We start from the raw sequence: 72,089 nt of genomic DNA, 5'->3' as shown, positions 1-72,089 counted from the left end.
AGGAAAAAAAAGTGCTTTATTCACCATTAATATATATATAAAAAAAAAAAATTTAAAATACACATATATAGATACACTTATTTGGCAATATAAGTCCAATATCAGACTCTTAATGCTCAGTTCCCCGGACGCATTTTGCCAATGGCTTCCTCAGCTGGGTAAACATTCTGTCAATTCTCTTTGGACTACTTCCTGCAATATATACCCCTCCAATGGGGGAATCATTCATTTCAGGCTTGTAATTTCACGGGCAATCTCCATAGTGATAAAGACACCATGCGTTTCAAGCCACATTTTCAACTATTTTCTCGCCTGTGTTACTTCCGTGTTGGACGCCGATACGCCACTTCCGGTCTTGCGTTTCACCATGCCTTCCAGCGGCTGTTCCCGTACTCGTTTCCGGACCGTGGAGAAGATAGGTGTAATATAATAAAGAAAAATCCAGTATCAATATTCTATGGAGTACGAAGAGCCATTAAGAAACATTGGCATCTACTGAAGGATTATCCTATTCTAAACAAAATCTTACAACCCGAACCTAAAATTATATATAGGGTGCAAAGAATTTTAAAAATATTTCAGTTAAGAGCTGCCTTAGCCCGAAAAAAATCCAATCATTTTATACAGGATCTAAAAGGCTTCTATGGGTGTGGAGTGTGCCTCCCATGTAGGACAACTAGAAGTAATAAAAGACACTTAACAGACATAGGACACATCATAAAGAAACCTTACTCTATAAGAGATCATCTGACTTGCCACACAAAAGGAGTCATATATATCCTCAAATGTCCATGTGACCTATTATACGTAAGCAGAACCCTTAATATAAGAATAGCGGAACAAATTAGGAATATTAAGAATGGAATGGAAACACACAGTGTTCCGCTACACTTTAAACTAGTACATAACCAAAATTCAGGAGAACTATTTTTCTGCGCTATAAAAGAGATCAAAAGAGACTGGAGGGGAGGGGACTATATCAAAAAGTTAGGGAGAGAAGAGATGAAATTTATATTCAATTTTAAAACTTTCTTCCCATGTGGCCTTAATTCTGAATTTGAGGTCTGTCATTTTTAATAATTATTAAAACATTCTTTTTTTAACTCCCTTTTTTAGTTTTGTGACAATATAATGAAACAACATTTTAAAGTGTAATTTTATCATGGTTTTATCTATTAACATGATTTTATCATTACATCAATATTTTCTTAAATCTACCTCCACCTTCTCAGTCCACTTGGCTTTATATATATATATATATATATATATATATATATATATATATATATATATATATCCCCTTAATGACACAACTTCTGGAATAAAAGGGAATCATGACGGAATATATCCGTCGTCTGTCCTTCAGGGGTTAAATATATATATATATATATATATATATATATATATATATATATGTCTTTATAGCACAACACCCTGTTGCGGTCACCGGCCCGCCGAGCCTCACGGCCGTGCCCGACCGGCACGGCCACGCCGACAACACGAGCTTACCTGCTCGTTGGCGAGCCGGGAACCGCTCCTTCCGTTCTTCCGGGCATCATCCGGGTTTTTCATAGACCTGGTGTTTTAAATGATTTTACCATTGCCTTGTAACCTGGCTTAAGCGTATCTGCATAATTCCCCTGTGTTACTTCTTTATATTTATTTAATTTATTTATATAGCGCCATCAGATTCCGTAGCGCTGTACAACTTTAACCCATAGTTTACCATAAGGGACGACATTTAAAGTAGCAAACTTCAAATCTAACAGCAGATGTTCCTATAATACTTTAAACTATTCAGCATGTTCTGCTGTAACTTTGAATGTACTTTGAACAAAAGGTTCATTAGGGAAAGTGATTACATAGTTCTACATGTCACTAACTCATGAGGTGACACTTGAGTTTGAATTTGCAGGAATAGACATTAATACTCCTGGTAAATATGTTAACCAATTACTCTTATCTTAAAGCATTTTTATTTCTATTTTATTTTATTCATTTTAATTTAGAAATTAATTTATATAGAGTCCCATGGTCTTTTTGCCAAAGGAACTCTCTGCAATTTTGGTTTCTAGTATTTAGGTCTTGGATTAAATTGAGCACATATGAGACACTTCTGCAATATATTTATACACTTTTTGTTTTAAATTAGGATGATACCATTTATTTTGCAGGACCTTAAACAGTTTTCCTGTACCCAAATGCCCTGTGTACAATGATTGAATACAATCAGCCCTTGTAATAAGCCACTAGGTACAAATGTTTGTGTTTCATTATGTTTAACCCTGTACATGCCAGTTTCAGTATCTAGACCCATTCTTTCTATACTGAAAGCTACATCCTTCCATTCTCTATCTGATCTTATAGGGTATTTGTTATTTGTCTTTTACTAACAGTTGCACTCATTACATTTTTCAAGTATTACAACTCCTCAAACAAAGTTTCCTTTGATTCCTGATTTACAAGTCTGTTTCACAACAACAAGTTAAACCTTTATTTTCTTTTTCATAATTAAACAGTCATGCCAGAATACCTGCATGTTTTAAAGCTTTATCCTGAGAATCTACCATTCCTCTCTTCTCCACATTGGGAGGTGAAGTGTTAAAGCTTTAACTACATAATTGCTGTCACTGATTATATTTACTGGTCATATACTGTTATTTCTAGAACTTTCTTTACAGACTCTAACTCAGTTTTCTGAGCAGACATATGGCCTGGCAGTCTATCTTTGCAATTCTTTTGTTTAATCGTCATATATGACATAACCTGTGTGATGTGATCCATCAACATAAAATCTTGTTCCTCCATATACAAACTAGAAATCCCTTGTATTATTTGTTTCTCAAAAGGAGATCTGCATTATATTTCCATTTCCTTTTGACATCAAATCAAGAATAATTTAGTAACAGTTTTAGATATTTGGGGGGTTTGTAAATTTATCTGTCCAAATCCTGCCATGTGTTGTTTTGCTTCTAAAGCCCATCATACAGCCATGAGCTGTTTTACACAGTAAAACATTCCCCTTTCCACTGGATACATGATTTTAGAAAAATATCCCAGCATTCGTAAGGAGCCATGTTACCTTTGCCTTAACCCCTTAAGGACCAAACTTCTGGAATAAAAGGGAATCATGACGTGTCACACACGTCATGTGTCTTTAAGGGGTTAAACTGCTATTAATGAAGAGACACCTGCGTAACATTGAACAATATATGGTACTGTTTCAATGGGAGCAGCTAGCACAGGGTTTTGTGTGAGAGCATCTTTTAACAGATTTAACTCTTTTCAACTTCCCCTGTCCAGATGATCTTATCTTTTATATTTTAGCATATTGCATAAGGGTTTTGCTATCCCTGCCATATCATATATAAATTCTCTGCTAAAATTTATCAAGCCTATTCTGATTCTTTGGGATCTTATATTGTTTAACTGCAGGGGGTCTAGAACTACGATTACAACTTGCAAATTCACTATCCCACAATCGTGTTTAGACTTAGAGCACACTGTGGGGGATTTTACTTTAAGATATGGTACAACCTCATCATCTTGTTGTATAGAAGATGACACTTCAGTCTGTTTTACAGTTATATCATGACCAAACTATCTTAAATTATTAGGTTTAACCACTCAACCTATTTTGCTCTCACCTAAAGCTTGCCATAAAACCAAATTTAATAAATCCACATACAACTTTTTTTTTCATTAATAACATCCATTCCCATAATAGTACAGTGCTAGGAGGGGTGCAACCGTAAATAACCAAAAGATTTTTCCTCCTTCAAACTTAACGTCATTATCAGTGGATAGAGTGTCAGGACCCCGCGGGCGGCTGCAAGGGGAGGCTGCAGTCCGCTCGCGGCACTCACCCTCCAGCCGTCCACGGTCCCCTTCCTGCCAGGTGTTCGGCGGGCGGCATCCTCCCAGCCACGGGTGCCGTCCGCGTCTTCTTCCGGGTCCCCCAGTGGCAGCATGCATGACGCTGCACGCTGGGAGACCGGCCAATTTGTTACACGCCGGGGTCAGTCACCTGACCCGGCGTTAAAGGCACAGTGCCTCAATCACAGTGGGAGGTTTAGATATCTCCCACGTGTGATTGTTAATTCTGATTGGAAATTAGCCAATCAGAATTAACCTTCTGGTTTATATACTTACCTTTCCTGTTCCTCCCTGCCCTGTTGTGGTCTTTGCTTTATAGTATTGATTCTGAACGTGTGATTTCTGGTTACGTACTCTCTGGCTTGTTATACTGACTTTGTGACTTTCTCCTACCCTTTGACCTCGGCTTGTTTCTCGTTATTCTGTTTTCTGGTTCCCCTTACTCGGCTTGTCTCCTGACTATTCTGTGTGTGCTTAGCCCGGCCACTCTAAGGACCGGTACTGCACACTTTCTGTGTGTGTGTCTGTGTGTATGTTAGCGTGTTGGGTTCCCCGAATCGTGACATTACAACAGGGCCATAATGGAACCTGCTGACATACCACAGCTCCTAGTTAATCAGGAGGCTAGAATGGATGGCTTGGACCACCGCATGGATCAGTTTGCTCCAGCTTTGCAAACCATACTGGCTCGCACTGCACACTTGCAGCCTGCCGTTCAGGAGGTGGCTGCTGCTGTGCCCGAGCCCATTCCCACTCCGGCACCCGTTCCTGCCCATGTAGTGCATATGACGCCGCCACAGCGCTACAGCGGTGACCCGGCATTGTGTCGTGGTTTCCTCAACCAAATTGACATCCATTTGGTGATGAATCCACGTTCCTATCCCACTGACAGATCTAAAATAGCCTTTTTGATAAACCACTTGTCAGGGAGAGCTTTAGCATGGGCTAATCCCATGTGGGAGAATGCTTCCCCAATGTCCTTTGCAGACTTTTTGACCGCTTTCAAACGCACATTTGATCAACCCGGCAGGGTTGCTTCTGCTGGCAAAGCTCTGCTTAGGGTCCGACAGGTTAACAGATCTGTAGCGGATTACACTATCGAATTCCGCACTCTAGCAGCTGAGGTGGTTTGGAATAATGATGCCCTCGTTACAGCCTTTCAGGAGGGTTTGGCCGCTTACATCCTGGACGAAATAGCCTCCAGGGAATTGCCTGTCCTTCTGGATGATCTTATAGATTATATCATCCGTATTGATAATCGTATTAGAGAGAGACGTAGTCAGAGGCGTATGTATACTCAGATGTTACCTGCTTTACCCAGTACTGCGTTACTGGCATTACCCCCTTCTAGCCAACCTCCCCCTGAAACCTTGCAATTGGGTGTTACTGGGTTAACTGAGGTAGAAAAATCATACCGAAGAAGGGAAGGGTTATGCCTTTACTGTGGGAAAAGGGGACATCTTCTAAGAACCTGCCCTGAATTGCGGGGAAAACTGCAGCACCCAAGGCCTATAGAGGGGTCGGCCTCGGGTGTTATGTCGTTTACCCCTCACGTCCCCATTACTAGACCGTTTATTACGGTTACCCTTTTTGTTGGTAATACTACCGTGATTACCAAAGCCTTGATAGATTCAGGGGCTGCTGACAATCTTATGGATGAGAGTTTTGCTAAAACCGCATCTTTGACTCTGATCCAAAAGGTCACTCCCTTGGCTGTGGAGGCCATAGATGGTAGACCACTGGAGAAACCTCTGGTGACCCATGAGACCAAAGAACTGGTTATGTCTGTGGGTGCCTTGCACAAGGAAAGATTGTCCTTTCAAATAATCAACTCCCCTACAGCCTCTGTCGTTTTGGGCTTCCCCTGGTTGGTTAAACACAATCCGATGATTGATTGGGGTTGTTTGGAGATTCTCTCCTGGGGGAAATCTTGTCAAAGGGAATGTATGACTCGTGTTTGTCCTGTTGGCTTACTTAATGTACCCACAGCCAAACCACTTTCTGTTAATGTTCCTCCTGAGTATGCGGACCTAGCTATGGTGTTTGAAAAAAGGGAGGCAGATAAACTACCACCGCACCGTGAATATGATTGTGCCATAAACCTCTTACCTGGTACTATGCCGCCTAGGGGTAAGGTATACCCTCTTTCTGAAAAAGAGAACCAGGTAATGGAGGAGTACATAAAGGAAGCCTTAAGTAAAGGTTTTATCAGAAGGTCTTCCTCTCCTGCTGGGGCTGGTTTCTTTTTTGTTGCCAAAAAGGAGGGTGACCTACGGCCTTGTATAGACTACAGGGGCCTGAACAATATAACGATTAAAAATGCCTACCCTATTCCCCTCATCACGGAGTTATTTGACCGGGTCAAAGGTTCTAAATACTTCACTAAATTAGACCTCAGGGGGGCTTATAACCTTGTTCGTATAAAGGAGAATGATGAGTGGAAAACAGCATTCAATACACGTAGCGGACATTACGAGTATCTAGTCATGCCTTTTGGACTGTGTAATGCTCCCGCTGTGTTTCAGGACCTAATAAACGATGTCCTCAGGGATCTATTGCATGTCTGTGCCGTGGTGTACCTTGACGACATCCTTGTATATTCCCCTGATTTGCAGACACATCATAATCATGTTAGGATGGTGCTGAAAAGGTTATTACAGAACGGACTTTATTGTAAATTAGAAAAATGTTTGTTCGATCAGACCTCGGTGCAATTTCTAGGATATATAATTTCCGAACAGGGTTTCAGTATGGATCCTGCTAAGTTAGAAGCCATACTATCCTGGCCGCTTCCCCAAGGTCTTAAGGCTATCCAGCGTTTTATAGGATTTGCCAACTATTACAGGAAATTTATAAGAAACTTTTCACCACTTATCTCCCCTATAACGAAGCTGACTAAGAAAGGTCTACACCCTAGGGTTTGGACTCCTGAAGCCCTTAAGGCCTTCGAAACTCTCAAGAAGGCATTTGCCTCTGCTCCAGTACTACGCCACCCTGATCCTTCCCTTCCCTTTGTTATGGAAGTGGACGCTTCTGAATCAGGCGTGGGAGCAGTACTGTCACAGAGATCATCGTATGACGAACCCCTCCATCCCTGTTGCTACTTTTCAAAAAGGTTATCTGATCCAGAAAAGAATTACGATGTTGGGAACAGGGAACTATTAGCTATTGTGTTGGCTTTTAAGGAATGGAGGTACTTATTAGAGGGTTCTAGACACAAAGTTATGGTTATAACAGATCATAAGAACCTCTCCTATATAGCTGATGCTAGAAGGTTGTCCGCCCGGCAGGCTAGATGGTCTCTATTCCTTTCACGCTTCCAATACGTGATTACCTATAGACCTGGTTGCCGTAATGCCAAAGCTGACGCTATCTCTCGACAGTATGAACCTCTAGAATCTGTTAACCCGACCCCTGAACCTATTGTACCTGCGTCTCAGATAATAGCTGCTACCCGTTTGGTTGTTTCGTCTCTTGTTCTTGATAATATTAAAACATACCAAACTCAAGCACCCCCTGAGACGCCTGTTGGCAGACTATACGTTAAAGTGAATGACAGAAAGAAGTTATTAACTTTATTTCACACCGCCAAAACTGCTGGTCATCCAGGGGTTACCAAGACTTATAAGGGCCTCCTTCAACAGTTCTGGTGGCCTTCACTCAAACGAGACGTGGTGGATTTTGTGCAGGCTTGTCGGGTCTGTACGCAGTGTAAGTCCCCTAATGTGAGACCCCAGGGTCTCCTGATGCCTCTATCGATACCCAAGAAACCATGGACCCACTTATCCATGGATTTTATTGTGGACCTTCCTCCTTCTGATGGTCAGACAGTGATATTAACTGTGACGGATAGGTTCTCTAAAATGGCGCACTTTATTCCGCTTAAGAAACTGCCTTCTGCGATTCAGCTTGCTCAGGTGTTTGCCAAGGAAGTGTTCCGCTTGCATGGGGTACCTGAGGATATTGTATCTGACAGGGGTCCTCAATTTGTCTCTCGGTTTTGGAGGGGTTTTTGTGCTGAGATGGGGGTCTCCTTGTCGTTTACTTCCTCCTATCACCCGCAGTCTAATGGTGCAGCCGAACGTGCTAATCAGTCTGTGGAGTTGTATTTGCGCTGCTTCACTAATGCGCACCAGGATGACTGGTCTCGCCTCCTTCCGTGGGCGGAATTTGCCAGGAATACGGTGTCTCATTCGTCTACTGGCTTAAGTCCTTTTGAGGTTGCTTATGGGTTTCGGCCTTCCGTCCTTCCCGGTGCGTTCTCCGACAAGGGCATGCCCGCTTTGGACCAGCACCTCGCCTCTTTGCGGAAGATGTGGGATCAGGTCCATGTTGCGCTGTCCCGTTCAGCGGCTGCTCAGAAGAAGTTTGCTGATCGCCATAGGGGTGCGGCCCCTTCCTATGTTCCGGGTGATAGGGTATGGTTGTCCTCTAGGAACCTCCGCCTCAAGGTTCCCTCGATGAAGTTCGCTCCCAGGTTCCTTGGTCCCTACAAGGTGTTACGTAGGGTTAACCCCGTTTCCTACTCCCTGGACTTGCCCTCTTCCATGCGCATTCCGAACACGTTTCACGTTTCGCTTTTGAAGCCCTTGCTTTGCAACCGGTTCTCTCGTCCCCTCGGGCGGCCTGTTTCCCCTCGCGCTGTCCCCAGTGATGTGTACGAAGTGGCTGCCCTTCTCGACTCTCGCGTTTCTAGGGGTCGGCTGCAGTATCTGGTGGATTGGAAGGGGTACGGCCCTGAGGACCGGTCGTGGGTTTCGTGCTCTGATCTGCACGCTCCCTCTTTGATCCGCTCCTTTCATGCCCGGTTTCCTTTGAAGCCTTCTGCTTCCCGCCCTCTGGGCGGTCTTCGAGGGGGGGGTAATGTCAGGACCCCGCGGGCGGCTGCAAGGGGAGGCTGCAGTCCGCTCGCGGCACTCACCCTCCAGCCGTCCACGGTCCCCTTCCTGCCAGGTGTTCGGCGGGCGGCATCCTCCCAGCCACGGGTGCCGTCCGCGTCTTCTTCCGGGTCCCCCAGTGGCAGCATGCATGACGCTGCACGCTGGGAGACCGGCCAATTTGTTACACGCCGGGGTCAGTCACCTGACCCGGCGTTAAAGGCACAGTGCCTCAATCACAGTGGGAGGTTTAGATATCTCCCACGTGTGATTGTTAATTCTGATTGGAAATTAGCCAATCAGAATTAACCTTCTGGTTTATATACTTACCTTTCCTGTTCCTCCCTGCCCTGTTGTGGTCTTTGCTTTATAGTATTGATTCTGAACGTGTGATTTCTGGTTACGTACTCTCTGGCTTGTTATACTGACTTTGTGACTTTCTCCTACCCTTTGACCTCGGCTTGTTTCTCGTTATTCTGTTTTCTGGTTCCCCTTACTCGGCTTGTCTCCTGACTATTCTGTGTGTGCTTAGCCCGGCCACTCTAAGGACCGGTACTGCACACTTTCTGTGTGTGTGTCTGTGTGTATGTTAGCGTGTTGGGTTCCCCGAATCGTGACATAGAGTTGCATGTGCATGTGTTCCATTAAAACTTAGAAGGGATTTGTTGATATGCTTAATTTTTTTTAAAGGCAAGCGTGTTTTATTAGAGTCATTCCTGCTCCTGTTTCTAATAAAACTGTTATATTTCCCTCTAGTCTTCCATAAATATATGGTCGCCCCTCTTCAATTCGTTATCAGCAAGATATATCTGATAATAGCTAGGGGTTACACATCCCTATTTATTGATGGGTTTAGGCAGATTTCACTTGCTGAATTGTGACTGCTTCCACATTTCTTTCAATGGCATTTAACATCAGTATACACTCTTCACATGAATTTGATATGTGAGGGGGGTTGGTTGAAGATGTATGCTCTGTTTTTACAGCTGCCACTCTCTGTAGATTCTTATGGTCTGGGAAATTCAATTTTCTTTCCCTTTTACTCGGTAAGTTTATTTTTAATTTTTTTATATTTAGGACAATATCTCCTAACATGACCTTCTTGGTTGCAATTATAGCATACCATAGAATTACTCTAATAATACCCTATAATATCTATCTTGGGGTGTGGCCGAATAGTTTTTAGTACCCTGGTAATTTTGTTAATTTTGTGGTCTTTCCTTAAACCTCACTCTAAAATTACCATATTCAATTAATAACCTCATATCTCCTTCTACCTTCTTCACGAGACACATTTTAATAGGGGCCAGTCCTGCTGAAGTATCCCTAGACAAAAGTGTGTCTGTGCAACATTTGCCTGTTGCTTCTGTGTTTTTTCTTTTTAACAATTGCAAGGATTTTATAATTTCCATAGCAGCAAAATCTCTTAATCTAGCTCATTTGGTTACCCTGATATTATAGAGACATATTCACTAACACTCTGCCTATGTTACTCTTTAGACATAGTAGACGGTTTTGTGTCAGTAATCAAATTCCATGCCTTATTCCTTAAATTAGTACAAACATGTATATCATAATTTTCTCCATTTAAATTAATCAAGAATAGAAAATTCAAAACTATCCAAACCAGTTGCACACTGTACAACCATTAGCAATTTATTTGGAAACAATTCCTGCAACTAAACTCTGGGCTTTTCACATTCCTTATCCTCCAACACATCAATGAGTTAATTTTTAACCCATTCACTTAATGAGACTGGCAGCCAGATCAAACAACATCTGGTGGCTACCACATCACAAAATTTTCATTTATTCATTTCACCTTCAAAAACACTCATATTGTAAAAAGGTCCTCTCTGCTCATCATATTTAGACACATTTTTAATCAATCTGGCTAATCTGAGAGTGTCCATCTGACCCTTTTCCTTGCACAATTTCACATTTTTATATATTTTTTCTTCTCTTCTGCCCTTTTCACACAACTTCTACTTTAATCCAAATCTTTCAGATTTTTCCACAAAATATCTGTAACATTCCCCAGACTAACAATTTTTGCAAAATGTCAAAATTAGTAACAAAGTCTAATCTTGGACATGTGAGACATTGTTTTATGGGTCCTATTTAACAGATCAGTCTGATTCTTAAGCATTTCTCTCATTATATTAAAATCTTAATTTCCTTGACATTACTTAATCCTTTGAACAACTGCCGAGAGTCTGAGTTTTTGTTTCAACAAATGTTGCATCCAATGCACTCTCAAAAGAGAGCCATGGGGGGCGATTTCCTTCTTTTAACACTTTTTTTTTTAAATTTGAAAAATTTTATTGTTTTGTCTAGCGCAAAGAAGATGGGGATACAGAAAGGAAGAAGTGGTACAAACAAGGGGGGGGTGGAGGGTATTGCCACCCGGTTAAGTTCGTTACCGCTACAATTATGTCATCTGCTTTTGTTTTGCTGTTGATTATACATTGGGTACAAAAATACTGAGTACACACTTATTGTTAGCATAGAGTGGACAAAGCGTGAGCCGTGGGTACAATCCTAACCATAACAGTACTCTCTTGTTGTTCCTTGTCTTTGACCATTTATATTTCGATATAGCATCAATGGGTGGAATAAAGAAAGAAGAGAGGGGGGTGGGAGTGTGGGCCAGTATATATGATTACAATGCTTATAGTGGACATGGTACCGGTCCTCATCACACTCTATCGAATGATGTGGCGTCTCTGCCTCTGAGGTTGCACCGCACGAGGCCTAGTGTGAGGTTGTACCCGCGTAGTGGGTATTGTAACCAGACAAAGCATATACCCTATAGTCCACCTACAACAGTTGAAACTATTTACATAAGTTTAAACTATTTACAAGGTATGGCATGTACTATGTTAGCTACTTTGTGTGTCTGTCCCTCTTTGAACCCGTTTCAGTATGCTTGTACGCGTGTCTAGGCGAGTGGTCTATTGGGCTAACGGTTGGTCAATGTGGTCTTTCCCCCTATCCTGGGGTTGTTTGGACTTGTAGTCAGTCCACATGTCGTACATCCGTATAATTGATTGCCCTGTGTTCTTATGGGGTGTTGCGAACCTCTCGTATGTTACATTTGTGGATATTAGTTTGAGCAGTTCGTCCAATGTCGGGGTCGAGACATATTTCCAATGTCTGGCGATCAGCATTTGTGCTGCTATCACTATTAGATACACTAGTCTACGGACATGTTTGGGGAGGTTGGGTGGTGCAATGTGTAGCAGGTAGGCCTCTGCTGTAAGTGGCAAACGTGTTTTTGTGCTGTGTTTGATTATGTTGCTCACACTGCCCCAGAAGGCCCGAATATGCGGGCACCTCCACCAGATACGTATTGTATCCCCGGGTGTCCCCTGACATCTTCAGCATTTATTGTTAGTAGATTGGTACATTTTGGATAGTTTGTCGGGTGTTAGATACCATCTGTATAGTATCTTCCTCGAAGTCTCAAGGTGTGAGGCACACATTGATGAACCCCTGTGTGCAGTGAAAGCTTTGTCCCACTCGTGGGAGGACAGTTCCCTTCCTAAGTCTTTATGCCATTCTTTTTGGAAAATCCAGAGTTGTGCCCGTGGTTCTCCAATGATAGTGTTGTAGCAAAATGAAAGGGTCTTCTTTTGTTGTTGAGGCCTAGTGCATTTGCATTCAAAGTGTGTCATGAGCCCTACTGTTTCTCCCCCTAATGTTCATGTAGGTTCGTTTTTGACTGTGTGGGACAGTTGTATGTATGAGAAATGAGCCTTTGGTGGTATCTCGAACTGAGCTGCCAGGTCTGAGAAGCTCCGCAAAGCGCCCTGGTGAGTAAGTTGGTGTAAGTGAGTTGCGTTATGGGAAGCCCATATTTTGTAGTCGAAAGACTGATTTAGGGCGTGCAATGTTTTCAGCGGGGTTGCTGGTGACCACTTATCTGGCGAGCATACCCTATGTCTATTTCTATCCCACAGTGAGAGCATGAGCCGAGTAGTCGGTAACATCTTGGGAAATAAGGGTCTGACCTCCTTGGGGGCCCACAGGAGATGTGTCAGGTGTCTCCCTTCTAATCTGGAGGACTCCAGCGTCACCCATTGTGGTGTCTGTGGTTGGGCATGGCAGTTGATGATGTTAGCTAGGTGAGTGGCTCTGTAATAATCCCTAATGTCTGGGAAGCCCAGTCCTCCGCATTTCACTGTGCGTGAGAGGAGACTCCAGGGGACCCTAGGATGCTTGTGTTGCCAGCTAAATTGTAATAAAGTCGTCTGTATGGATTTTAGAAATTTGGTAGGGACGTTGATTGGCAGAGTGCGAAAGAGGTATAGGAGTTTGGGCAGAATCATCATTTTAATGGCTGCGCATCTGCCTGCCCAGGACACAAAAGCACCCTCCCATTTCTTTAGAGTGTTTATTATGTCCGTGTGTAATTTTTGATAGTTCATGTGAAACAGAGTTCTGTGTGTGCTGGTTAATTTGATCCCTAAAAAGGTGAGGTAGTCCTGTCTCCAGTCATAATTAAATGCCGACTTCAGTTTGTCCATTACGTCTTTCCCTAACCCCACTCCCATAGCCTGGGTTTTAGTGGTGTTGAGTTTGTAATATGACTGTGCACTGTAATTATGAAGTTCTTTTTGAAGATTGGGGAGAGATATGTTCGGTTGGGACAAGGTTAGTAGGACATCATCTGCGAACAGATTTATTTTATAGTCCCGGTCGTGAAGAGATATCCCATGGATGTTGGGGTTGCGCCTAATCACCTCTGCCAGCGGTTCTAAGGCCAGAACATAGAGAAGCGGAGACAAGGGGCAGCCTTGTCTGGTGCCATTTGTAATGGCGAACGGGTCCGAGTGGAACCCGGATGTGGACACCGCTGCGTTTGGGGCGCTATATAAGGCTTTAACCGCCATGAGATACTGTTGCGGAAAGTCAAATATTTTGAGTACAGCGTCTAGAAAAAGCCAGTTTAGTCTGTCGAAGGCTTTTTCTGCATCCAGGGAAATCAGAATGCCCTGTTTCTTATCCATGTGTATCATCTGTAATATGTCTATAACCTTGCGGGTGTTGTCTGAGCCCTGTCTTCCCTGGACGAAGCCGACTTGGTCGTCTGAGATAATCAACGGAAGGATGGTTTTGAGTCATGAGGCTAAAATCTTGGCGTATAGTTTGGTGTCAGTGTTTAACAGCGATATTGGGCGAAAATTCTGGCATAGTGTCGGGGGTTTGCCCTGTTTTGGTAGGGTAATCACCCTCGCCGCTAGGAATTCAGCGGAAAAGGATCCTGTCTGTAGTGCATGGTTGAATGTGGTTGTGAGGTGCGGGGTTAAAAGGTGTTTGAATTTAGTGTAGTATTCATTTGTGTATCCGTCAGGGCCCGGGGATTTCCCTTCTGGTAGCGAGTCGATGCATTCGCTTACCTCAGTCTCTGAGATGGGGGACATTAGGCTTAGTTTGTGATGGTCGGTCAAAGTCGGTAGGGGGATTTCCGCCAGGTATGCTTGTATGCTCGCGGAGAAGGGTTCGGGGTGTTCGGGTCATCCTTTAGATTATAGAGTCAGCCGTAATATTGTGCGAATTCACTGCAGATCTCCTCTGGGAGGTGTACCTTGTGTCCCGCCCTAGTCAGTAAGTGTGCTATACGTGTTTGTTGTTGTTTCTCTTTAAGTCTTTGGGCCAGGAGTTTACTGGCTTTATTCCCCTGGGTGTATGTGTGTGCTTTCACTCTGTGCAGCATGAATCCAAACTTGTGCATTCTAATCTCCCTGAGCTTGTCTTGTAGGGCTGCTATTTGTAGCTTATGTTCCTTTGTTGGGTGTGTTTGGTTGGCCCTATGAGTTTGTTCTAGCTTTAGTGTGGTTTGAGTCAGTTCTCTATCTGTCTGTTTCTTGAGGAAGGATGCCCTGCTTATAAGTGTACCCCTGAGCACTGCTTTGTGGGCCAGCCAGAGCATATGCGGGTTCTGTACAGACTTAGAGTTTGAGGCGAAATACTGTTTGAGCTCGTTCTCTAGTTGTACGCAGAATTCTGTGTCACGGAGTAGGCTCTCATTGAGGCGCCAGGGGCTCCTGTGCTTGAATTCATACGTGCTATCTAGTGTCGTTATTAATGGGGCATGGTCAGACCAGTTAATAGATTGTATATCACAGCTCAATACTCGGGCCATGGCAGAGTCATGCATCAGACAGCCATCAATTCTTGAATAAGTATTGTGCACTTTTGAGTGGTGCGTGTATGTTTTGTCTTTCGGGTGCAGGGCTCTCCACACATCTCGGAGTCCAAAGGTGGTCAGCAGCATTCTGAGGGCCTTGCTGCGTTTTTTGAGGGTGCTGTAGTTAGAGGAAGTGGGCGGTCTGGTGGAGTCCATTATAGGGTCTAGGACATGGTTGAGGTCTCCACTGACCACTAATGTGCCTTTCCTTACTTTATCTGTTTTCGCTAGGACTCTGTTACAAATCGCTATTTGTAACTGGCCCTTTAAATGAGAAATTGCCCTGCTTCCCTGGATTGTGGAGAAGCCTATTTGCCAGCCTCCTTCCTTATGACTATGGCCCTGTGTGAGCGGTGATACCCCAGATGGCTATGCCATGGAGCCTATTCATATAATGAAAGACTATGGGAAAGACTTTAGCTCCGTGGCAATTGAACTGTGTGAATAGGATCTGCGCGCTATTCGGTAGTTTTGTGCGCTCAGATCCCAGCTATCTGGGGATATGTGAAATGTCTGTGTGTTATGTGTAAAATGTGACTTTATGTATTTTAAAGTGTTTTATGTTGTTTTGCAACCATGTGGTTAATGGAGTCTGCCTCTAGTCCTGGATAATTGAATTACTTCCCCCCATTGTCTCCAGGATAGAGGGCCCTGTAAAACCATGCTTCCAGAAGGTCAAATGCACATTTGTACTAACTTCTGAACCCCTGGTCCAATTCGTATGATTTTTGAGTATGTTGTTCCCCTGAATGGATTGATTGTGAATATGTATTTTTATGCGAATGTGATGTATATTTTGGGAGTTATGAATGTTGTGTAAAAACTGTATTTTTACTGTCTGTGATAATTATGTTAATCCCTTGTGTAGCATAATTATATCACAGACATAGGGGAGGATTTTGTGTGTAATTACTGGGAGTGGTTTTAATGATGTACGTGTATGATTGGTTGTTTTGTCCCGCCCTGTGGGTGTGCTGTATTTTCAAAATGGTAATAAAAACCAGGCTGGGTGTTCCAGCACCTCAGACCTCTTCTGACCCTCAATACGTAGCCTTGTCTCGTTATTGGAGGGAACTGCTATATCACACTGGGGATTGCTATGCTCTGCATATTCCCCTGAGCTCTTAATCACTTAGCTCTTTTAAGAGCTTGTTCCAGATACGCTCTCCTGGAGGAGAGGTCTTCCCCACACGGTCCTGGAGGACAGAAGCCGATCCAGGGTGGAAGGAAGACGGCGCGGCTCCAGTTAAGCTACGGCGGTTGTGGAGTCTGCGGTGGTTGTGGTGTCGTCTGCAGTGCTTGGAGTCCTCTGAGAGCGCTAGGAGCATCCATCAACGGAGGGTACTCGGTCGGGGTACACGGAGCTCCGTTACATTGGTGGCAGCGGTGGGATTGCCGTCCTAGTGCGAGGAGAAGCAGCTCAGAGACACTGGTAACGTTTGGAGTTACAATTGAGGGCAACGCTAGCCATTGGGCAGCGCCCCTGGCTACAACAGGATGGAATCAGCTGGTTTGCGGACAGCGTTCCATGATGAGGAGGAGAAGGAGGCCGCAGATTACAGGGATGCAGCCAGAAGGGAACTCTGGTATGATGCCCTGGAAGAGGCCCAGTGGCGGCGAGGTGAGGGCCTCCCCAGTGATGAGCAGCGGCTACAGAAGCGTGTGGCAATGCGAATATGTCTATTGGGGGAGCAGCCCCTAGATGAGTGGGTGGCAAGACTGGAGACCCTGGTATGGCGAGAGATCGGGCTAGACAACGCATACCAGGCCCTCTGGTGGCATACCATTCGACTTACTCCCTGGACGGCCGAGCACGACCTACCGGAGGGGGATGATTATGATGGTCCTGGTCTACTTCAGGATGCCATGGAGGAGGATCTTGATTTCGGCAGCACGGAGGAGTCTAGGTTTTGGGACATCTACGACTACCGGATGGGCATGTATGTCTGGGCTGACGAACGCGAGGTGAGAGAAGACATGACCCACCTGGTAACAAGGGAGTGGGAGCTGGAGCAAGACTACCTACACCTGCTCAGCTCCGTGCAGCCCCAACCTACCCGACAAGCAGAACCAGGTCTAGAGCCCTTCAGCTGGAAGGATATCGTAGAGGTTTACTGGGAAGATCCCCAACCCCAGAGTGAGTGTCAGGGAGCCGAAGGTGCCGTCCTTCCCCCCCAGCAGCAGTGTGTCCTACAGAGAGCAGAGACAGTTGGTCCCTCTCTACAGCAACAGGACAATGGTAAGGGAGTGGAGACAGGCGGTCTCCCTCTCCAGCGGCAGTGTGTACCCCAGGGGGCCGAAGGTGCCGTCCTTCCCCCCCAGCAGCAGTGTGTCCTACAGAGAGCAGAGACAGTTGGTCCCTCTCTACAGCAACAGGACAATGTTACGGGAGTGGAGACAGGCGGTCTCCCTCTCCAGCGGCAGCCTGTGTTTCCGGGAAAGGAGCACAGCACACCCTCTCCCCAGCGGCAGCTTACCCTAACAAGGGGAGACACCAATCCCCCAGACGGCGCAGATGGGACCGTGGTCTCTGTGCCTGACCTACAGGAATGCTGGACAGCCTTTCCAGATCCCCAACTACCCTCACCGGGACACCCAGAGGAGGGGGTAAGTACAAATTCCCCTCCCCAGGTAACTCCTAGCGTGGCACCAGAGTTAACAGAGGCAATGTTAACCCCTACTGTCGTCCATGTTCCTTTGGCTACTGAGCCGGACTATGTCCCAAGCATCCCAGCAGACGAGCTGGCAGCTGGGCAGAGTGCAGTCGGCCTCTGCCCTACCTTTGTCCCTGGTTCAGAGCCGGATGTCCCGCAGGCTACCCCAGCCGAAGAGCTGGCAGCTGGGCAGAGTGCAGTCGGCCTCTGCCCTACCTTTGTCCCTGGTCCAGAGCCTGATGTCCTGCAGGCTACCCCAGCAGAAGAGCTGGCAGCTGGGCAGAGTGCAGTCGGCCTCTGCCCTACCTTTTTCCCTGGTCCAGAGCCTGATGTCCTGCAGGCTACCCCAGCAGAAGAGCTGGCAGCTGGGCAGAGTGCAGTCGGCCTCTGCCCTACCTTTTTCCCTGGTCCAGAGCCTGATGTCCTGCAGGCTACCCCAGCAGAAGAGCTGGCATCTGGGCAGAGTGCAGTTGGCCTCTGCCCTTCAAGTACCCTCGGCATGTGGCCTCATTACCACAGCCAAATACCCAGGTGCAGTGACTGTGTGTTGTGGGTGGGCTGTTCCTGTACTTTGATGTTGTGGGGGGGCTACTCGGACATCTGTTTATTGTGGGTTGGTGGATCGACTAACGGAGGCACTGACCGACAGAAGGTCAGGTGCCTGGTTAGTCTTCCCCCCAAAGGGGAGATGTGTTACAAATCGCTATTTGTAACTGGCCCTTTAAATGAGAAATTGCCCTGCTTCCCTGGATTGTGGAGAAGCCTATTTGCCAGCCTCCTTCCTTATGACTATGGCCCTGTGTGAGCGGTGATACCCCAGATGGCTATGCCATGGAGCCTATTCATATAATGAAAGACTATGGGAAAGACTTTAGCTCCGTGGCAATTGAACTGTGTGAATAGGATCTGCGCGCTATTCGGTAGTTTTGTGCGCTCAGATCCCAGCTATCTGGGGATATGTGAAATGTCTGTGTGTTATGTGTAAAATGTGACTTTATGTATTTTAAAGTGTTTTATGTTGTTTTGCAACCATGTGGTTAATGGAGTCTGCCTCTAGTCCTGGATAATTGAATTACTTCCCCCCATTGTCTCCAGGATAGAGGGCCCTGTAAAACCATGCTTCCAGAAGGTCAAATGCACATTTGTACTAACTTCTGAACCCCTGGTCCAATTCGTATGATTTGAGTATGTTGTTCCCCTGAATGGATTGATTGTGAATATGTATTTTTATGCGAATGTGATGTATATTTTGGGAGTTATGAATGTTGTGTAAAAACTGTATTTTTACTGTCTGTGATAATTATGTTAATCCCTTGTGTAGCATAATTATATCACAGACATAGGGGAGGATTTTGTGTGTAATTACTGGGAGTGGTTTTAATGATGTACGTGTATGATTGGTTGTTTTGTCCCGCCCTGTGGGTGTGCTGTATTTTCAAAATGGTAATAAAAACCAGGCTGGGTGTTCCAGCACCTCAGACCTCTTCTGACCCTCAATACGTAGCCTTGTCTCGTTATTGGAGGGAACTGCTATATCACACTGGGGATTGCTATGCTCTGCATATTCCCCTGAGCTCTTAATCACTTAGCTCTTTTAAGAGCTTGTTCCAGATACGCTCTCCTGGAGGAGAGGTCTTCCCCACACGGTCCTGGAGGACAGAAGCCGATCCAGGGTGGAAGGAAGACGGCGCGGCTCCAGTTAAGCTACGGCGGTTGTGGAGTCTGCGGTGGTTGTGGTGTCGTCTGCAGTGCTTGGAGTCCTCTGAGAGCGCTAGGAGCATCCATCAACGGAGGGTACTCGGTCGGGGTACACGGAGCTCCGTTACAGACTCCATGGAGAAAATTCCTCTGGTTGGCGTTTGGGGATTATAGGTTTACCAAAGTGTAATCTAAGTCATTTATAGTGCACTGCCAAATAATATAGCGGCCTCTTGGGTCTAGGATGTGTGCGTTTGTTGTCACTGTGAGATCCTTGCTGAGGAGGATCGACACTCCCCTGTATTTTTGTGGGGTCGTGGCATGGAGCTGGTGTGGGTATGACTTGACGCCTATTTGTGGGTGGGCGCCCGTTCTGAAATGTGTTTCTTCTAGACATATAATGTCTGCTTGTGTTTTCCTGAGTTCCCTTTCTAGGGTGTGGCGTTTAAAGGGTATGTTGAGTCCCTGTACATTGTGGGAGTAGATTTTTAGACTGAACGTGAAGGGTGGTTAACGCTGTGTTCCCTTGTGGTGTGTCTTGTGGGTGGGCCTTGGTGGGCCCGAGTAGGGCGCAACATGTGTTGGCGGAGAAACTCGCCCTTACGAGAGCGTATGGCTGCGGCTGTGCCCTCCCAATCTCTATTGCCCAGTTGCAAGTGGGTGTTCTCGCTAGCCACCGGTGTATTAAATGTGTTCCTGCTATGGTGTTTGTATGGAATTCCGTGTATGAACATAGACAGTGCATTAGTAAAAAACCCAATAACATATATACATAAACATAAAAACAATAACAACAACTTCCCCTGCATAGTGCTCTAGGGGGGTTACGACAAGTTAGACTACCCTGCTAGTTTCTCCCACTAGCTGTACCCTCCTTGGGGGTGTAGGGATCCAGGTCTGAGCCTCTGGACACCCAGGTGACCAAGGACCCCCGCCTCCGGCTCTTATGTTTGTCACCTGTTGTTTGAATTGGTGAAGTAATAATGAAGTCCCTACATAACTTGGGACATGGATGTAAATCTTGATATGATCTATGGCCCTCTTGTCTGATTCATTGCCCACATGGAGCGTTTCCTGAGTAGATTGGAAGTTATATCGTTACTTAGGGGAGGTGTATCTAAGGCCGTTGTGTCCTACCTGGGTTGTACCGACCCATATGTTGGCTCAACTCCTGCCCCCTCTGCTTACCCTCGTGTCTATTCCACCCGCCTCCTACCCTCTCCTGTGGTGAGGCTCTTTACGACCTTTAAATAAACAGCATAAAACATAAACCATACTCCGAAACTTAAGAGAGGTATATTACCCAGGGTAAGACCGAGTCCTGTGAGTGGAATAGTCCATTAGTCCAAAAGGGTCTTCCGTATCTGTCATTATCTGTTTGATATCTCAAGTGATAGCGTCAAGCAACGTCTGAATGGCACCAATTTGTTGGTGGTCAGTTAGTTGCATTACTTGTGCGATTGCGTTTTCCCTGGTTTGGATTGTTTGGCTGCTTTCCAATCCTGCTGGATCTCCGTGGGTCTAGTGTGAGTCTCATTCGAGGTGGATGTGGTGAAGCCCAAGCTTCTCAATAGGCGGGTGCCTGCTGCAACATCCACGGCCGTGTGTGTTTTACCATCTTTTGATATCAGCAGTTTAATGGGGAAACCCCATCGGTACGGAATGCTTCTGTTCCTTAATTCCGCGGTGATGTCTTTGAAGTCTCGCCTCCGTCGTAGCGTATCAGCAGAGAGGTCCGCATACACTTGTACTGATCTGTATTGTTCTGGCAAGTCTTGTGATGGGCGTCTGGACCGAAGGATGACCTCTTTTACGTGGTAGTAATGTACCTTAGTGAGCACATCTCTAGCAGTAAAAGCAGGAAGGTGTTGTGGTTTCGCCACCCTATGTGCCCTGTCCAGGAGCATCATGTTAGGCGGTATGTCAGGGGCCAAAGCTTGAAATAAGCCCGTTAGGTAAGCCACAAGGTCTGCCGCTTGTACATCTTCCGAGATCCCCCTAACTCTAAGGTTCTGGCGTCGGGATCTGTCTTCCAAGTCTATGGCTTTCAGCTCTTGTTTTGTTAACCGCTCTTCCATTTCTTCCATGCGCTGTGCCATGCTGTTGTGGGCGGCAGCGTAGTCGGCCATCTCATTTTCTATGTGGGCCGTGCGGGAGCTGAGGTCCTGAATGTCCCTCCTGTGATCCGCTATAGCGGTTTGTACTGTGGCTTGTATCTTGGTTGCCATCTCATCCAGCATTCGTTGGAACTGACCTCCTTGAATTTGGAGAGTGTCCTGTGGGGACTGTGGACGAGACAGGTCCCTGTCGTCTCCACTACCGTCACCATCTTGTTGTGCTTGCGCCGGTGCTTTCTGGCCCGCTGTTTTCGTGGCGAAGAAGGAGTGTTTCTCCCTTGCTTCCGCCGTTCTCCTTGCTCCTCTCTGTGCCATATCGATAATACCGGGTTTGAACAATCTTTTGTGCTGAGAAATTGCTGTAAAAGATGCTTAGGTAGCCGTTAGTCGGGGACCACCGTCTCTATGCGTCCATGCAGCTCGAGCGCAGGCTCCGCCCCCTCTTTTAACACTTTTAAGGAGATTTACAGTTTAGCTAGGGGCTAGGTAAATTACTAGACCTTGCAACAACACATATATTTTTCAATTGTTTTTAACAACACATTTCTTTTTTGTTTCGATGTATTACAAACATAACAATTACTGGTCTTTTTAAATTGACACCATTCCTTTATAGAATCTTTAGTTTCCAGAAAGCCTTTTGCCAGTAATGCAACTTTTTCTTTCCCTTTTAACCACATTGCTTTGCTCAATACCAGTTAATCTGTCTAACCATTTCAATACACAATAGTGTTTTCAGGATTAACTCTTTTACAGACAGCTTATTTACATTTGGCAGCAGTCTTTTACTGCCAATCCATAATTAACTAAACAGTTAATACAATTTGTTTAACAACAACAACAATATACATATGAGCAACTTCTACAGACATGTTAAAGACACATACCCTTGAAGTATTTGATTTCCACAGGTGTGCGCATCATCAGATGGAAGAATACTTTTTGGAATATGTAGTTATTTCTTGAGAATCCTCCGAAATGCCATCTTCGATCTGCAATTCGTCATAACTTTTATTTCTTCATAAATAAAGTATGGATAAAAGGACCCGGATTGTCCATCTCAATTATTATCGTCAAATTCTTCCTTCAGTACTGAGCATAAATGTCCACGTTCGAACGATTTTTCACCCTGCGCAACTCTATTTTCGCATAGTAAAACTGAATGTTTAAACAAAGGATTTTTGGGATGCCATCCTGCTGTATCAGTCACTTGTGTTTCTCCTGTTTCAAGCCGGGTACTAAAGCTTTTTTCTTCAGGGAACAATTTCAACTTTTCTTCAGTGAGTTTCTTATCTTCTTCTTGTAATCTTCTTGTAGCTTGTAGCAGAACACTTAAAGATTAAGTCAGTCATAATTCAGGCTTAAATCAAAAGTTGCCCGTATTCTCCACCATTAAATGTTGGAAATTGGCATTCCGTGAAATCTTTGTTTGTCACATACCAGTTTTCTTAACAAATCGAATCAAGTATCTTGCAGTTTAACTTATGTTTATTCAAACATAACACATCATCCGGTAATAACATGTCATTAACAGTCTTTGTCCAATACATAGCAGTGTTCCAGGTGTTACCCATTTTTGATGTTAAAGGTATTGGCCACGAATTCTAAACTACAATTAGTTTTATGGGTTTAAAATTCAGTTACAGAGGGGAGTATACATAAGATTGCCTTACTTTAAAATAAGTGGCTATCTTAGAAAAAGGGGTGTGACTTAGCATCATTTGAAATCTATGATTAAAGCCATTCGTTATAGTTTTGGCGGTAAGCTACACAAAGGAGTTATATATGCATGGTAAATGAATAGATGCCTTTAGAAATGTAGAAATGTGAGACATCCCAGGGATTCTATCTTGCAAAGCTTAAGTCAAAGGTTACTATAAACAAGCCCTTCAACATCACTCTTAAAGTGAACCAGATGTGGTCTCCATTCCTATACAATGAAAGTCTGTAAAACTATAGGCCAAGGTATGGCTTCTCAATTTCAGTGTTCTGGAAGCAATCTGAATAAAACTTATAATATTTATATCAACACATTAAATACATTTAAAGTTCATAAAAATATACATTTCACCATCTTCTATAATCTACCTGTATAATGCATTGACAGCACTCTATATGCAATGAGGAATGTATTTGTTGCATATGCAATACACTGTATAATATTACTTTAATTACTTCAAAGGATAAGTTTAATCCAATGATAATTTATGAAATGTGACTTTTGTATGATGATTCGTTTGGTTTGTATCTTTATATTACTCTCACACTTTCTTTTTATCTTGTCCGATTGAGAGGCATTATAGACCTTTAATATGGGACATTGAAGCGCTTGCATGCGCTCCTGGAGAGAAAGGACTGTCAACAAACCGGAAGTAACCTACATGTGGAACGCAGGGATGCGTTCCACTTAGAGAGGAACAGGAAACTAGCGAGTAGCAGCACTACGCGTTCCAACGGTGGAACGCAAAAGCCAAAACCGGAAGTACAACACAAAGAGAGGATGCCCGGGGAAAAAAGCGGCAATTGGGCACATTTAAAAGGACAGCCACACACACAATAGACGATCAGCAACTGAGGAAGCCTCCTGGAGAGGCAAAACGCGTTTTGCTACATGATACATACTTTACGGACTTACCAGTAAAGACTGTAAGGTTTTTTTTACTTATATTTTATTTATCGTTCGTTGTGCACTTTACTTAATAAAGCACTTTATTGAACTTCAACTGCATACCTGTGGTTGCATTTCAAGTGGATATTGACACAAAGAGGAGGGAGTGTGACCTATTGTATCCCACAAAACGAAGCATTTGAGCCTAATATTTAGTGGCTCCACACTTGTGAGTGTAAATTTATCAGAATAATTTGGTATTCCAATAAGCTGTAACAATGATATTGCACCATTATTTGTCTTTTTGCTTATGTTTTATTGTAGGATCTTACATATATAAAGACCTACCTCCATATGTGAATGTAAGATACTCCACTTTTTTGTTTATTTGTTATATATAGATTTAGGGTCCATCTTCTCTAAGTCCAATATATGATATACAGATTTACCAAATATAAAAAAGAGTTTTATCTTTAGTTTATTACTCATTTAACTCTATAATATAATAAAAATCCAATTTTCTAAAAAGGCATATCTTATATGTATAGTTTTCTTACAAATTTTATTTTATTGATATGATCATAATTTTACAATATAAAATAAGATATATTCTTAGTTTAATTTTCTAATAAGGATACTAGTAGTCAAAAATTACTGTAATGTTACAGTAGATATTTCTTTGGCAGATATGCTTGTTCATACTACTTAGATATTTTATATCAATTTCTACAATCTAAGCTATTTCTTAATTTTCTTACACAGAATTAATATTATGATGACTAAAATTTTACAATTGATGGTTCTTAACAATTGGATTATTCATACTATCTGTATATTCCATATGTATATAGCTCTATATTTTAAGCATTTTCTCCATATTCTTGACAGTTATAAAGTATCAGCATTAGTTAATATATTTTTGGGAATGGATAATATAAAAGTCTTCCTTAAAAGCATAAAATATTTTTTTCAAAAAAGTTTTTAAAAAGGAGGGCATTTTTAAAATCCTCTGAACCTTAAAAAAACTAGAGTGAAAAATAAATATTCAAAAGAGATTTACAGATCGTTATATTGCACTGTTATATAGGGAGCTTCATGTTAAGAAATTACATTTTAAAATCAGCATTTAATCCATTTGGGATGAGGGTATTAATCCACTCCATTGCTATCTTGCTGAGTTTTTCATTAAAGTTACCTCCTCTCCAATCTTTTTCTATTTTTTTCATACCTAAATATACTGTGCCTTTTAACTCACTGTTGTGAAATTGTTTGTAGTGTAAAGAAACACTATGTTTCTCAAAACCATATTTTGGCCATGTTCCTCTATTCTTATATGTAGGGCTCTGGTGGTCTTTCCAATATAATATATGCCACATGGACATTGTACAAGATATATTACATTTTTTGAATGGCAGGCTATACATTCTTTAATAGGGTACTCTGCCCCATCCTTTGTTTTAAAATGTTGTCCACAACCGAAAAATCCATTGTCTAAATTTATAAAGGTACTAGATATTTTCTTATCTTTAATAAAACTTGACACAAGAGAGGTACGTAAATTGTTTACTCCTCCATGAATAAAACTGAGTTTCTCAGGAAGAAAAGTCTTAAGCGTAATTCTTCTTAAGAAATTCTTCTGACTTTGTAATTATCTGTACTGTAGTTGCATATAAAACATATTTCACTTGTTACATTTTCTTTTTTATCTTTATACTGTATAAGATTTTTTTTCTTTCATACCCAGTCCAGCAACGAGCTCAATCAGCTGTGCCATGGCCATTTGCAACAGTCTGATTTTTAAACATACCCAGTCCAGCAAGGAGCTCAATCAGCTGTTCCACAGCCATTTGCAATAGTCTGATTTTTAAACATACCCAGTCCAGCAAGGAGCTTAATCAGCTATTCCACGGCCATTTGCAACAGTCTGATTTTTAAACATACCCAGTCCAGCAAGGAGCTCAATCAGCTGTTCCACGGCCATTTGCAACAGTCTGATTTTTAAACATACCCAGTCCAGCAAGGCGCTCAATCAGCCGTTCTACGGAGCACACATGAACTGGATCACAGTTGACCTCATCCAAATGTACCAGTTTTGGGATTCTTTGTGGTCAAAGTTCAAGCGTACTGGTTCTATGAATGATCACTGTGCATATAGACAATGGCGAAATATATGCACAAAACAAACAAAATTGGCCAAAGCCCAATATTTCTGTGAAAATATGAACAATAACCTATCAAACCCTAGAAACTTTTGGAAAGTCATAAATAAATTACAAACTCCCCCAATCCACTCTCAACCCTCCACTGTCAAAATGGATAACCAAACCCTGCAACTTCCCTTAGATGTAGCAAATGCCTTTAGCAATCATTTTGTCGGATGCTCCACTGCCCCGATTGCCAAGCTAATAAATGACACGCTTCCTGAAACTACAAAGGTGGATCAAGCCCAACTAAATTTGCAAAGACCCAATATAGACAAGTTTAATTTTAGACCTATACCTATTAGTGTAGTTCAAAAACACCTAAATAATCTAAAAATGAAAAACCAGTCTGGACCTGATCAAATCCCAGCAATACTGTTGAAGCTCAGTGCGCCGGCAATTGCTAAACCCGTTGCAACCCTAATTAACGAATCCTTGGTATCTGGATACATACCCAAACTTTGGAAGACTGCGAGAGTAGTGCCTATCCATAAAAGTGGTGACACTACTTTGGTTTCTAACTGTCGCCCAATATCATTGCTCCCGGTATTGTCAAAAATCTTAGAAAAATGTGTCCATACCCAACTATGTGAGTATTACCAACAATCAAACTATCTGACCCCTGATCAATCAGGCTTTCGCCAGAATCACTCCACTACAACTGCCCTCTTAAAAGTTTGCAATGACATCCAAACTGGCATGGGACAAGGAAACCTAACTGGAGCTATTTTCCCTGATTTTGCCAAGGCCTCTGACACAGAAGACTACGACATTCTACTGCACAAACTCAAAAACTCAGGTATTGGTGATTGTTCGCTAACCTGGTTTCGATCGTATGTATCAGATCGCTCGCAACATGTGTCCATTTCTGACAGCGACTCCCTCTCCCAGTCACGTGTGGTGTTCCCCAAGGTTCCATTCTCGGACCCCTACTATTTACATTATTTATAAATGATCTGCCTAATGTCTGCAAATCCTAAAATGTACACATGTACATAGACGACACTGTGATCTATGTGAGCAAATCCGAACTACCGCAGCATGAGGCTGTGCTCCAAGACCAGTTTACAGAGGTAGAAAAGTGGCAAAAAACAAACTCTACTTAAACACTGACAAAACTGTCACAATGATCTTTGGAACAGTACCTAAATTACACAAATTACACAATTCCCACGTATCCATCAAAACAAATTCAAATGGCACACTGACCGCAGTCCACTCTTTCAAATACTTGGGTATGATGTTAGACCCCAATCTATCTTTTGGCCTCCACATAGAAAAACTTGCATCTAAACTTTATCCAAAACTTGGTGCCCTGTACAGAAACAAATCCTGCCTAAGCCCGACAGTAAAGGAGAAGATTGTACAGCAAATGCTGATGACAATCATTGATTATGGGGATGTAGTATATGCATCTGCACCGCAATCCCACATTAATAAACTCAATATATTGTATAACTTGCTCTGCCGATTTGTGCTACAATGTAATTACAGGACCCACCATTGTGACATGCTAAAGAACTAAACTGGCTGTCGCTGGAATCCAGACGCATCCTTCATCTTTCCAGCCTTGTGTTTAAGAGCTTTTCTGGGAAACTCCCACCCTACCTGAGTAAAATGCTCTTCTCAGCTTTTCCCACATCCTATAACCTCCGATCCAGTACCAGCACTTAATTTAGTCTACCTCAATACAAAAAGAAAGCGGCTCGATCCTCTTTCTCATACAGAGCGCCGCAATTGTGGAACGACCTCCCACACACTATAAAATATTCCCCAGGCCTAGAGTCCTTTAAGAGATCCCTCTCTACATACCTCAAAACAGAATGCATATGTCATTGATTATATATTTTCTACCTGTTCTATGGTAAATTTTGTATATATTGTGTATTAATATTGTTTTTGTATTTTATTTTACCCTAATGTAACAATGTAATGTTTTGTGGACCCAGGACATACTTGAAAACAAGAGAAATCTCAATGTATCTTTCCTGGTAAAATATTTTATAAATAATTTCCATTCTTGATTTTTCAAGTTTGTGTTCCTCATAGACTTTATCCCAAAAAATTCTGTTTAATTTTGGTCAATTGGATTTAGAATGTATTAACGTCTGTGCAATTGCGTCTGATCCTTAAATATTGCCCTCTCCAGGCGTTTTCAAGCCAGGGCAAAAAATTGCAACTTTCCCTTCCTATAAAGCTATTAGCATCTACGGTCTTAAAATGATTAGCTTTAATCTGATTTTCCTTGATATAAATATGTAGATCTAAGAAAATTTCTTCCTGTGGGCTCCAATTACTAGTTAGTTGAATATCCCATGTGTTTGTGTTAAGATGGTTCTAAAAAAATGTATTTAATCCTCTTTTCCTATCCAGACAAAGAAAATGTCATCAATGTAACGGCCATAGGTGACCAAGTTCCCCACCCAGCTATGTTGGCCATAGATAAAAATACGCTCCCAGTGAGCCATAAATAAATTAGCATAGTTGGAGGCAAAATTGGTCCCCATGGTGTGCCCTTGATTTGTACATAGAATTCTTCATTATACCAAAAAAAAATTGTTGTTAAGGACAAGATCTGTCCCTTCTAAAATAAATTAAATTTTTGTAAGTGCCAGGTCTGAAAAATTATTTAAAAATGTTTCACTGCTTCGTGCCCATATAAATGAAGGATATTACTATATAGGGCGGTCACATCGCAAGTGACTAGAAAACAATTAGTATTCCAAGTTAATTTATCTAAAAGATTTAAGACCATTATCATATCCTTTATATAGGGTGTTGTATGCTTTACCAAAGGTTGTAAATGAATATCTACATATTGTGACAATCTACTAGATATAGAATAAATCCCTGCCACAACAGGTCTTCCAGGTGGTTTGTTAATGTCTTTATGGACCTTAGGAAGAAAGTAAAATACTGGTATTTTAGGGTATAAAATTTGGAAGATTTGATTCATTTCATTTATTTTTAATTTTTTGTATGTGTCTTTGTCCATTAAAATTCTCTGCTTCTTTATGATAAAATCTTTTGACATTAAAACGATCCCCCACTCCCCCTTTATCTGCCAGTTTAATAACTGAGTCTTTTCCATTAGACTTTCTCGGATTCTAATATTAAAAGAAAAGATTATGGTTATATAGCAGCTGGTTTATGAAATATTCACATATTGTGGTATTAAATTCTATGAGAATATACTAGCGCTGGTACATTATCCTTTTTATATTTGGATAATGTTTTTTTGTATACTGCAATAGATGACATATGAAAGGGAAAAGTGGTGAGGTCATGCAGAGACTACAGCTCATTGGAGGTGGGCCTGGTGTTCATCACGTGATCGGAGGATATGGAAGATTGCTAAAGTGGTTTAACTGTTTGTCTAATGCTATTTCTTGGTTGACTTGTCACAGCCTATCACTAGGTTTACATAAAAATAAAAGTGAATGATTTAATATAATTGATGTAATTTTGAAGTGCTGTTAACTTGCATATTGGAGGAGTGCTGTGCAAAGTGGACGTTATCTGTGAAAACCCAGAGCAGGGAAGAGGTGGCACTGATATATGTGGATCTTTCCAAAATGTGAAGTAACAAAAAAAGGGTAATTTTAACTTTGTAAATGATTTGCACAATGTATATATATTTATTAGTTTGTAGACATATCGAAAAATTCTGTATCGAATAACAAAGTTACTTTAAATATATAGATGTGTGGTACCACTTAACTCATGCACTGACTGTAAACTTTTATAAGATCATTTATGCACTCTATATAGTTAGGTCCAGAAATATTTGGACACTGACACAGGTTTTGTTATTTCTGCTGTTTACCAAAATAAATTAAAGTTAGAGTTAGATAATGAATATGTGTTTAATTTGAGGGCATTCACATCCAAGTTGGAGGAAGGGTTTATGAATTACAGCTCTTTAATATGTTGTACCCTCTTTTTCAAGGGACCAAAAATAATTGGACAGTTGACTCAAAATCTGTTTCATGGACAGGTGTGGGCTATTCCTTCATTTTACCTTCATCAATTAAGCAGGTAAAAAATCTGGAGTTGATTCCAACTGTTGCTGTGAACATGCAATCAAGGGAGCTCTCAAGGAAAGTGAAACAGGTCATCCTTAAGCTGCAAAAATAAATCCATCAAAGAGGAACATTAGGAGTGGCCAAAACAACAGTTTGGTACATTCTGAGCAATCAAGACTGCTCTGCAACACAAAAAGGCCTGGACATCCATAGAAAACTACAGTGGTGGATAATCAGAGAATTTGAGTTATAGTTGCATGCTTGAAGAGTGAAGGAAATATGCCAAATGAGAGGGAGAGATTGAATATTTTAGTGGGAAGCAGAGCAAGAGAAGGAGACAGAGTGTGAATGAGATGCAGGGGAGTAGGATCAAGGGAACAGGTGGTGAAGTGGGAGGACCGGAGTATAAACCTCCTCTGCTGTAGTGGGTGTGAGTGAGCATAGAACAGCAGAGGGAGTGGGGTTTGTATAAGTATAAGTATTGTTAGGAGAAGGAGAGAGATTAGAGATTCCTACCTGATTGCAGAAATCTTTTCAGTAAAGTGAGTTGCAACGTTTGTAGTAGTCAAGGTGTTAGGATGGGGAGTGCGGGGGGTGCAGCAGGGCAACAAATAGAGTTAAATGTGTGAAAAAGGCATTTGGGTTTTTGGGACAGAGTGGTTATGAGGGTATTGAAGTAGTTTTTGCAGAGGAAAGAGCCAAACTGTAGTCGTGCAGCATACATTTATAGTGGAGGAAGTCAGACACAGAGTGAGCCTTTCTTCAGCGGTTCTGGAACATTTTTGGAGGTATTGTGTCAGCTTCTTAATGTAGAGTTGTAGAGGGAGGTTCAAGAGCTAGGGCAGGTGAGGTTTGAGATGGGTCAAAGGAGAGTTTGGAGGTTGGTGAAGAATTAATGTAGGTCAAGACAGTGGATATTTCTGGGAGATTAATGAGCTGAGGGTGGTGTAATTTATGCCAATGTCAAAGGTCAGTAGATGGTGGTTAGATAGAGGAAATGGAACATTAGAAAGATTAGAGGTGGTACAGAGATTGGTAAAGATGTGATTAACAGTGTTTCCTGGTGTATGAGTTAATGAATTAGACCATTGTGTGAGGCTAAAGGAGGAGTTTGCAGAGAGCAAACAAGAGGCATCAGGGCAGTTGGGGTTGTTAATTGGGATATTAAAGTCTCCAAGTATAAGGGAAGGAGTGCTAGATGAGAGGAAGTGGGGTAGCCAGGAATAAAAGTGTTCAATGATTACCCTAAGGAGACCAGGGCAGGAGGGCGGTAGATGATGGCAATTATTAAAGAAGTGGGCTTAAATAGGCATGTAGTGTAAATTTCTAAGGAAGAAAAAGAGTGCAGTGGCAGCGAGGATTGGTTGAAAAGTACATTGAGGGGACAGAAGAATGTCTACACCGCCTCCTTTACAGTCGAGTCTTGGAGTTTGGGAGAATGTAGCCCACCAAAACATAAAGAAGCAGGAGTAGTGCTATCAGAGGGGGACAGTCAGATCTCAGTGAGTTGCACAAGTGTGAGTGAATATACCATCACTTTAAAACTCTAAGATAAAACAGTCTTTTTTTTTTAAATAAAACATTAAACATATTAAACATTTGATTTTTTTTTAAATATACATTAAATACCAAATAAGAATTAAATACCTGCCTCTCTTGGAACTGTAAGATGGCTCTTGGAGGAAAAAAAATAAAAAAAAATATATATATATATATATATATATATATATATATATAATTTTTTTTTATTTTCTTTTTAAAGGTCTTGGTATGATTTGATAAGTTGACTTGACACCAACTTGCAAATCTCCATTATTCACTGAGACATTTCAAAGGAAGAATAGGCTTTATGATCTCAAACTGTATCTATGACTAAAAGACCACTGAAAATTACATTGTGTTGATCAAAGGCACAGAAAATGTGTTGTTTATTTACACACAAATATTACTCTATCAAAAGGATTTTAAAATGCCAAATGAACTAAAATATCATAACAAAATCTTTAATCAATAAATATATTGTAAAAAAAAAAAAAAAATCTAACAAATTGTCAACTGACATGTTTACTTTGATGTTGAGTGGTCACAAGTAAGATTTTATTTAGATAAATACATGAACATCTAAGCTTTTCCTCTTAATGCAATTGTTATAAATGACAGTTCATGTCAGTCTTTGATATACAATGGTACACTTTAGAAAATTGCATAAAATGACAAAATAATAATTGATTACACAATTTTCTTTCTAAGACCATTGCCAAAGTACTTTGCAAATCACCACTGGAAATCAATGATTAAAAAGGGTCACACTTTTAAAACTAAAGTTAACTTAAAGAACAATGTAAAAGGATAGCACTAAAAAGTATTACGTTGATTTTTAATAAATGTTCCAAAGTGAATTCTCACAATACACTATATATATTTTTGTTAAACAACTGGAATGTGATATTTTAAAAATATATACATCTTTATCAAAATGTTCCCCTATGTAATTAGGCAGATATATTTTTGAGATGTACAAATATTATTAAATGTACACATATAAAACAAATAAAATGGTTAGAAAATAATACATGCTATATATAATGTAGATTGGATTAGCTGTATTAGTCCAGTAGACAATATGCCAAAATATCAGAGTATTGCAGTATGCAATGATACCTTTTTTATTGGACGAACATAAGAGTTTAACACTTAAAACAACTGATGGGGAGGGGGTGGGGGGTTAATGGGGTGTCGTAAATAGCAGAAGAAGTGCCTTAAAGTGAAAGATGCATGTTGGCAGAGAATAGCCAGAAAAAAAAATAAAAATAAACAGAGGAGAGTCAATAAGCCAGTTGAAAAAAATAAATAAAATAAAGACATCGATCAGCACCTGAGTACACTGTCAGAGTCATTTAGGCATTTATAATATGCCTCCATCCACTCAGATCTGCTGTGCCCGAGCATCCTGTGATTCAGTATCTCCTCCTACTGCATGCAGACACTGAACTTTCCTCTTAGAGATTCATTGATTCAATTAATCTCTACGAGGAGATGCTTATTGGCCAGGGCTGTGTTTGAATCATGCTGGCTCTGCCCTTGATCTGTCTCCTTGTCAGTCTCAGCCAATCCTATGGGGAAGCACTGTGATTGGATCAGGCAATCCATGTCAGCAGACTGCTTATTTTTCCTGAGTCTAACAGCATGCAGATTTACAGCTTCTGGCTTGAATACAGTAAGATTTTTTTATGGAGGCATGAGGGGCCCAGGGGGGCTAGATGGTTGTGTTAACACTATAGGGTCAGGAATACATGTAGTTGCACTGGTGACTATGTTGTCCCTTTAAACTCTATCAGATTGATCATTATTGCTTCAGACCTAGGGAAAAGAGGACAACTCTTGAAAGCTTGTCTTTGAAATATTATATTAGTCCAATAAAAAAGGTATCATAATGCAATACTCTGGTCTTTTGGCTATATATATATATATATATATATATATATATATATATATATATATAGTCCACAGCAAATTGTCTTTCCTGTCCATGTGTACTCACCATAAACAGCAAATCCATTGACCCCAGAGCAAATCTTTACAGCAAAAAAAGAAAGCAGCAAACTTGGACAGTTATAAAATCAAACTTTTAAATGTAACCAGCATTAATGAAGATCCACTACATTTATTTTTAAAATACTTAGACATTTATTTTTAAAATACTTAGATATTTAGACTTTAGTCTAAATGGTAATTTTATGATATAGATGTCAGATGTCATGACTAAGGGACACTTTAGTCACCAAAACAACTTTAGCTTAATGCAGCAGTTTGAGTATATAGAGTATGCCCCTACAGTCTCACTGCTCAATTATTTGCCATTTAGGAGATATATCACTTTGTTATGCAGCCCTGGGCACACCTCACTGTATGTGACCTATACAGCATTCCTAAAAACTTCCTGTAAAGAGTCATCTAATGTTTACACTTCCTTTATTGCAAATTCGGTTTAATTTAGAATTTGTCTCCTGCTCTTTTAATGGCATGCTAGACCCTGCAGGATCCGCATGTGTGTGATTAAAGTTCAATTTACAGAGTAGGAGATGAAAATGTTTAAAAGTAAGTTACATCTGATTGAAAGTGAAACCATTTTTTTTTTCTTGCAGGCTGTGTGAGACACAGGCAGGGGAGGTGTGGCTAGGGCAGCATTAATGGAAATAAAAGTTATTTATCACCTAAATAATAGTGAACAGAGCAGTGAGACTGCAAGGGCATGATCTATTCACTATATCTGCTTTATTAAGCTAAAGTTGTTTTGTTGACTACAGAGTCCCTTAAAGCTTATTAGCATACAAGGGAGACCTTTCAATTGACAATAGTCATTTACATGAGGTATAAAAAAACAAAAAAAACAAAACAAAACACTCTCACATTTAAAGCAACTTTGTTTTTAGTCTTGTTTTTATGGGTTCTTAACTTGCAGCCCCTTGTCAAAATGATTATGCCCTGTGCAGTAATTTTTATTATGCAGAATGAAGATTTACTAGCTGCACTCAGTTCAGTAATTTAGAATTTTATATGGGAGAAGGATGGTTCCATGGATCCCTACTGGTTAGTAGTGAGTCCAACAGACCTAAGAGCATTTCCCCACTGGAAATTTCTATTGTCTACATGATTTCCATTTCTGGAATTACTCTTGCTGCTAAAATTGTTCTACTTCACAGCTGCTTTTCCAAATACGTTGTCAAGGCTTTGAGGGTTAGTTTAAGATGGTAGCTCTTTTCCAGTCTATTTGGTAGAATTTTTACTTGACTATCAGTAAATAGATTTGCAGGCAGGAATAAACATAACACAAAATTAGAACTTTTAACTTTTTTTCTGCTGCTTGCTTACCTATTATGCAAGTAAAATATTTTCTCTTTATATTTTCATGCACAAACTGATTTTTTATGGATTTTTATTATTGTATTGTTTCTTAAATAACAGATGATTTACATTATTTTGCATTGAAAATACCCTCCATTTTTTGGACTTATTGTTTTATTTATATTTTTTTCTAATCTTTTTTCCTTAATCAATCTTTAAAATCTACTGGGAGCTTATACTGGAAATCTAGTTTTCTTTTTCTGTTTCCCTTCAAAATCTCACTTTCTTTTTGATACTGTGTGGAATTATACATTCAGGACACTATTATACATGTAAGGTATTTACTAACCTTTTTATTGTAATAAACATAAAACATATAAGGAGATTATTTTATAATAAGAGTATGTTTGTTCTGAAAATATAAATCCATCATTATGCATTCTTTTTTCTTAATACTTCCTTCGCCACATTATGATAACATGTATTATTCTCTGAATATTTTATCTGTTTTTTTATTGTACATTTATTAATATATGTACATCTCAAAAATATCTCTGTCTAATACAAATTACATAGAGGAACATTTTGATAGAGATGTATATATTTTTAAAATATCACATTCCAGTTGTTTAACTAAAAATATGTGTTATAAGGCTCCTTAAAATGTATTCTGGTAGTAAATAAACCTTTTAGTAATTTTAATTAGCTGCTCTTACACACTGAAGTGATCGTTTAAATAACTTTAAAAGTTGAATTTGCGTAAGTTGTTATGGTGGAAGGCACCACCATTACAACTAACAAATTGTGACAAAGATGTTCACTTGCAGGATATCAAACCTTAGAATAATGACATCAAGGTGACAATAAATAATTCAGCAAATTGAGCTACCTTTACAGCATATGTATGCTTTGCTTTATTAATAGTAGTTAGGTTTGATCCCACAAAAAAAAAAATGAATTAATGAAATACATGCCTAGAAGAGGATGAGATACAGAATATACAAACCAGTTGTTATGGACAGAAGAATTAAACCAAAATGGCTATTTACTAATGTCTATTTATTCTGTGTTCACTATGTTAAAACTGGCTGCTAGTGTAAATATTCCCTTCCCCCCCCCAATGTGTTCAGTCACTATTTTCTCTGCAAGTTTCTTGTTACACATTCCTGTGTTAACAGCTTCCTTTACTAACTCCTCCCTCACTTCCTCTGTGCCAGTTAACAGCTAATATGCCACTTGTAACAAAATGGAGAATCACTGTTAAAGTAACAAAGAAACTACTCACTTCCCCTCCCATCGTGTATCCAGGACGGAGCTGGAATATAGGGGGGAGAATTCTGTAATGATGACTTCACATCCTGTAGGGTGGGTTTAGACAAGACCCCTTAGACTGTTAACCAATTGATGAATGTATACTGTATGTTAACTGTGACTCTGTACATTACTTTTTTCTGCTTTAAAAGGGAATTGCACCCCCTGCAATAAAGGCCACTCGGGAGTTCTTTCAAACCTGCAATGTGTCCGGTGTGATTTACTTCCAGAAGACATGCGCACAATCAATCAATTTGGAAGGTGTAGATAGACAAATAATCAAAGTTTTCTTTGATCTAAATCACAGTAACAGATTAACGACTCTTAGAAGTGGGGAAAAAAGACACTCAGTGGGGGTGATTATATATATGTGAATAAATTGCCCCTATTCACTTTATATGCATGTACATAAAGACTCCAAGTCTTCAAAAGAAAATATAGCCAATACCCAAAAAAGGGTTATCAACAATACAAAAATAGCGGACAGAACATAGAGTAATATTGTACAAGATTAGAGGGAAATAAACTCTAAATAATGCACTCACAAACGTCAATTGATTGAAGGCACTGAGGCGGCTCTCTAATTAGGCGGTTTAGGCGGCCGCCTAAGGCTCGCGCTGGCTGGGGCCTCGCGGCCGCCTAAACCACATGTGGGCAGACTGAGTCAGGTCCTCAGTCAGTGACCGAGGACCTGACACCAGGAGGGGGCCCGGCGGCTTGCCCGGTATGCTGCTGGGTGCGAGGCCCCTCCTGGCTGCCCAGCCAGCCACCGCAGACACCGGTCTGCAGCTCCGCAGTGAGCAGAGCTGCAGACTATGTGTCTCGCGAGAACCGGCCAATCAGAGCGTTGCCGTGGCAAAGCTCTGACATCTCACGAGACTACATGGTCTGCAGCTCTGCGGAGCTGCAGACTGGAAGCAGTGGCCACCGGACCACCAGGGAGCCCACTGGAGCACCAGGGAAATTAAGGTAGGCTCTCTCGCCCCCCTCAGCCTCACTACCCCCACATCACCCTCAGCCTCACTACCCCTCACCACCCTCAGCCTCACCACCCCCAGCCACCCTCAGCTACCCTCAGCATCACCACCCAACCACCCTCAGCCTCACCTCCCCCAACCACCCTCAGCCTCACTACCCCAACCACCCTCAGCCTCACTACCCCAACCACCCTCAGCCTCACCACCCCCAGCCTCACCACCACCAACCACCCTCAGCCTCACCACACCCAGCCTCACCACCCCTAACCACCCTAAGCCTCACCACCCCCACCACCCTCAGCCTCACCCCCACCACCCTCAGCATATCTACCCCCCACACAAACCTCAGCCTCACTACCCCCCACACCACCCTCAGCCTCACTGCCCCCACACAACCCTTAGCCTCACTACCCACTCATCACCCTCAGCCTCACCCCCACACCACGCTCAGCCTCACCCCCCACCACCCTTAGTCTCACCCCTCCACCACCCTCAGCATCACTACCCCCTCACCACCTTCAGCCTCACCCCACACCACCCTCAGCCTCACCTCCACACCACACTCAACCTCACCACCTCCCACCACCCTCAGCATCACTACCCCCACACCACCCCCACACCACCCTCAGCCTCACCCCCCACCACCCTCAGCCTCACCACCCCAGCAACCCTCAGCCACCCTCAGCATCACCACCCCAACCATCCTCAGCCTCACCACCCCCAACCACCCTCAGCCTCACTACCCCCACACCACCCTCATCCTCACCCCCCCACCACCCTCAGCATCACCACCCCCAACCACCTTCAGCCTCACTACCCCCACACAACCCTCAGCCTCACCACCCCCCACCACCCTCAGCCTCACTACCCCCACACCATCCTCAGCATCACGACCCCCAACCACCCTCAGCCTCACCACCACCCTCAGCTTCATCACCCTCAGCATCACGCCTCACCCCCCCACCACCCTCAGCCTCACCCCCCACCAGCTTCAGCCTCACCACCCCCCACCACCCTCAGCCTCACCCCCCACCACCCTCAGCATCAGCCCCACCACCCTTAGCCTCACCACCCCCCACCACCCTCAGCACCACCCCCACCACCCTCAGCATCACCCCCACCACCCTCAGCCTCACCACTCCCACCACCCTCAGCCTCGCCACTCCCACCACCATCAGCCTCCCATCCCCACCACCCTCAGCCTCACCATCCCCCACCACCCTCAGCACCACCCCCTCCTTCTCACATCACCCCCCCTCCTTCTCACATCACCCCCATCACTCTCACATCACCCCCCCTCACTCTCACATTACCATCACCCCTCTCACATTACCATCACCCCTCTCACATCACCCCCCACACCATCAGCTCCCTGTCACCATCACCCGCCTCTCCTTCTCACCATCACCCCCCCATACACACAACACACTTCAAGCAGCTACCCCATACACATAGTGACTCAGACAAAAAAAGCAAACATGCTTACAGAGACATACATTCACACACAAGGATACTCCGTCAGCCACACTCTCAGGCACATACACAGGTAAACTTTTTTGTTAGTGGGGCCTCATGTTTGAGTTTCGCCTAAGGCCTCATAAAGTCTAGAGCCGCCTCTGTGAAGGCATATCACTTATCAATGTAGGGAATCTTCGTGACAACTCCAGTACATACATAAGGAAAGGAAAAGATAATAGTGCAGAGTATCCAATCACATTAGAATTTATTTTGTAAAAAATTACACTTACTAGAAGAAAGCAGTATTAAGACATATCAAAAAGACATAAAAAAGGAACAGAGTTCCCAACTGGATATTTTAAAGGTGGGGAGGATTCCTCTTTTATTCACAGATAGAAGCAATAAAAGCAGATAAAAGCAATAAAACAACAAACATAAAAACATGAATGGAAAACTCTAAACAAACTTGTAACAAGCCCTACGCATTTCGTTCATCTGCATGAACTTCCTCAGGGACACACCAGTGACAGTCCCTTTCTTTGCAGTGCCCTAGTCTTGATGTTCGGTGGTCGGGTTTTGAATGATTCCTGGGGTTCCCGCTGGTTACCTTCAGCCAATCCATGCGGGGTAGCAGCATCTGTGTTGAGTTGTGTATAGTTAAGTTCCGGCTTGCGGCTCAAGCCTTGTTTCTGGGTTCTTAATAAATTCCAAATCCATATCTGGTATTTGATGTGCGTTCCACCGGAATATTTGCGTTCCAACTGGGATCACAATCCACCTATTGTCTGAGACTAAGTGTATCATATGTCCAGAAATGAAAGTCACTCAATAGAAGATAATTAAAAGGATAAGGATAAAAAATGTAGTTAGAACATTGCGGAATTATTAAAATCAATTATGCAGGCCACATAACTTGCAGGAAGCAGGCATATGGGCTGCAAAATGTCTGGAAATCGTCAAGTAGTCGAAAATAATAATGAAAAAATAATGGTAATAATATTAATACTGTGATAATAATGTCCCCTTTAAATCAAAATAATATATGTATTCAAAGGATAGATAGAGGGGAATCTAATTCTTCCAAATAATATTTATATAGAGTCTATCAGTGCATATCCTATATCAAATGGACTGAGCTTTAATGTGTCAGGCTCAAAATATTCCTTACTAGATATGCTGACTCATAATTTTAAAAAAGAGGAAGAAAAAATGCAATCATGCCACTTATTTGGGGTTACCAGAGTGGATACTTCTGTATCTGAATATAAATGTATATACATATATGTGTCTCCGTTATTTATGATAAAGCCGATGTACGGAGTGCATTTTAAGGAGTACACATGTATGAAATACGATTTCTACCTAGGACTCAGAGTAGTCGCTGTATATATCAAGACAAAGTAAAAGAAATGTTATGGATATCGTGGTGCTTAGAGTGCCCACGGCATATCCATGTATAGTATAGCAGTGAAAAAGAAATAAAGATATATACAGATGCAGTCCTTACGGTTGATACAAAGTAATGTTAACAATGGTAACACAGTCTCCGATGCATGTAAGTCTGCTTGGTCAGACCTCCTCAGGTGGCAAAAGATTGCTACTATCTACCCATACCGAATAAAGAAAAACATAAGTGCCAAAATTATCGTGTCATACTGTGAATAAGTGAAAAGAAAAGTGTACTGTCTATAAATGAGACAGGCAGAACGCCTGACGCGCGTTTCAGTGCTATAACAAGCACCTTCGTCAGAGGCAAATGAGCTGCTGCTCCGGATGTCGAATATATACCCTGTGTGTGTATGCTGCTATCCAATAGATGACCACTCTCGTTCTTGGGCGTGACTATTTCTTGGCGCGAAATTCACTGCCCTATCATTTCGGGAAATGCAGATAGGGGTGGGGTATGCAAATTATGTAGCCTATAGTAGGCTCCTCCCATTTTTCTCCGTTATCGTAGCCCATTCTGGGCTGTCTTTTACCACCTGATCGGCATTGCCGACATGTAGATTCATCTGTGTATACAGGTATATGGTTCAACTGTATTCATATACATATAGTGATGCCAAATTTGGTTTAATGCATCCTGGTTATCGAAATAGGTGTATATATACCTGTGTATTAAAACAATTTCATGTGTTCAATGGGGAGTTATTAATTGCATACTTAATAGGGGAGCAGACAGTTTTTTTTTTTTCATCTATTGGATAGCGGCATACACACACAGGGTATATATTCGACATCCGGAGCAGCAGCTCATTTGCCTCTGACGAAGGTGCTTGTTATAGCACTGAAACGCGCGTCAGGCGTTCTGCCTGTCTCATTTATAGACAGTACACTTTTCTTTTCACTTATTCACAGTATGACACGATAATTTTGGCACTTATGTTTTTCTTTATTCGGTATGGGTAGATAGTAGCAATCTTTTGCCACCTGAGGAGGTCTGACCAAGCAGACTTACATGCATCGGAGACTGTGTTACCATTGTTAACATTACTTTGTATCAACCGTAAGGACTGCATCTGTATATATCTTTATTTCTTTTTCACTGCTATACTATACATGGATATGCCGTGGGCACTCTAAGCACCACGATATCCATAACATTTCTTTTACTTTGTCTTGATATATACAGCGACTACTCTGAGTCCTAGGTAGAAATCGTATTTCATACATGTGTACTCCTTAAAATGCACTCCGTACATCGGCTTTATCATAAATAACGGAGACACATATATGTATATACATTTATATTCAGATACAGAAGTATCCACTCTGGTAACCCCAAATAAGTGGCATGATTGCATTTTTTCTTCCTCTTTTTTAAAATTATGAGTCAGCATATCTAGTAAGGAATATTTTGAGCCTGACACATTAAAGCTCAGTCCATTTGATATAGGATATGCACTGATAGACTCTATATAAATATTATTTGGAAGAATTAGATTCCCCTCTATCTATCCTTTGAATACATATATTATTTTGATTTAAAGGGGACATTATTATCACAGTATTAATATTATTACCATTATTTTTTCATTATTATTTTCGACTACTTGACGATTTCCAGACATTTTGCAGCCCATATGCCTGCTTCCTGCAAGTTATGTGGCCTGCATAATTCGTTTTTTCTATATATGATTTGGGGTTAAGCCCCTTGAGATTTCTGGAGTCTCTAATAGGTACTAAACAAGTAGATTGATACCGGTAGAGCCGACTGTCTTAGGCACTATATGGTAGAAGTTTACTTGTCATATGCAATTTTCGAATTATTAAAATCAATTGTAAATAAATGTCCAAATATAAGAAAAAGTAAGCGAACACATAAATGAAGATAAAAACTTAAATGTATAATATAGAAGAAAATCAAATAACATTTTTATTCTTCTGATTTGGTTTGCAAACCAGAATCTTGGTACCGAAATTCTTCTAAGGTAACCTAACATTCACCTGAAATTCAGGTTTCCAAAAAACATTTTCAATTTTTAGAAAAATTATTCAGCCAAGACAATTTTTCTTGCAGTGCACAAATCTGGTCTTCACCATTTTAAACCTACTTAGAAGGAGAACTTAATGAACATTGTGGGCACCATAACAACTTCATCTCAATGAAATTGCTATGGTGCCTGGAGGTTACGACCACCATAGGAGTCATCTTACCTTAAAGTTTAAAAACAGTTTATCCCAAAGTTGTCCAAATCAGCTTCCACAATCCTTCACTATGTGACAATGACTACTCACAAAATAATAGCATAGCAGAAAAGAAACCAAAAAAGACAATATGGTTGTCTTACCCTCAGGAACATATGACAACATTTTGTTTTTTGTGATGGCTATTAAGCGTAAACATTCTGGCATTCAAAATTCTGAAAGTGTTACACACTAAAATTGTATTTTACTGAAAGGCATTTCAAGCAGGAAAAACAGCAACAAAAATGTCACCCATGAGTGTGCAAGAATGGCTACAATATATGTCACATCCTTATTTGACCTTTAAAAATGTTATGTAGTACTATGAGTTGATGCAATAAATGAAAAAGGTGGAGATTATAGTTGAACACTTCTGCAGGACAAAAGATTCTGGTTCTTCCAAAACACGACGGCAGATTTTTTTTTCTTTTCGGGCTTGCAGAATTTAGTTCATGTTTGTGTTTGGCTTGGCAACATTTTTAATTTTGAACATATTAGAAAGTCCTTTTGGGCAGTCAAAATGAGTGTGCAAGAATGGCGACAATATTTACGATGGGTTGACAATGGGATGACCACTAGCACCATTCCACCACATTTTAGAATATTTTATTTGCAAAGAGTTAAAAAAAAAAAAGAACTGCCAAACTCAGTATAGGCAGGGGTCACTTGTGTAGCAAACTGCAGTCCCTACTTACTTCCTTTCCACTTAATTGGTGTTTGCAAGTCAGTCTTCTGGGAAGCACTCAAAGTGATCCTAAGCTTTACTTTGTTCGCCGATGCATTAGCATACAGGTAATGTTGATGGTTGTAATATTGATGGTGGTGGGTGTGATGGTCACATTAACAGTGGATAAGTTATCCACTGTTAATGGTCACATTAACAGTGGATACGTTACTGATGTCAGTGGCAAACTGTCACTTTGGTATTAGGCAATTATACACCACATGCAACAGTGGAGATGGATAAGATGCTGAGGCAAGTGTACACTAGCTGCTACACGAAAATGCTGGGATTCTCCCTTTTCTCTACATAAAGTATGTTAAACTCGACGAGCCACAAGTGCTCATCGAGTTTAATAGCAGAGTAGGCACATGCTTTCCCCATATTGCAGGTGCCTACTCTGCAAACATTTACCCTTGCCGGGGAGGAGGGCTGCGAGGGATCTTAGTGTTCTTGCTCATCATGATGCCATATTCCGGCACCCGGCATCACTAAACCGCGTGCGGGAGCAGTCAGGAGCAGGAAGGACCCCAGGGCGATGCCCCCCATCAACTCCATAAGGTAAGGAGCAATAATTAAAAGTATGTGTGTGTAAGTGTGTGAGTGTGTGTCTGTCTGTGTCAGTGTGTGTGTGTCTGTCAGCAAGTATGTGTGTGTCTGTCTGTCAGTGAGTGTGTCTGTCTGTCAGTGAGTGTATGTGTGTGTCTGTCAGTGAGTATGTGTGTGTCTGTGTGTGTGTGTATGTCAGTGAGTATGTGTGTGTGTGTCTCTCAGCAAGTATGTGTGTGTCTGTCTGTCAGTGAATATGTGTGTATGTCTGTCATAGTGTGTGTGTGTGTGTGTGTGTGTGTCAATGTGTCTGTATGTGTGCCTGTCTGTCTGTCAGTGAGTGTGTGTCTGTCTCTCTGTTTGTGAGTGTGTGTCTGTGTGTGTGTGCCTGTCAGTGAGTATGTGTGTGTGTCTGTCAGTGAGTATGTGTGTGTGTCTGTGTGTGTGTCTGTCTGTCAGTGAGTATGTGTGTGGCCCACATAAACTTAAATCTTGTTTATGTGGCCCGTGCCACACTTTGAGTTTGACATGCTTGCTCTACATACTCTCCTCTTCTAATTCCTCTGTATCATTATACACACAGTAAGTATTTCTTAGGCCACACGTGGACAATGGGCTTTGGGGACACTGATTTGGTACTCTGCACTAAAGAGTGGTTCTGATAACATCAACAAAGTAGACTCTGCTGCGCTCTCTAGTTGCTTTTGCTTAGGTACCAAGAAAGTATAACACCTGAACAAGCTGTTTTAGAAAGAGCTGCAGTGCTAATTGAAGTGGCAGCACAAGTTATTGTAGCATGGGAAGAATTGGACAACAACAATTGCCTCCTGAGTGTTTAATTGAGCATTATGGGCATGATAATTCCTATCAGGCTAAATACTACTAATAGTAGCATTGGTGGCAGTGGTGGTGGGGCAGTGGTGATGGAGGTGTCAGCAGTCCTTGTGATCAAGGTCAAGCTATCACAAGCTGTGGCATTTCTGCTGATTGGGGATTAGGGAACGGGACCAAGCCCCATCCCTTTGCTCAATTTCAGCTTGTGAATTGTATGTGACATTTATGATGATGTGTTTGGGGTTTCTTTAACCCCTTAAGGACCAAACTTCTGGAATAAAAGGGAATCATGACGTGTCACACACGTCATGTGTCCTTAAGGGGTTAAGGGACACTATAGGGTTAGGAAAACAAACAAGTATTCCTGACCCTATAGTGTTAAAACCACCATCTATCCACCCCACCCCATCTTCCCTTGTCTCCCTAAATATAGTAAAATCTTGTATTTAAGTCTGTAACTTCTAACTCTGCCCCTGTCTGCCTTTGACCTGCCCACTGTCTGCTGACATCAGAAGTGGTGGTCTGAGCAAATCACAATTCTTCCCTATAGGATTGGCTAATTCTGTCAAGGAGGCAGATCAGGGGCAGAGATAGCACAATTCAAACAATGCCCTGGCCAATCAGCATCTCCTCCAATTGAATCAATACATCTCTATGAGGAAAGTGCAGTGTCTGCATGCAGAGGGTGGAGACACTGAATGACAGCACTGCCCCAGGAAGCACATCTAGCAGCCATCTGAGGAGTGGCCAGTGGAGTTATCACTAGGCTGTAATGTAAACACTGCATTTTCTCTGAAAAGACAGTGTTTACAGCAAAAATCCTGAAATGAATGATTCTACTCACCAGAATAAATTCAATAAGCTGTAGTTGTTCTGGTGACTATAGTGTCCCTTTAATATAAATTTCAATATTTTAGGTATATACAAGATTGTGTATGGTGTAAAGTAACACAAATTTGTTCAGCAAAATTGTTTTTTGTTTTTCAAAATAGATTAGTGGCACCACCTTCAAATGCAATAGATATCACAAAAGAGATACAGGCTAGGGATGTGCAAGGGCAAAATATTTGGTTCGGTTCGGCACTTCTGAAATTCAGGACTTTGGCAATTCCCTAACCCTACCCCTAACCCCTAGGGTTAGGGTTAGATTCCTATCATCATTCCCTTAATTTTTCCGCCCTCTCCTGTTTTGCCACTTTTCAGAAATCCAAAGCATTTCAGACATTTAGAAGCACCTGATTTGCCAAAATTCTAATTTAAATTCGTACTGAAAAGAATTGCACATGTCTAGTACAGGCCTACCAGGGCTCAATAACAGGTAGCTTTATTGGGTATTATTGTATAAAAAGAGCAGCAATGTTTCAACCTCACAATGAGGTCTTTGTCAAGCTTGACAAAGTCCTCATTGTGAGATGGAGAGTGTCAGGCTCTTACCTGATGTGGAGTCCAACGTGCATAGTTATTGTCACATCCTATTACTGGCTGTGGATCATTCTGGCAATGGCTTCTGGTATCCAGTACTCTTTTTACAATTCATGTTTAGTTTTTCTTGTTTTTTCTGTTTTTCTATTCCATGTCTGGTTTTCTTTATGCTGGGTCTTCTGGGTTTATTCCTGTATTCCGTTCCTGGAGCTCCCAGTGTCTTGGATTCCTTTAAATGTTTGTTTTATGTTGCCACACCCGTTCCTTTTCCATTGATTCCTTTTGTTTCAGTTGGTCCCTGCAGGCGGTTGCTACAAGTCCTCTGCCTTTTCTTGCAGGTAAGTGCTGTGTGTGTTTTATTATTGTTTATTTAGTCATGCATATTAGGCAGTTAGTTTTCCACCTTAAATGGAGTACTTTGCAGTAGTTGGTGGGCTGCATACATCTTGGCCATTTATGTATGTCTAAATCTCCAATGTTTTACATATTTAGTACTTAGTTATGTCTCCTCTTGTTTTGCCTATTATATCTTATCTTGTTTTATGTTGTATTCCCAGTACATGTACAGTCCTGTCCTGTCCTGTCCTGCCCCTGTTCTGTTAATGTTTCCCTTATGTATTGTGTACATGTTCTGGGTTTAGCTTCCTATCCTTCTCTGGTTCTGGGTTCTCCTAGTTTTGTCTTGTTTTCATGTTTGGTGTCTATTCTAGTCTTGCCTTGTTCCTGTACTGGATGCATTCCTGCTGCAGATCCTCCATATTCAGCTCCTGGGAGGTCTGCTTAATTCCAAGCTCCTAATTCCTGTGATCCGCTGAAGCTACATCAGGGTCAAGGTATGTGGCCACACAAACGCTGGTGCTCAACACCAGGGGGCGTGCGGTTACTCTGCTAATCCACTTCCACACTGTGACTCCTACTTTCAACATCAGGCATACTGGGTCCCGGTCATCCGACCGCTGCCTGGACAGTGTCTGGGTCCCGGTCACCGGACCGCAACCCAGACAGTCATACGCTCACCTTTGCAAACACAGATCAAAGTGACCTGATAAGAAGCCACCTGGGCTTGATATAGCAGGATATAGCTCATAGTTGCAGTACAGGCAAGGACAAAAGCAGGAGGATAGTTAAGGAAAAGTCAGAGGATGCCAGAGGTCAGGATAAATGAGGATAAGCCAAAGTCAGAGGATGCCAGAGATCAATGCCAGTGCCAGAGAGTCAATGAACTGACAAAGTTCCCAGGGTGTGAACAGGATCTCTAGGGTTGCAGTACACCTCATCGTGTTCACTATCCATATCAAGAAAGTCCTCAAAGTCCCCAGTGTGGAGTCCCCTTTCAGCGTAGGACTCCTTAGTACCAGCTTCTGGTACTACTGGAGAGAGGCTAAGGTCTTCAATAGTCCAGGTACAGGTGTTAAGCACTTCTATAACCTTTGCAGGAGTGGAGGTTGTGGCTTGCAACACCATCTCAAACATTTGTAAGTCCTTTTTTGGACCATGGTACCATTTGAGGCAAAGGTACAATCTGAAGGTAAGTCTTCTTTGAGCTGGCATGGATTCAATAGAAGTATCATCCAGAGGAGGTGCAGATGTCTCTGAAGCAGAAGGTAGAGACTTCTCAGGGGTACTGGGTATATAGATTGCCATAGTCAGGGTGCCTTTTTGTGTCACAGAACGGGTACAGGACTGGCAGCTACCTTGACAATTGCCAGGCTGTCCAAAAAAAATACTCATTAAGAAGTGGAGCGATATTAAGTCCCTTCCCACATGCAAAAGAAGAGATAATACTTATGCTTCTTCCTGGATGTCACTCAAATTCATATAGTACATGCAAAAGAAGGAATTAAGAGAATAATAGTACAGATCTGTATGGATTGTTTGCACTCTTTAGCTAGTGTGGGTTGCCACATACATTTTCTTAATAAGCTGGATATTTCAAATAACAATTTATTTGCAATGCTTTAACAATAATAACGTGCTAAAAATCTAACTAAAATAATACAGTGAAAAGAGATGTTGAGTAAAACGGTATGTGTTCCCGTTACTCACAACAGAGCTGTCCCACACTGGGAGATGTCTCTTATGGAATGAGTTTGGCGGGGTTCCTTTCAACAAGGTCCGGGTAGCAGACGGATGTTTGCTGGCTGCTTCAATATTCACGGCTTATGGTCAGGCTCTGCCCCCTTCTTTACGTGCTTACGCTTGTGTCTACGCGTTTCGCCGTTCTCAGACGGCTTCGTCAGGACTCTTCTGGAGTTCTTTCCGGCTGCCAAAAGGTTTTTTAGGGCTGATCTTGTTTATAATTGGTGCAATCTCTCAGTCCCACTTTGCATATATATGCGACGCCCAGGAAAATTTGTTGAGCTCAGCAGACACATAATATAATAAATGAATGGCTGCTTCACCATACGTTTTCCATGGGCATTTAATTCATTACTCGCAAAAGTATACAAATAAATAGATATTTGTAGTTATCAGCATCTTTGTACATTGAAACACAAAATATACTCAAATTAAAATACAAACCTATTTACAATACATATTTACATACAGATAATCTAATACATTTGTAATCCAGCTTACTGGATATACACATTTTTATGAATACCTATATTAGCCACATCAAAGCATATGCTTATATATGGATACATTTATGCTTGTATTAACACATTGTGGCTGGACATCACACATGGGTTTATTTAAAGTGACATAGTGACAATACCATATACAATGTGCAAACTATAGCTTATGACATATCTTCTTGTGCATAAAATATAATTGAGATCTGGGTGGATAGTTGTTCATGCCCTCTATTGTAGCAGTTTATACAGATTGTATATTCTCTCTTAAAGAGATAGTATGGACAAAATGATGTGTATTATAAAGATTAAAAATCCGCCCGACCACACACACCCCTAGACAAATTGACCGTACATAAGTTTGTAACGTTACACTTGTTTTATAACTATAAAAATTGTGCATTTGTTCCACTGCCACATGTTTGCTTCATAAATTATTTTATTTTTTTTGCCATGGCTGTTGTGGCTAGGCAAAATGTTATGTCAATAACTGCACTCAAAAATAAAGAATTAAAAAAAAAAAAAAAAAAAAAAATCAAATTAAAAATCTAACGTAAATTATATTAAAAAGATCAAATGTGCAAAAAATTGAAAAAATGGAACTAATATTTTTTTTGATCCATTCATTTTTATTCAAACAGTTTTCTTTTTAAATAACAATACTACCAATATTACTTTACACTTCAGTAAATATACTAAAATCTCCCATTGATATAGATTTCTTACTTAAAGGGTAAAGACATACAAACAAGCATAATACATTCACATAACTTACAATACATTAATTTAAACAAGTTTACAAGACAATACAACAATACAATACACAACACTGCAACATAGTTGGATTTTGAAAGAATTAGGTCTAGTAGGGTGGAAGGAGCAATCTAGACAAAGCTGAAATTACCAATATCCAAAGTATTTGCAATTAATTAGGCTTAACTTTGCTCATATTCAGGATGTTATCAGTTAGGATTCTTTTCATGTTCTTAACTCCTCTATGTACTATTTTTGGGTTAGAGGGTGTGAATCTTGATAAAACTGGATCTCTAAGCAGCCATTGCCAATGTTCAGAAATTATTTTCTGGGGCCCTGAAAATTGGCAAATAAATGGGACACAAACTTCTTGCTTAGTATTTTCTTTTTGAACTCTATATTTCAACACATTTTCTCTATTTATACCCTGAGTGTCCTCCACGGCCTTACATAAGATGTGATCATAGTAACCTCTCTCCCTAAAATCATATACAATCCGCTGGCTTTGGTGAACAAAAACAGCCTGATCGGTAAAGTTCCTTTTTATTCGGGTTAGTTGACTTTTCGGAATGTTAGTAAGCCACGGGCTATAGTGAAAACTACTTATTTCTATGTAGCTATTTACATCAATAGATTTGCAGAAGGATTTGGTCTTAATATCCCCTTCTTCTACATAGACAGTGAGGTCCAAAAAATTGACTTCTCTTGCACTGTAATCAAAGGATAAACTAATTCCCCACTTATTTGAGTTAATGTATTGAATAATCAATGTAGCACCTGTATAGCACCAAGTTCGACTACCAGCCACTACCCACTCCCAAATGGAGGGATTCCAGTGAGCCATAAATAGATTTGCGTAGCTGGGAGCGAACTTGGTGTCCATAGCTGTACCACAGACTTGAAGATAAAATCATTATTAAACCAAAAAAAGTTATTCCTTAAAATAAAATTAATTGATTCTACAATGAACTGAATCTGATTGTTTGGGTAGGAGGACTTTTCCTCCAAACTATGTTTTGCCAGGCTGTGTTGCCAGGATGACAGGACGGGTCCGTATTGTACCCAATAGGAGAGCCTTATTCCTAGGTGGATGAGTTGGGCAAAGTGTGATAAAATGCTCTCTTTCTCCACAATAGAAACAAAGGCTGCTGCTTCTCCTACGGTCTCTTTATTTGAAAGACATACTGGTGCAGATGACACCTGTAATGGATCACCTGGCACCCCGACTGGTTACCTCCGTTGAAAGAGGTTCCTAGCAGTTCCTGAGGGCTCCAAGCACTCCACCAATGACAATAACCACCACAGACCCCATGAACCACCGCAGCTTGGTTGGGGTCTCGCCGTCTCCTACTCACCCTGGTCCTACGACAAAGGCTCCAGGTTCCAGTGGGTGAACCTCTCCTTCCCCAGAGAGCGAAGCAGGACAGGAACAGGAACAAGCTCTTACAAGAGCTTAGTGATTATTCAAGTGAATATGAAGAGCATAGGAATCCTTTGTAGCAGATTCCCCCAATAAGACACAGGACTCTAAATTGAGGGTGAAGTAGCAGTGGTTTAATGAGCACAAAGGCATTTCTTCTATACAATTTTCCCCACAAGGTTACCACCCACGTGAACCTTGTGGAGCACAGGACACAAAGTCACAACAGCCAATCAACACAGTATTGTACAGTTATACACTCCCAGCTAATGTACACAAACCCTCCCCTGATACAATTACCAAACACAATGTACTAACTCAATTACCACAGGCAGAAAATATCCAGTTTTACCCAAAGTCCAGAAACACCCCAAAACATCAACATATCCCCACATCCTACATCCCTGGATAGCCCTGATCTGGGTGAACAACATATCCAAAAATCACTCAGATCAAAGCAGGGGTTCAATAGTTTTATGGAAGTCATTTGACCAACCGCAAGCATAGCTTTCATGCCCAAAATAGTTCCACAGATTTAGGCTGTGCGGCCGGTCTATCTTCTCCTCTATCCTGGAGATAATTGGCTTAAGTGGCTGTGGTAAGCCAATTATCTCCAGGTGGCTGTGGTAAGCCAATTATCTCTCTAAGCCCAAAAACTGTTACAAAAACCACATACAAATACATAACTCATATAATACAATGTTTAATCTATATGTCCAATATATCCCCAGATAGCTTGGATCTGAGCGCTCAATATGTCTGAACAGCGCTCAGATCTCACGAATACAGTTGGATCGCCATGTGGTTAAAGTTGTCTCTTTTGACCGGCTGCAAGCATGGCTTTCATGCCCAAAATAGTTCCACAGATTTTGCCTATGTGGTCGGTCTATTTTCAATGTTAAAAGTGCACTATAGTAGGATGAGGTAAAAAATAGCAAGGGCTGATGGGAGATTGAGGAGGGACAAAGCAGCCAGTTTAAACTGGTCTGGCAGTTCCCTGGGACAACGCCCTGCTGGAGAAACAATAGGACAGGAAAAGGGGGGAGGGGAAGAGGCTAATTTTCCCATGGATTTCAAGGGGCAGAAAAAGTGTATTAAAATCCAATAAGCCCAAATAGTCTTTTTAAATGGCAATACACGCCAGGGGCCATAGTCACTGGGCAGGAGGTGGGCAAGTAGTCCCCTCCAAAAACTCATGGAAAACTCCCTAAAAAAGGGGAGTTTGTCACAACACCGATTTCCATGGGCTCCTCTTTGTCCTCTGGAATATCAAGGCGTATTAGGGTAGTGTCAGGGTAACAAAGCCGGTAGCTGGATGTGGGTTTGTACTGTAACAGGATGGAGCCATCGTACTTGTATGAGTTTCCTTTTTCTCTTGTTACCCGAAATCTGCGGGAACCAGGAGCAGGCTTGTGAGTAGCTTTCTTGGAGGTAAGGCACTGAGAGTCCATAGCGGTTATAAATGAATCCCAGTTGTCCAAAATAACACTTTTCTCCTGCAGCTTCTGGTATGCCCACGTCTTCAGCCATCCGGATAGCAGATTAACAGTGGAATGGACCTTGACAAAGTCGCTGTAATAGGTCCTTGGCTTACGGGCAAACAGGAGCTCACAATCAATTCTGAATGTTGTGAATGAGGAACGGGAACCGTCGAACCTGTCAGGCATAATCACAAAGGGTTCAGGATATGCAGGTTCCAGGGTTGGGCTTATCATTCCTTTAAATTCCAAAGCATCCTTCTGCACATCTTGAACAGTCTGGAACAGGATGGTCACTTGCTGAGCAGCTTGTATGTCTCTGCGGTCTCCAAGGTCAGTTCATTTTGTACCTGATGTGGAGTCCAACGTGCAGAGTTATATGCTCACCCTTGCAAATAAACACAGACCAAGGTGACCAGATAAGAAGTGAGTCTGCTACATCATCCTAATTCTTATAGAAATTGAGCAAAAATTTGGACCAGATGGTGTCATCTGCATTTTTCAGAACTCTCAGAGATTCAACATTTTTATGTTTTTTATGCATGGCAAACTTTTGAGTGGACTGGTCAAATTGACTGTCCAAGTGCCATAGAAACACATTGTACCATTGTCCATGATTTTCTGATCCAGACTACAAGCCTGACCAAACCTCAAACCCAACACACAGGGAGTCTACAGTTGTGGTCACAAGGAATAAAATCTCAGCATCCCCGTACAACAATTTTGTAGATTTTTCCCCATTTAAAAGAACACATATAATGTGAGACATATTAGTCATAATAGGGAGCCTTTCCTTAAATATTAAATTACAGATAATCATAAAGCATATGTAGCAGGTAATGCACTGGATAATTTAAAGTACCTGTAGCAAACAAAAGTTATCTCACAGTGTTTTACTAAGCAGGTATTTGACCACTGAATATGTAGATGTGTCTAAGGGCTCTAATTTACAAACAAAAAAATATATTTACCGCATGGATCCTCTGCAACAAACAAACAGGGCAGGGGAAATGTGGTGGCTGAGGTTTAACAGTTAATCCCATATGGGGACTTAACTCACAAACCCTCATGAGATGAATATTGTCTCAGTATGAAAATGCTGAGCTCATCACGCAAACACCAAAACACAATCACACTACCCTACTGTTAATGAAAAATGTAATGGGCTTATAGTATAGAATTAACAACACCAGGCATATGGATCCTAAGTGAAATAATACATAACAATATAAACAGAATAACAAACTTATACTCTATGAAATAGAAGACTGGAGAAAGGCAGAGAGAAAATGGTAAATAGGATTAGGGGGCTTTACCCATGTCTCTTAACTACGCTAAACCCTCCCAAACTATATCTAACCATCAATTAGGTAACCCACTTCTGACACCGCATACGGTGGATCTTCTCCTCATTTACTACCGAAGAAGTCTTCTCATTAAATAAGCTGAGGATACCACTCCTCTGACGCTGCAGAAGAGACTTTACCTGACCACAGCACGCCAACTGCCACAGTAGACACCACAGTCGGGTTGCCTCTGTGATCCTTCAACTCTAAAGTTCAGAACTGAAGAGAGAAGTAGCTGGGAGTCACAAAAGACAAAAGTCATCATGTACTCACCAACTATTCTCTTTGGATCCGGACATAGCCCCCATTTGATAGTGGGGAGTTTTCTCCATCAGAAATTTCCCCTTGTCCTTGTATTTCTTATCAATTTTCAACTATCTGTATTTCTCCTCACCAGCTGGTAAGAAGACCCAATGAACGAGACAAGATTTTGCAAGGTTCAAGGTGACTTCTAACATTTAATAGACTGTGTAACTGGTTATATTCAAGAGGAAACAGATGTGGTCTTATAAACATTACCCAATAATAACATAATTCATCAATTTTATCTCAACATATCTTATGGTATAGCTAGCTAACAGGTGTAATGGGGGAGTACTCATTGTAGTTTCAGTTTAACTAACTAATTAAAAGTTACTACGCACTCATAAAATAGATCTGTTACTACGCAGTAAGAATTACAGAAATAGAAAACAGGAAATAAGATCAACGCTCTGAGACAGGAAAGTTTATAGCTCTGTCTAGGGGTATATTCACTAAGTATTGTATATAGACAAAGTGTATTATTCCGAACAGTAACATTTCATTTTGTCCTGCCGAAAATATCTGAATGTCTAGGTTAAAATTAATGTTAATTAATGTGCTTTATTATATTTGGCTTTGTGAATGTACACAAATGTAAAAAAAAAAAAAAAAAAAAATCCAAGACTTTGAGAATGGCTATAAGAAAACCATAACAAACAAAATAAATGCATAAATAAGTGAAATTGCATATAAAATAGCATTTTCTTAGTCAATGCAAAGCTTGCACTCGCTGGGATTTTTATTTACTGGTCTCAATGATCTTTATATCTTTTCTCTGCCTTCACAGAAAATCTCTTAAAATCCTTAAGTTGTTATTTATCTTATCTCATCCAGTGACCCTGGTAGTGGAGACATTTTCATAATGTTATTTTGTGTTTATGAATATTATAAATAACCATTGCAAAAAAATATTATTTTTTTTAAAATCTAATATGTGATATAATTATGGTAAAGATTTAGATAAAATGCTTGCTTATTTTCCTACCTTTGGCTGTCATATTTAGAAGACAAAAATAATACCATACAATAATTATAGGTGTTTATTCACAAAGTTTGCTGTTTACCAATTTAGGTGAAATTATTATTAGTCAAGTGTAACATCAGATTTTCTAAAAGAAAAAAAAATTCTCGTGTCAAACATCCTCCAACAGTGAGCTAGTTGCAAAAGCAACACATTTGTACCCAAGCAATTTTACCCATTCCATTAAAAAGATATCAATCTGCTATTTTATGCTATAAGAGTATAGTAACTCAGCATGCTTTTCTCAAACATCTGACAAGTATGTATGATCAGATCGTTTAAATTACTGTGCGGTTGTTGTTTTTTTTTTTTAATTCTATATTTTTCTTGTGCATAGTTTGACAATAAGCATGTAGGGCCACAACAGCAGATGCAGGCCTTTTCATAGTTTTTCAGAGTGTGGCAGGTTATACAGCACATTTTTTTAAATTAACATGAAGATAACAGGTTAAAAGACATCATTATTATTTTATAACAAACAATATTCTGCGAGATACGCGTGCATGGTATTGCTAATTGCGCTTAAGATTAGGGTAAGGTGTATAACATTGCATTTTTGCTGTTTTGTAAGAGAGAAGGTAGACTGCTATGTTTAAGTCAGCAATAACGCGCTTGTAGCTGTGCAATAAATACCAATAGTATTTCCGCCAGATTTAAGCTTGCTTAGATTGCCACCCTATTTTTTCCTGGCTAGTGGTCTATTATGCATGCCAATGGCACTCTCACTTTAGGGATGCAAAAACGAAAACTCGTATAAAATAGAAAAAAAAAACTAGAAAATAAAATGTCAGCTGGTTAAGGAGTATTGCTGTAAAGGCATTAGTGTTTTTTATCTACCTTGCAAGGCTAACTATGAGTATGGCTTGGCTAGGTGCTTGTAAGGTGTATAGCGTTGCCTTTCTTTGAGGGGGAACTGTTATGCCTATGCACTTTTTATGTGGGATAGTAAACCAGCATTCGTTCTCTAGATACAAACAGGCTTGAGTTGGTACTCTAATTTGTGTTGGCTAGTGACCCAATACGTGTGCCGTTAAGATCGTCACATTGAGGAAGCAAATGCACAGACTCTGTGAGAATTAAGACAAAATACCAACAGTTTAAGGACTATTACTGTGCGCCTATTAAGAGTGGCATGACAGTAGTCGAGCGCCCAGCTTCAGGACCTTAAGTGGGACTACGCAATTTGTACCTAGAAAAGTGGTCTAGCTTCTTGTGTCAATAGGTTTGCTAGCGGGAGTGTTGGGTAGAGCGGGTAGGTAAGTGTGTAAATAAAAGGAGAAAAACTAAAAAGGAGAAAAACTGAATGAACTATTAAAGTTTGTGTGGACTGTCTTTATGTCTGTTAGGCTTGACAGCTAATGGGTCCCGTTCAAGCATGTGGGTTTGGGACCTTACGCGTGGTATGGGCGAGGGCACCTGTCTGTTTCGGCAGGCGGTGTCCATCAGTCTCCGTTGCTCTGCAGAGTGTGCCCGGCAGGTTTGTGCCAGTCTATTGCCTAGGAGTCTAACTAGCTGCAGCCAGGGAGCATCGGCTCCAACAGGGCCGTCAACTGGGAAAAAACAGGGGGATCAGAGTTAGTAAAATACTGAGGGCTAGGCTTGTCGGTAGGTCTGTCAGGCGGTCTCCACAGTCAGAGCTCCTTTAGCCCTCTCCAGTGCTCAGGTGCCTGTTGGGTGCTTGGCAGCCTGTTGTGCTCTGAAAACGGTGGAAGATGAGGCTCCGGGGCCGGCTGGTTTAAACGGTCTGACTGTATCCATGTCCCAGACGTGGGAGGCTGCTGGTTTTTGTATTGGGGTGGTTTGATCCAGTTGCAGAGGCAGATCCAGTGCTGCCAGCACTTGGTCTATTTCAGATGGGTCGGCTATGCGGGTCGTTGCACCCCCGTGTGTGATGACTAGGCTTCTGGGAATGCCCAACGGTATGGTATTGAGTGTTGGCGGAGGGTTGCCATCAAGGGTTTGAATAGGCCTCTCCATGTCAAAGTAGGCCTGGATAGGTCTTGGTAGAATGACAAAGTGGCCGTTTCGAAGGGGTGTGTAGCCTTTCCCCTCACCGCTGCCATGAAGTTTAGCTGGGCTGATCTTGTTTGGAGTTGTAGTATAACATTTCTCGGGGTGCCCGCCGGGGCTTTGGTGGCTCTCGGGATGCGGTAGACTCCGTCAATCGCAGCTGCCTTCGCCTGCTGTGGTGTGAGGAAGGCGGTGAGGAGTCTTGGTCTTCTTGGGATACGGTCTCTGGGATACCTCGTATCTTTATATTCCGACTCCTGTGCCGATCCTCCACCGTGTCCAGGCAGCCGGTGAGCAGGGTCTGGCTGCGTTGTAACTCTGCGTTTTTGGCCTCCAGCTGGATGCATCGTGCGGTGAGGCCTTGCGAGTCCTCCTCTGTTTTCTTGACTCGTCCCTCCACTGTGTGAATCTCCTCCCGCAGTGTGACTATGTCTGCCGCGAACAGCGTGCAGATATGGCGGAGTAAGGCTTTTATATCACCTTTAGTGGAGGGTAGGTCATTGTCCTCGTCCGAGGAAGCACTGTGCAATCCCCCTGTGCTGGGGAACTCGTCCAGCTTGTCCAGTGCCTGTTCCCCCGAGGAGGTAGAGGTTGTGTCACCATTATATGTTGGCGCAAAAACTTCTGCGTCCTTTGCGGGACGGAGGAGAAGATCTCCGATATCACAGACTCCTGCTTGTTTCAAGGCCCCCTGGTGCTTGGATTTCTTCCCCATCTTGTGGTATTGTATTGCTGGTTATAATTAGTGAGCTTGTTTGCAATAATATAGCGATTAATAGGCTTATTTTGGCGGAGCTCTCCTGGTGCACGTCTGCTTCGGTTGGCTGCTGGCTCCGCCCCCCTTTATTATTTGTTTTAAAGATTTTTATTATATGTTTATGAAAAAGTGGCTTGAATCTCATTAACAGACATGTGAATTTAAAATCTCTTTGGCCACAATTTAATAAAGAAACAACAACACACAGATTATTTAGTAATAGAGCTCCATAAGTTTGTCTGATAAAAGTTTTTCTTTTTTACATTTGAGTTTCTTTTGTGGATAAGGCATGTATGGCTAGGCGTAAAGCACCAATCCTTAGCTGACATCTTTCAACTTTTTTTACACTGCATCTGTAGTGAAGTTAGATGAAAAGTATGACCTTTCTGGCTAGACAACAGAAAGAATGTACAATTCAGAATATTAAAGTCACTAAAAACTTAAATAAAATGCATTGTGCTTACATGAAAACCTAATTCCAACACATATTTATCTTTTTTGCAACTGCAATTATTAAATATGTTGACCATTATATTAGGGCAGGAGTTCCCAATTTATTTTTCCCATGGAGGGGATGACGTGATGAAGTAGTGCGTAGCGAGCGCGGGTTCTGAAAGGGTGGAATGAGCTTGATTGTGAGATCGAGATAGGAGCTGTAGACAGACCTGCAGGCATGAATAACTGGCAAACATCACACTGCACCAACAGATGATCGGACAGGAGGCATATTCAAATCACAGAAAAGTGGGATTACAAAACGTACATGCTGATTTGCTGCTTCAAGATTGGGAGAAGATTAGGAGAGATCCTCGGCCCCGAGCTAAGTACATTTCATATTAGGGTTTTGAATATTGCTTTATTCTTATACTGAAGGGGTTAGATTAGAGGATGCCTTGTGTGCAAATACTTAGAGCTAATTTTCAATGCTACTGGACTGCTGCTAATATCTCAAGCTCACTTTTATGAGGGTTATAATTCTTGGTAGATCCTTCTGTTGGTTTCCCTGATTTTTTTTTTGCTTTGTTGTCAGTACTTTTTCCTTGTTTTCCATTGTCTCCATTTTTGACTCCAGGGACTTTTAAAAGTATATATTAAAAAATATATATATATGAAAGGGTAATGGGAGAAAGCTGAGTAGAAACTGAGAGAAGGGGGTCTTCATCATCCATAGTACAGAAGCTTGTATAAGTTTGGAAGATATAATACCGGCTCTTAAACTCAGATAGGGCTTACCGAAACAATATATAGTGAATCAGACCTTACTCACTAATTAAAAGAGGAGGAAAAAAGAAAAAAATTAGAAAAAGAAAAAGAAAAAAAAAAAGAGGAAAAACTTTTAAATCTAATCAAGCATACAAGATAACTGTTGATGTAACAGCATATTTACACCTTTGTATCACTTGTAACTTTGGTTATCAGAGAGAAAAAGAACAGTTAAGTGAAGTGAGATAAGACAGGTGAGTGGGAAAGAGGGGAAAAAAAAGAGAAGAGGATTAGGGAAGAGAGTTCAACAAGGAACGAGAAAGGTAAAGAAGCATCTGAAGCTTAAAGGCGTAATCAGTTAAGCAAAATGGGTCCAAATAAAAGACAAAACTCAAGAGCCCAAGTGCAACAATACCAGCACTTTTTTTCTCACCAAAAACAAATACTGCACCACAAAAGGAACATAGAAGATCTCTCTCTCCGGTACACCATGATACTTTAAATGCCTCCAATGTATCTGAACAACCAGAAAAACTAAATAATAAAAGTAAAAAGGTCTCATAGGAAATTCTTCTTGAAGCCCTGGATGATCTGTACAAAAAAACATGTAATGCTTTTAAATCTCATATTTCCAAAAAACAGAGGTGATTGAATTAAAGCAAAAAGTAATAACACAGGATGAAACAATGAAAGATATACGGGAGGAAGTAAAATTTCTTCAAACTCAAAATATGCTCTTAAAAAATCAGGTTAAAAAAAAAAACAGGACTGCAGTAATTGAAGACAGATCAAGAAGAAACAACTTGAGATTTAAAGGTATATCCGAAGACAAAAAGCTAGACAAGTTGGAGAAATATCTAAAGGAGTATATAGCACAGTTTATGGATCATCAAGAATCCGGTTCAACTCCTTTTGAAAGAGTTCACAGAATTCAGAAACCTATTAATATGAAAACATCTGAACCAAGAGATGTGATAGTAGGTTTCCTGAACTGTGCAGTAAATTACTCTTTGATGAGGAAGGCCCGGTATAATAAGCCACAGAATTCCACATATTTGGAAATTTATATGTTTCTAGATCTTTCATTAGTCACAAGAAGTAGTCATAAACAATTTAAAGATTTGACTATTACATTGAGAAATAATAACATCTCATATAGATGGGGGTTTCCCATTAAGCTTTTGATACAGAAGATCCTACAGAAGATCTGGCTAAACTGGGTTTAGTCATAGGAAACTAAACCATTATAGTGAATGTCAAGGAGAGTCTTTTTGGAATACTTTACATCTTCATTTTCATCTCTTATCTTCTCCTGTGCAATGCAAGCTGAATTTTTAGAACAAAAGTCTCTTACTATAGTGTCTATATACCCTTCTACGATCAAGATATGGGATTACATACTCCTAATTCTAATTATAGCGAATACAGATATAATGAGGTCCATATATGATTTGTGAAGGCCCAAATTCGAAAGTAATATAAGCTCACTCTGATATATACAAATAATATAAGTAACATCTTTAAAATAACAAAACAATAATTGTTGGTATAGGTAAAAGGTTCCTGATGTAATCTGGGATTGTAATTTCACTTTAACTTACATTCCTGACACTTTAAAGAAAATAAAGATATAGTACTAATTTGAATAGAAACGCTACTAGGGTGATTGGGGGAAAAAACAAATACAAAAAATTAAAAATAAATTATTTTTTTTATTTAAACGATTTTATAAAAGTTTACATGAAATTGAATCTAGAAAATAAGCACATACTTTTAAGTGAAATAATATAATCCACATTCAAACTAAACATTACACCATAAAGACACATTTACACGTCCGTACTAAATTTGAGGAAATATCCCTAGAAAATCAGAGACAGAATCACTTGAAATGGTTAAACCTGAAGCACACTCTATATTATAGATGACTTTGACAGATTAATTTAAGATCTAATAGAATATTCCTAATAATATACATCTGTAACATATAATCAAATTATGCCCTCATACATTTTTAAACAAATAGAAGAGAACGGGAGAAAAGAGGGGAAAAGGAAACATTTTTTTTTTTTTTAAAGAAAAATTACCCCCAGATCAATTTAAGGAAATGTTAATTAAGACAACTCTACAGCTCTCTCTTTAAGTTTTAAACTCTAAACCTTGTCTTGATAAAATAAGAAAGACTAAATACCGTATATACTCGAGTATAAGACGAGTTTTTCAGCACATTTTTTGTGCTGAAAAACCCCCGCTCGTCTTATACTCGAGTCAGTTGTCTGTATTATGGAAATTTACATTGCCATAATACAGACAAGGACCGGGGGCTGTCAGGAAGCTGTAACTTACCTTCACCGCAGCTCCTGTCAGCTCCCTTCTCTCTTCTCCGGTGCGTGCAGCTCCCAGGTCAGCTCCCTCTGCAACTCTCGCGAGAGCCGCGGGGTCAGAGCATTGCCACGGTTTACCGTGGCAACGCTCCGCGCGCCAGCGAGAGTTGCAGAGGGAGCTGACCTGGGAGCTGCACGCACCGGAGAAGAGAGAAGGGAGCTGACAGGAGCTGCTGTGAAGGTAAGTTACAGCTTCCTGACAGCCCCCTCCTACAGCCCATCCACTGGACCACCAGGGAGTGAGAGCCCCCCTCCCTGGCCAACTAACAAGCAGGGAGGGGGGATGAAAAAATAAAAATATTAATAATAAAACAAATAATAATAATAATAAAAAATATTAAAATAATAACAAAAAAAATAATACAATTAATAATAAAAAAAAAAATAACAACATTAAAAAAATATTAAAATAATTAATTAATAAAATGCCCACCCCCCACCAATGCTCTGCACTCACACACACACACTGCACTCACACATACACACACTGAATTCATACACACACTGCACTGCACTCACACACACACACACACACTGCACTCACACATACACACACTGCATTCATACACACTGCACTCATACATACACACTGCACTCATATACACACTGCACTCATATACACACTGCACTCATATACACACACACTGCATACACACTGCCCTCATACACACACACACTGCATACACACTGCACTCATACACACACACTGCACTCATACACACACTGCATACACACTGCACTCATACACACACTGCACTCATTATATACACACTGCATTCATACACACACTGCATTCATACACACACTGCATTCATACACACACTGCATTCATACACACACACACACACACTGCTCTCACACACACTGCACTCACACACTGCACTCACACACTACACACTGCACACACACACACTGCACACACACACACTGCACTCATACACACACACTGCACTCATACACACACTGCACTCATACACACACTGCATTCATTATACACACACTGCATTCATTATACACACACTGCACTCATACACACACACTGCACTCCATTCATTATATACACACTGCACTCATACACACACTGCATACACGCACACACACTGCATACACACACACTGCATTCATATACACACACTGTAAATAAATATTCAGTTAATATAATTTTTTTAGGATCTAATTTTATTTAGAAATGTACCAGTAGCTGCTGCATTTCCCACCCTAGTCTTATACTCGAGTCAATAAGTTTTCCCAGTTTTTGGGGGTAAAATTAGGGGCCTCGGCTTATATTCGGGTCGGCTTATACTTGAGTATATACGGTAAATAAAGATCTCATAGCTCCCAACTATATATTGAATAGTAATAATACATTGCCTCATTTCTATATTTTCCTGTACTCCTAGATATGAGTTTATAGATAAGAGATTGACATAATTTTTTATATTTTATTTAAATATATATATATATATATAAAAAATCAAAAAATTACCGGCACTCATGGGCTTCTTTCATCCAATTTATTAATAGGTGAAGATAGTCAGGTCAACGTTTCAGCTCCCGATCGGAGCTTTCATCAGGACACCAAAGGCACATTACATGACATAAAACAAACATATATAGGACAAATAAATCACATTTAACCAATAGACACTGACCTTATCAGCTGTGCTCCATTAGCTCAGATGCTCGGCGTTCACTCAATCCCATTGCGCATGTCTAGCGTTGGTGTGGACTTCCGCATCACGTGATCGGGAGGTCGGAACTCTGATCCGATAGCGTCATAGTAACCAAGCAACCGCTGGTTTAACCAGCAAGGCTGCTACTATGTTTACAGCCATCGTTAGGAGTATTCTCCCTACGAATATAGAGCCAGTCTCTCAGTGATCACGGACTATTTGGATCCAGCCTTGGTGCTCGCCGAGCATCCCAATGGATTCACACTGTTATTATTGCTATTCATCTTTAGATGTTCATTATTCATATTCAAAAAGTAAATTATATTACTCACATTCTGTTAGCAAGTTGTTTAAAACTAAAGGGAAAAGAAAAAATATATATGCTTGCTCAAAAAATCTATACAGGTGATAAACATGTGTCAATTTATCTATAAACGCAAGTGAATATATATCATCAGTAAGGTATAAGTACACTATCATAAATGTGTTATATGAACAAAATTTGTTCTGGTGATTTGCTTATTAAGTATAAGATCCTTAGTGAATGTACTATGTTATATTACAAATGTTTGAGACAGTGTGTGTGCCTCAATATACTTATATGTGCATATCATACGTGCTAAAATATTAATAATCTGTCTCTGACTAGTGGTGAGGTAAGGAAAGAAAAACAAGAAAATATAAGGCGCATTTTCTATATTATAAATTTCTTCAGGCTAAAATATTCATGTAAGTAATTTTTGGTCAGTGTCTATGGTTACAATCTAAACATTACTAAGTACATTTTAAAATTCCAGTTAGACCAGAGTAATTCTCCCTCTAGGGGATATCTTCAATAAAAATAATATATATCATATATTATTAACACATGGAACTTATCCTGTAGCTTACTCCTAAGGGTAGCTTTCAGAATTGTTCCAAATCCATACATTTCAGTGGAGAGGGCGTGGGCACATACTTAAACCGTAAGTCTTGTTAAACATACACCTAAGGACCAGTTAAAGAAAAGGAAAGAATGAACATTTTTCATTGAGACCTCTAGGGGAGATCGTATCGAATTCTATTATCCAGTAAGTTTCTCTTTGTAGGAGAAGTTTCCCTCTATCCCCACCTCTAGCCGCCACTGGCACATGGTCAAATGCCACGCAGCGCAAGGCAGAGAGTGGGTGTTGCCGCTGCGTGGCATTTGACCATGTGCCAGTGGCGGCTAGAGGTGGGGATAGAGGGAAACTTCTCCTACAAAGAGAAACTTACTGGATAATAGAATTCGATACGATCTCCCCTAGAGGTCTCAATGAAAAATGTTCATTCTTTCCTTTTCTTTAACTGGTCCTTAGGTGTATGTTTAACAAGACTTACGGTTTAAGTATGTGCCCACGCCCTCTCCACTGAAATGTATGGATTTGGAACAATTCTGAAAGCTACCCTTAGGAGTAAGCTACAGGATAAGTTCCATGTGTTAATAATATATGATATATATTATTTTTATTGAAGATATCCCCTAGAGGGAGAATTACTCTGGTCTAACTGGAATTTTAAAATGTACTTAGTAATGTTTAGATTGTAACCATAGACACTGACCAAAAATTACTTACATGAATATTTTAGCCTGAAGAAATTTATAATATAGAAAATGCGCCTTATATTTTCTTGTTTTTCTTTCCTTACCTCACCACTAGTCAGAGACAGATTATTAATATTTTAGCACGTATGATATGCACATATAAGTATATTGAGGCACACACACTGTCTCAAACATTTGTAATATAACATAGTACATTCACTAAGGATCTTATACTTAATAAGCAAATCACCAGAACAAATTTTGTTCATATAACACATTTATGATAGTGTACTTATACCTTACTGATGATATATATTCACTTGCGTTTATAGATAAATTGACACATGTTTATCACCTGTATAGATTTTTTGAGCAAGCATATATATTTTTTCTTTTCCCTTTAGTTTTAAACAACTTGCTAACAGAATGTGAGTAATATAATTTACTTTTTGAATATGAATAATGAACATCTAAAGATGAATAGCAATAATAACAGTGTGAATCCATTGGGATGCTCGGCGAGCACCAAGGCTGGATCCAAATAGTCCGTGATCACTGAGAGACTGGCTCTATATTCGTAGGGAGAATACTCCTAACGATGGCTGTAAACATAGTAGCAGCCTTGCTGGTTAAACCAGCGGTTGCTTGGTTACTATGACGCTATCGGATCAGAGTTCCGACCTCCCGATCACGTGATGCGGAAGTCCACACCAACGCTAGACATGCGCAATGGGATTGAGTGAACGCCGAGCATCTGAGCTAATGGAGCACAGCTGATAAGGTCAGTGTCTATTGGTTAAATGTGATTTATTTGTCCTATATATGTTTGTTTTATGTCATGTAATGTGCCTTTGGTGTCCTGATGAAAGCTCCGATCGGGAGCTGAAACGTTGACCTGACTATCTTCACCTATTAATAAATTGGATGAAAGAAGCCCATGAGTGCCGGTAATTTTTTGATTTTTTATAAATTTGGGACTTGGCACCTGGCAGTAACACTAGTAAAAGTTGGAGTGCAGGGGTTTTCTCATTTGTTTATATATATATATATATATATATATATATATATATATATATTTAACCAAGAGGGGCACGCTCGCCTGAACATGCATACATTATAGGGTGCTGTTGGGGCCAATTTTGTATATATTTTGTATGTTATGTGTGTGTATATGCATATATATATATATATATATATATATATATATATATAAATATATACACCTTGGGTAACTCAGAAATGTCCTTATTTTTCACAAAAGCTTGCATAAAATAAGCTCGAATAGGAAATATAGTTATTGACAAGGTTAGAAATATTGGATTTTAAGTTAAAACTTGGCTTTTATCAAAGAATACTCAATGCTCATTATTTACAGCTTTGTAGACCTTTGACATTCTACTTGTCAATTTTTTGACTTAATCTGAAGATATTTCGTCCCATGCTTCCTAAAGCACTTCTGACAAGTTGAATTGGTTTAATGGGATTGAGATCTGGTGACTGGACTGGCTACTCCATTAAAGACTGAATACCAGCTAACTGCTTCTTCCCTAAATACTTCTTGCATAGTTTGGAGCTGTGCTATGGGTCATTGTCCTGGAAGGAGGAAAAGTGGCTGCAATTAAACACCATCAGCAGGGTATGGCATGGCTTTGCACATTGAAGTAATAACCTTCCTTCCTAAAGTTTACTTTACTTACATCACACTGCCGCCACATGAGTGAAAATGGCATTAAGCACTGCTTCAACTACTTTCATTTTGGCTACATCTCACAAATTGTCTTCTTTGTGATCCGAACACCTCAAACTCATTCATGTGTCCATTACACGTTTTTCCAATTGTCCTACTTCCAGTGTCTGTGTTCTTTTGCCCATCTTAAACTTTTTTTTTTTACTGGCCATTCTAAGATATGACTTATTCTTTGCAACGTTGCCTAGAAGGCCAGCATTCTTGAGTCGCCTCTTCACTGTTGATGTTGAGACTGTAATTTTGTGAGTACTATATAATAAAGCTGCCAGTTGATGACTAGTGAGGAGTCTGTTTCTGAAACTTGACACTGCAGTGTATTTGTCCTCTTGCTCTGGTGTGCACCATGATGTCCTACTTCTCTTTCTATTCTAGTTAAAACCATTTTTTTCTGTTCCGTGGAAATAGAAGTACACAGCATTGTACGAGATCTTCAGTTTCTTGGCAATTTCTCAAATGGAACTGCCTCCATTTCTCAGAACAACAATAGACTGACAAGTTCAGGAGAAATTTCTTTGCTTTGGCCATCGTCAGCCTGTAATTGAACCCACACTTGCTGCTGCTGATCCAGATACTCAACCAGTCTAATCAGTACTACAGTTTTCAGCTATACTAACATAATTGCAATAGTTTTTTTTTCCATAATCAATTAGCCTTTTAAATGATAAACTTAGGAAACACAGCGTGCCATTGGAACACAGGACAGATTGTTGCTGATTATTGTCCTCTGTATGCCTATGTAGATATTGCATTAAAATCAGCAATTTCCAGGTACAATAATCATTTATAACAATACCAAGGTCTATGTTGTATTTCTGACCAATTTGATGTTATTTTAATGGACAAAAAAAATGCTTTCTATTGAAAATAAGGACCTTTCTAAATTACTGCAAATCTCTCCGCTTCTTCGGGTAATCTTATATGCTGTTGCTATACCTTTGACCAGCAAAAATAAGAAAAGGATAAAAAAATGGAAATATGTAATACAGTAACATTATTGCTTTTATTAAGCTTTCTTGTGCAAATGATATGGGAATGTTTAAGTCTATATGAGAGACTTCTTTCAACGATCTTGCCACTATTCCTTACAAATTTTGAGCTGGGCATTCATTGTCTCCACAAATATCAAGTCTTGCCTGCCTGCTATGGACCTTGGTAACAATAGAACAGAAAGGAGAGCAATTGCAGATCTTTGATTCAAAATGCAATGCTGTAATGTAATACAGTAACATTTCAGTCCACATTCAGGACTTTTATCTAGATGACAAAATCATACATAACAGCATTTAAATATACTGCCACAAACTGAAAGTGTGAATGATTAAAACTCCGTTGAGAATCTTTAGCAATATTTAAAAACTACACACCATAAGTGCTACCCAACCATTCTGAACCACCTGTTTTAAGCCTGCCAAGAAAAATGGGCAATAATTAGTCCTAGCTAGTGCTCAAAACTGAAAGATACTGCAAGCGGTATATTTCAGTTAATTTTTCATTCTGTTATTTACTCATAAATACCTAATGATAGCATTAAAATGTACTCTAAGAGCAGATGAATTTGCAATAAAAAATATTGCCTGGGTTTTTGTATCTATGTGTAATTTTTAAAGCCGGAAAAGAAGATCGTTTTAACCAGTGTGAATGTTTAGGGAAAATAAGTTAGATGTTTTTTTAGAGATTACTTTCAAATTTGTCAATATTTTCTAAATTCCACTATTTTCTTTTCAGTTCATCATAAATCAGAGATTAGTGTATAAAACTTTATGACCGCTATTTCTTTCTCCCTTGCTCTTTCTCTACTCTCCCCTCACTGCTTTATGTCTTATATCCCTTTCTCGGACAAATGCGTTTTCTCTCTTCCCTCTTTCCATCTTGTATTTTTACACAAACACATTCACACACGTGGTAGCAACTTTACTGTAGATTTTTAAATATTTCATGGAAGCATCTAATATGAACTCTCAAAAGTGATTGTACCTTATCAACTCACTATCAATATCTTAGTTAAAAAAATATCTATTTTTTTTGTTTAGCTTATAATAAATCTTGACATTGATGTTGTTGCATTTGATTTGAAATGTTGAGAAAGCTCTTGAATCGTGCGCACAGATGGCTGCAGAATGTTCTCTTTCAATTCAATTTTGACATTCAGGGCTGCAAAATCCCGTTTAACAGAGCTAATGGATCTTTTCTACTTGAGCAAGATGCTTTTTTGATAGCCCTACAAATCACATGGAATCTCGTTTTATCTTTTCGAGCAGAAAATAAGCTTTTGGTATCTGGATTATGAATCTCAGCTACTTTAAACTTTCTCTTCGATCAGCAAAAAAAATGGCAAAATGTTTTTGAAAAATAAAACATCTTGTAAAATGCCATAGCTTAAATAGAGAAAAGTATTGTAGCTGTTTATATCTCACTGCATGTTAGTAACCAGGTTTATCCGTTTTAGCTAAAGAGATGCTACTGAACACAAACATGTAAGCATTTTGGCCCCCAAAAGAACAAACAGTGACTTACTTACTAAACATTACATTTTGGTGCGTTATAAACTGAAAAGTGAAATTTATGCAAAAAAAAAAAAAGTGAAACTGTGACTATGGCTAAAGTGGAGAATTTATTTTCCAAATAAGCTATTGTCACCTGAATTTTGCAAGTTAATTTTCAATTAACAGCTATTTGGTGTGAAGAAAACTTCATATTTAATCCAGTAATATTTATGTAAAATCCCGAAGCAAACCTTGTTTAATGGTTTCTAATAATTTTCTGCAACTGGATTAAGTTTAAAATAAGCAAAAGTCGACAAAAAAAGCGAGATAAAGTGCGCTCACCCTCCTGTAAGTGGGCTCACTGGACCGGGAAGGCTGACCCGAACCCTCAGATGCTGAACATGAAGCCAGGGACAACCGGGTACCGCACCAACGGGTTGAGGCCTACCGAAGGAGGTGGCGGAGAAAGGCGGCCGCTTTCCCGCCAGACGCACATACACACAAGCAAGCTGGGAACGATACCTTCCCCCCCCCCCTTTGGACCGGTGGGGGAAATCCCGGTCCCCGCCAGTCGGAGATCCCAGCACCCGGCACTCTCCGAGCAAACCTGCGGCCCTCACCAGCAACACAGGGGCAGGGGCCTCCAAAATGGCGGACGGGCACACCTCAGCCCTGCAACTCAGACAAGGGGGAGAGACATGGCCTGTGGTGAACCGCACGCTCCACCTACCGCCCGAGAACACAGAGGAGCTCTATGACAAGCTGTATACTAACCTGTGGACACAACTTCATACCCGAAGACAGGCCTTCAAGGTGGCGATCGAAGAAGTGGCGGCATGGATACGCCCGGCAACCCGGCGCCAAATAGGCAGGACTCTCCCTCGCGCCCCCAAAGCAACTGCAAGCAACAAAAAGCGGAGACCTACATGGAGGGAGCTATCGCCACGGTCACTAGGTGCCAACACACGCACCCGACTGACACAGACAGGGACTTACCGACCAGCACGCACAGATTCTCTCTCAGCGACTCCAAACGCCCCTGCCAAGCAAGGCACTGCCACACGCGGGAGGAGTGGACGGAGGTCCTCCTCTCGGCTCAGGAGGAAGAAAGTATCTCCCGATGGACGAGCGGCCCTATCACTGAGACCCACACAACTGGACTTATTGCTCTTACGGAACAACTGGTCACGACACGCTGCCGAGCGATCTCCTGCCACTGGACGGCGGGCCTCGATAACTGGCGTGGGCTGAGGGCCTAAGGCGGACTGAATACACGTGCCCCATACTTATCATACATTATGATCCACACGGCACTGGGACATTCTTTTGTTTTTGGTTTTTGATTTTCAAGTGGTTGAATAGGCAGCAACACTCCTCGTACATCTCTGATTTTTATAACACATGCCTTGACTGCTTTGATCCAGCTGTTACTTATATGTCGGTTCCACTACCATAAAATGGCAGATTGTGACGTGACATACAGTCATATCTTGTTCTCAGGATATAGTTGGTGAAGACCTGGTACCTGCTTTAGCGTAACTTAATCCTGACACACTTAGTTACTTATACGTTAACTATCACACCATTTTTACTTACTCATTTAGATAGTGTGTGCTTAACCTGAATGTACTGTACTTCATCATTATACCATGCCTTGTTTTGAATGTGTTCCTATTTTGATACCACACATGATAGAAATAGTACAGCATATCCTGACTACCCATGCCAAATGTCTATGACGACCTAACCTGCTGATCCGAGTCTTTGTTTAAGCCTATTACTTCCCTGCTCTTTCCTTCTTTGTCACTCCTCTGAATTCCTACCTGAAATGTACATCTTGTTATTAGTGCACCTCATAAATATTGTTTCTGAATTCAGCCTGAAACACAGATGCGTTAACTGTTTTAGCATACTGTTTTAGCATAATTTTTATTACTTGTCAAATCTGTTACTAGATTGTTACCTTGCGCAAAAAAAAAAAAAAAAAGTGCAGTTTCTTTAGAGTACCACATTGTCAACACTGGTGCTTAATCCATGTGTGCTGTTGTGGCACTTGATATATGCTTGTAACTCCTCATGCACAAACAAAATAAAGAATTAAAAAAAAAAAAAATAAGCAAAAGTCAAATTTAAATGTTTGCATCTTGACATACCAGTTATGTAAAACAAATACACTGGGGGGTTTAGTTTAGTAGTATAAGATTTCTTATGTGACATTCAGGTGTCTTTATTTGATTTATTTATTATTTATTACTGGCATTTATAAAGCGCAAAAAAATCCTACAGCTCTGTACAATTGGGAAAAAGTATATATATTCAATGTCCCACTGGTATATTATGTAAAAAAAAAAGTGTACGTAAGTTTAAACCACAAGCACAGAAGATGAACAGATAACACACTTAATGTGTATAACCATTATCATGAAAAATCCCACAAAGAGAATAGAACTGTGTGATTCGATCTATATGTTCACATTTGTTGTTGTATACTTATCTTGATAGAAATTGTAAACCACTAGAAGAAGAAAATTGTTGAACCAATTACTGCAATATGTAGCATATAATGCACGAATGAAGAAGAGTGGTATATAATATAAATTACTTTATGACATCCGAGAGTTATATGATGCAATGCAAAACAATACAATACACAAATGTTAGAACTCAATTGGCTATAGGTGCTGGTAATGATTCATCATACAAGTACCTCCAAAATATTATAGACAAGATAATACCACACTCCAAATATAAAGAAAATGAACAATTGTAATTACTTAGCACTGGCAATCATGCCTGTGTATTTCAGAGATTTGAACAAATGTCAAAACAGAATTGAAAGATACGTATGTAAGCACATAATCTATGTGTTTATACCTAAGGATCCATCACCAGTGTATAAAAATGGAAAATAAAATAATAACCAATGGAAATAAATATCTGTAGAAGCATATAGATACAAGAGACCCTGCATACAAATCGCTATGATCCCTCATTTTTTCAATACATTACATGGAACATCAACAGTAGGATACATAGTAAATATCAATATGTTTCAGGGGAAAACTTCAGTATTAAATGTGTGGTTGTATTCTACCGGACATGCATTATTTATTATGCAGTATCATATAAGTTTAAATTTGTTGTTTATGCTGATTGAAGGTTATGTGTCTTGGTTGTTATCCAAAGTAGAAAAAAATATAAAAAAAGTTAAACAAAAAGTGAAAAAATATCACTAGACCAAGATGTGAACAATGAATTGCTAGCTAGCAAAATTAATCACATATCCCAATTTATGAAATAGTTCATACGCGAGTCCTG

This window comes from Pelobates fuscus, chromosome 9, assembly GCF_036172605.1.
Source record: "Pelobates fuscus isolate aPelFus1 chromosome 9, aPelFus1.pri, whole genome shotgun sequence".
In the NCBI taxonomy this organism is placed as follows: Eukaryota; Metazoa; Chordata; class Amphibia; order Anura; family Pelobatidae; genus Pelobates; species Pelobates fuscus.
This window is presented reverse-complemented; position numbering follows the sequence as displayed.